The following is a 72,089-nucleotide window of genomic DNA, read 5'->3' on the forward strand; positions in this document are numbered from 1 at the left end:
GGAATGTTTCCCAAGTTTTGACAAAGTTTGGTGTACAAGCAACATAATTTGGAAACTTTTAAACGTTGTTTTAAAATAGCCATTACGAGGTTTAGGCACCTAGACTCATCGGGCTCAGTTGCCTGAACTTTGAAATTCAGTGTAATATCAAGGTCAGAATAGAGTCAGGCGCTTGGACTCACAGGGGTTGGTAGCCTGGGGCTATACTGTCTTCCAAATTTTAATTCAGCAAAAAAGTCAGTTGCCTAACCAGTTAAGGGTCAGTCGTCTGGGAAGTTAAAATCCTGTTTTTAAAACTTGTTTCCAAAAACTCTTTCCAACCTGTTTTAATACCTTTGAAAGTATTTTTTGGGGTTTTCAAAATATGGTCTCTAAGTCCATGATTAACCCTAATAAGCTTCAAAGCATTCATATTGATTTTAATTGAAGTACTTACATAAGACTTCCTTGAGACTTTAAACTTTTCTAAACTTGAAGTCTTCATGTATATCTTGCTTTGAGCCCATCTTGTCTTGAGCTTCAATATTCTTTAAGCTTTCATAGGATTTTTCTATTTTTGACCTTTTGAGCTTCCTTTTGATCACTTTTTGTTAGAATATGAGCTTTTAATAACACTTATGATCTTGAACTCATAATACTTGAACTTTTGAACTTCATATGCTTAATTTCCTGAAATATCATCACTTAAACCATAACATGTTAAATTACCTTGATTTGTTATCATCAAAATAAGATTTAAAAGCCATGTTAGGACAACATGTTCATTTAGCATCATTCTACTTATTTCTTGTAGAGATCTGTTCTTTCTTTCAACTACTTCATTCTGTTGTGGTGTCCTAGGTGAAGAAAAATTATGAGTTTTTCCTTGTGAGTCACAATATTCTTCCATACCTTTGTTTTGAAACTCTCTATCCCTATCACTTTGTATATGTGTGATCGTATGACCCTTTTCATTTTTAATTCTTCTACATAACTTAACAAAATTTTCACAAGCTTCATTTTTATGTGCAAGAAACAATACTCATGTGAATCTAGAATAGTCGTCAACAATAAAGAAAGCATATGACATACCTCCTAGACTTTGAGTTTGGTTAGGACCAAATAGATCTAAGTGCAACAGATGAAGTGGTTTAGTGGTGGAGATGACTTTCTTTTTCTTAAAACATAATCCAGTTTGTTTGCCTAATCGGCATGCATCACATATTTTATCTTTCACAACTTAGTTCTAGGTAAACCCTTAACTAATTCTCCCTTAACTAGTTTAGACAACAAGTCCATGTTTGCATGTCTTAGTCTCCTATGCCAAATCCAACTTGCCTCATTTATAGTAGAAAAACATTTTATATGTTGAGAGGCTAAGTTATCAAAACTAGTGGTATAGACGTTCTCATTTCTTTCTGAAATAAACAAAATTTTATTCTCATATTTGTTTTCTACTATGCATCTATCATGCTCAAATGATATTCTATATCCTTTATCACAAAGTTGGCTTATACTTAACAAATTATGTTTCAATCAACCCATTAAACATTATCTATCATGAGAGAAGGATCCTTACCAACCTTACCTACTCCAATGATTCTACCTTTTGCATTGTCGCCGAAGATGACAAATCCTCCATCCTTAGGTGTGATGGACCCGAACTTTGCTTTATCTCTGGTCCTATGTTGAGAGCATCCACTATCCATTTACCATTTGTCCTTTGAATTAGACGATCTCAAGCATGCTTGCAATGGACATTTAGTTGACTAATTTTGGTACCCATATTTTCTTGGGTCCATGGGGGTTAGTGCTCGACTCTTCTTTGACTTTCCAGACCTTCTTAATTTTAACATCTTTGTTCTTAAAAGGACAATCAAATTTTATGTGACCTAACTTCTTATATTTAAAGCATGTAGTATATCTATAAGATTCTTTAGATGGAACATAAAATTTTGACTCTCTCATAAAGTGACCCATGTAAAGGTGTTTCTGTTTTAGGTTTTTCTTTCCATTAAAACCAAGACCTTCCTTATCTAGAAAATTTCTTTGAGCTCCAAAAAATCTTTCAAAATTATTTTGACCCTCTGTGAATTTATAAATAATTTTAGATTTGTCTTCCAAATTTCTTTCTAACTCTTTAATTTTCAAATCCTTTTCTTTTATTAAAAAGGTATGAGACTCATTTTGTTTTTCCAACAACTTTGAAAATTCCTTTAATTTTAATTTCAAATCAAAATTTTTCTTAGTCATTTTTTCAAGCATTTTAAGAGTATACAGATATTTCTATTGCAATTCATTATACAAAATCATGCTATCATCATTATCAGAATCACTAGAATAATATGATGAAACTGAGCAAAAAGATTGTACCTCGTGATCATCGTGTGCCATTAGACACAGATTTGCAATATGGTCTTTGCTAGACTTAAAGTCAAAGCTGCTAGTACTATGTGTGTCCCATCCGACTTTTAGTGTCTTCTTCTTCTTTTTGGACCCTTTCTTTAGCTGAGGATAGTTCGGCTTGATGTGCCCAACTTCTTTGCAATTGTAACACGTCGAAAGACCATCATTTTTCTTCCTTTTGCTTGACTCTCCCTTTTATTTTTGATTCTCGAAATTTTCTGCCAAACTTCTTGTTCTTTTTTCAGGAATTTTCTGGACTTCTTAGTGAAAAGCCATATCATCTTCCGATTCTGTACTACTCTTTTCATTGGAACTACCGAAAGATGCTTTGAGAGCTATTGTTTTCTTTGCTTTGTTTTGCTCACTCAGTCTTTCATTTATCGTCAGTTTGTATGTGATAAGTGATCCAATCAGTTCATCTAGTGTCATTGCTTTTAGGTTCCTTCCTTTAGCTATGGCAGTAGCCTTTGCCTCCCAAACTGGTGGTAGACCCCTAAGAATTTTCCTGATAATTTCATAAGTAAGGTAAGTCTTACCAAGAGCATACAATGAATTTGTGATGTGGGTGAATTTGGTGTACATAGATTGGATTAATTCATTAGAAGACATTTTAAATGCTTCGTATTCACTTGTAAGCATGTCTACCTCACTGTATTTTACATCTTTAGTGCCTTCATATGGTACTTCTAATTTATCTCATATTTCCTTAGCAGTTGTACATGCCATGACCCTAGTAAATTCATTTATGTCTAAAGCACAATATAAAAGATTCATTGCAATAGCATTTATTTGAACAACATTCATGTCCTCATCTATATATTCATCTTCAGTTTTAGGTACATTTTCTTTTTCTACAATTTTCATAGGAACATGATTTCCTCTAGAGACAACTTTCCATACTTTCCAATCTATAATTTGAAAAAAAAAAATTCGCATTCTTTGTTTCCAGTATATGTAGTTAACACCACAAAAAATAGGTGGTCGTGTGGATGAGTGTCCCTCACCAAATGGGGTTACACCGATGTGTACCATTATGATCTTTTACAAAAAAATGTTTTAAGTCTAGTGCAACCTCTCTCTGATACCAAATGTGAATTTAGGTGTAATCCCAAGAGGGGGGTGAATTGGATATTTTAAAATTTCTTGGTCTCTTGAGTCCACACGCACAAGCTAGGTGACAAGCAATTCAGTATTACATAGCCTAGAAATTTCAAAGTATGACTTTATCATTACCCAATCACTCACAAATGTAATGAATATTCAATATATACACAATAATTAAATAAGTAAATGCAAGTAGAAATTAAAGTGAGATAAGGGAAGAGAGATGCAAACACAATTTTTACGAGGTTCGACCAACCCAGCCTACGTCCTCACCTTGGGTAAACTATCCAAATGTTCCACTATACTGCTCCTTAACTTGGGACGGAGTTTCCCGTTACAATCCGCTGCTTACAAGAGGCACAACTGTCTCCTTACAACCCGCTACTTATAAAAGGCGTAGCTTCCTCCTCACGACTTACAAACCAAATCGTTAATACAAATAATGAATAAAAAATTTTTGAACACTTAGACACTTCTCAATAAGCTAATGAGTACAATCAGCCCTAAGCACTCTCACAAGGTATAATATGAAGCTCAAGAGAGAATATATTTTTCTCAATGATGTATGTAAAAATATAATCTTTATATGAAAAATATATGTGTATGAGACGCTTCAAAGATCTACACTTTATTCAATATCTCTCAAAAATAATTTCTTAAAAATATATGCTTTGGAAATCTGAGGGTTTGTTTTCAAATGACTTTTGCAAGAATAAAATATGAGATCCCCTTAAAAATATTATTGAATATCACACAGATCTAAGTTATTGCTTTCAAATATTTTATGCAGAGATAATATTAAATCATTCAATAAAAATAATACACTTGAATATCACAGAGATATAATCCCTAGAAAGAAAATTTTCCCAAAATATTTTTCAATCAAATATATGGAATACTAGGGTTTTTGCTCCCAATTAATATTTTAAATAAAAGACTACGGGAGTAGATGAACTTATAAATATAAGATTGAATGCTCAACAATAAACTTAATCAAATCTCAAGACCAAACCAGTTTTTTGTAAGATGATTTTAGTGTAAGCACTTGGATCTTGAAGATGATATTGACGAATGCCCAAACTTGATGTAAATGCTTTGGAATGCAAGAAAAGTTAGCAAAAGTTATGCAAAAGTCCCTCTAATGTGTTTCTCCTTACTTCTTGGTCTTTCTTAGTATTTATTTAGGCTTCAGGGTTGATTTAAGTAAGTATTCTCGGCTTTTGATTAATTTTCAGCCTTTGGATCATTTAATTAAAAAATTTCTGTCTGTTTCTACGTTGAAACACTATTTTGCGCCACGAACTCGTTGACGAGTGGATACATTCATCGCCGAATGTCCTTCATTCGTTCATCGACGAGATTAGGGGATTTTTCGATGAGTGGACTGTCTAAGATTTATAGGTCTCGGTATTTTCTCATTGATGAGACTAAGCACTAATCGACGTATGGTCTTCATGCATTCATCGACGAGGCTAGGGGGCTAGTTGACGAGTGCCTTGATTTTAAGCTGGATCCAACGTAGGTCAAATGCATATGAATATGTCATGAAAAATATGCATCATAAGTTAGTTTATATGTCATTTTGAGTTTCACATCATATCTTATGAGTTATGCAAATACAATCAAACCTAATTTGCTGAATACAATTGAAAATTTGGATTGTCTTTATCCTTCTGCTTATCTGCTTCCATGGATTGATCCAAGTGGTATGTACTTCGTGTTCCTTGTGGCTTCCATAGCGTACTTACCCTCTATGCATGCTAAGTCATGATCCTATTCAAAATCTCAATGTACAAGTAAAATACCAAGTGATTTGTCATTATCAAAATAGGATTGGACTTATAGAGTCAACACACCCAAGAAAACACAAAATCTTGTAACTGATTTTCTTCTGTCAAGGACATGTTGCACAATACGAATATGTCAAAGCCTTCAACTGTAAGGATTAATATGAAGATAAGAATATGCCTTGCCCTGGAGTCCTTTTTAAGTATCTCAGCACCTGATATGCAGCATCCAAATGAGGTTGTGTTGGCTTATCCATAAACTAAGCCAGAATATGAACTAAATATGCCAAGTCTGGTATGGTAATAGTAAGACAAAGCAACCTCCCTACTAACCTTCGATAGATAGTAGGATCTTCTAATAAACCATAATCTATATTAGTAAGGTGCAAGTTAGGATTCATATATGGGCAGGTTAGCTAGTTTACAACCAATGAAACTTGAATCAGTTAACACTTCAAGAGCATATGTCTTTGACAAATATAAATGCCTTTAAATGTTCAAGCCACTTCCAATCCAAGGAAGTATTTCAATTCTCCAAGATCTTTAATCTTAAACTTGGTATGAAGAACATTCTTGATATCTTGCACATCTAGAATATCATTGCTTGCTACCATCACATCATCCACATAAACAATCAAAGCAATAAAGGAACTTGTAGTAACTTTAGTAAACAAAGTAGTCACACTTAGATTGTGAAAAACCATGAGTCAAAAAGACAATGTGATAACTTGTGAAACCATTGGCAAGAAGCTTGTTTGAGTCCATATAAGGACTTAGTCAATTTATATAATTGTGTCTCCCCCTCAATTTACGTCTCTTCATCTGAATCTCCATGGAGAAGAGAATTATTGACATCTAATTGACGTTAAAACCAACGTTTCATAGTAGTAATAGCAAGCAAACAACGAACACTAGCGAGTTTAGCAACAGGAAAAAAAGTATCAAGAAAATCCTAACCTTCTTGTTGAGTGTACCCCTTAGCTACAAGTCAATCTTTGTATCTTTCAATGGTACCATCTAACTTATATTTAATTTTGTACACCCATTTGCATCTGATAGGATGTTTATCAGGGGGTAAACTAGTGAGAATCCAAGTTAAATTTTCTTCAAGAGCAGCTAATTCAATTGACATAGCATGATGCCAATGGGGAAGTTGCATAGCATGTGAAAAAGTCTGAGGTTTGATATTGGAAAACAAGGAAACACTAAAGGCTTTGTATGTAGAAGACAATTTGGAGTAAGAAAGATAAGAAGACAAAGGATAAGAAGTACATACCTTGGAAGGAGCAGCTACTGCAAGAGAACCATGGTTTGAAGTAGAACTGCTGAGATGACAACGATATTGCTGCAAATAATTTGGAGGATGTCTCTGTCTAATGGACCTTTGAAGAGAAGAAGCATTATCAGTGGCGAAATCAGTACTTGGAGAAGAATGATGTGGTTGTGTGTTGCTGGAATCTGAGATAGGATCAGAAAAAGGAACTGGTAAAACAAAAGAATCTAAAGAAACAACAGGTTGTGATGAAGAGGGAGCAGGATTACACTTGTATGGAAATATGGTTTCATGAAAAAAAAAAAAAAAAAACATCCTGAGACAAAAAAAAAAAAAAAAATTGTATGAGAATGTAAGTCATAGAGTTTATAACCTTTTACACCAAAAGGATAACCAAAAAATAAACACTTATGAGCTTGGGAATCAAATTTGCTTCTATGGTTAGAAAGAGTACTAGCAAAATAAAGGCACCTAAAAAACCTTGAAATAAGAATAAAAAGGTTTGTTAGAGAAGAGCACTTCATAAGGGGATTTATTTGAAAGAAGTGGAGTGGGTAATCTATTAATAAGATAAGCAACAGTTAAGACACAATCACCCCAAAAACATAAAGGTAGATTAGCTTGAATTCTGAGGGCTCGAGGCACTTCCAACAAATGTCTATGTTTTCTTTCCACAATCCCATTTTGTTGAGGAGTTGCATTACAGATCCTTTGATGAATGATACCCTTAGAAGCATAATAATTTGTCATATTGAACTCTAGACCATTATCACTTCTAATGGTTTTAACTTTATGATTGAATTGTGTTTCAACAAGAACAAAGAAATAAAGTAGCTTAGATCGAGTTTCAGATTTATGTTTCAGTATATAGATCTAAGTACCCCATGAAAAATCATCTACAATTGTAAGAAAATATTGAAAACCTTCCAAAGTTGAAGTAGAAAAAGGACCCCATATGTCAGTATGGATGATTTCAAATGGTGATGTAGTAACAGGATTACTTAGGGGAAAAGATAAACAAGCTTGTTTTGCATAATGGCATATGTCCAAAATATTTGCACAAGGAGAATTGATAATATAATATTTTTTATTCAACAAATAATGTCTAGCATGTGATGGATGACCTAGAAGATAATGCCATATGTCTAAAGATTGAGGTTTGGAAACAATTGTATCAGCTATAGAAACATTAGCTACAAAAAATACATTCGAAATAGAACATCAGCCACAGTAGATGTTGATGGCTTAGATGGCAGCAAGTAATAAAGTCCATCTCTTTGTTCACCCACACCAATCATCCTCCATGCACATAGGTCCTGAATGAAGCATGATTTATTCAAGAAAAGTTTCGAAAGGGCCTTGTATCTTGAATTGTTCTTCTGAAAATTCTCTTGTTGAGTAGTAGAAACCAGAGTAGCAGAATCAAGATTGGCAAATTTGCCATTAGGTTGGATACCACGCTATCTTTCTTCTTGCAAGATCAAAGAAAAAACTTTGTTCATATCAGGAAGTGGTTCTATCTGCAAAACCTGAGATCGAACACTTGCATAAGTGTCATTAAGTCCCATCATGAAACACATCACATGTTCTTATTGTCGATATTCAAGAACAACCTTCAAGACTTCACAATTGCAATTTCTTGAACAACCACAAGGAGGCAAGGGCATGTAATTCATCAATTCATCCCAAAAAGTCTTCAAACGAGTGAAATATGCACTTACAGAGAGATCATCTTACACCAGATTTCCAATTTCCTTCTGAATCTGAAAAATTCGTGGTGCATTAGTTTGCAAGTAACATTGCTGCAAATCACACCAAAGTTCTCTCGCACTATCAATGTAGATACAACTTGTTGCTATCTCTTTTGATACAAAATTAAGTAACCATGAGAAGACCATATCATTGCACCGTAACCCATCATTATGTGCTGGGTCTAAAACATTAGATGGCAAGCTAAGACTTCCATTGATGAAACCAAGCTTATTCTTCGATCGTAGAGCAATTTGCATTGATCGACTCCAAGCATGATAATTTTCTCCAATTAAAGGTTGTGTAACCAACTAAATGCCATGATTATCAGCTTTATTGAGATGATAAGGACTCTAAGAATCATCTGCAAGATTGACAGAGTAAGCAAAGGAGGCAGAGGAAGAGGACGCCATTAATGAGAATCAAGTTAGCTTCCTTCGAGCTTCAAGAAACTCCTGAGATCTTCAATTAGGGAGGCTAGATTCAATTGTCAGAATTTATCACTCCAAAATTGATTATCAGCAAGTGATCTCAGAATGCTGAGCTTGTGTAAAATGGATTGGAAGGGTAGCAATTGAACTTAGAATGACTTGATAACATGTTGGAAAATAAATTGAGATCAATCATGTAGAAGGAAAGAGAAAGAAGCTGCAAGAAATGAGAAGTATACTTTTCATTCTTGATAAAATTCAATACATACAAAACAGCTAAAAACTAAAGTTTTATCTACAAGGAATAAAATGAAATAACTTCTTAACAAACAAGTTAACTTCATAACCAACTAACAAATGTAGCTAACTTTACATATCAATCATAACATAAAACCCAAATCTGATTTAAACGAATGGTCACCGATCATCCATCAGTTTCGACCCATTGTCTTGCCATATTCGAAGCTTTCACATTCAAACCAATCAAGAAACATGTTGACAAGCAAACCGGAGCAGAGGACGCACCCGGCAGATCGATCCGACGGCGAATCAGAGAAGGCAAGTGGCGGCATTGGACGTATAAGCACAAGGAGATTGCTAATTTCTTCCACCCCAGTCGTCGTCCTTGTCGTCTTCAGGTTAATTTCTTCCACTCCAATCACTGATCGTCGTCTGCAGCGCGAACAGATCTACGCTCGGCGAGAGGGCTGGAGTGCCCGTGCGCGCTCAATCGTGCGTGGGAGCGATCGAGAGAGAGAAAGCAAAGGAGCGTTGTTAGGGGTAGTTTGAGAAGCTGGATTGCATGGGGGAGGGGTGGGGTCCAGGGAGCGCATCTTTTCTCTGCACAAACCAACTGAAATCGCGTGAATTGAGTCAGCTAGAACTCCACCAAATTTGGAATTAGTTAGCACATTTTTGTGAGAGAGACGGAGAAAGAGGGCCCACTCCCAAAGCAGTATATCGGAAATACGGAGATCGTGAATGGGACCAGCCTGCGCCGGGAATCTGTCCAGTACTCAGTAACCATTAACAGCCTCCCTCCTCTCCCCTGCTGCAAAAAGCAAAATCAGATTAAAGAACAAGTCTCAGATATTTTACGCTTTCAGCACTTCTTCTGAGCTCGTCTTTGAATTCCTCAATTTGTTCATTACTAGCTCCAATAAGCATAACCTGTCGAGCCCGTAAGATCATGCATCATCCAGCTGTATATTTAAATTTCTTCTTTCCTTCTTCTTTTTTCGGAACTCTTTTGCTTAATTGTTTCTTTCAACTGATGCAGACAGAGACCCATATTTCCAGGAGGCAAGGAGAGAGGGGAAGAAGAAAATGTATCATGAGGATGCGGCTTCTTTCGATCCCAATTCTATGGCTGATGATGGGTTTTTTCAGACTGCCCCGACCATCGACTGCCCAGTCTTTCCAGCACCACAACCGCTCGTGCCCGCGAACACCACGGAAGATGAGAATAACATCCAGCTCCCCAACTTCTCTGTCGAACAATTCTCTAATTCCCAGCACAGGAACCCTCCTCCTCCTGATCATCATCAAGAAGGTGGTGGTGCTGCTGCTGCTGCGGCGGCCATGGAAACTGAAGCACTAATGCAGCAGCAGCTGCTGCAATTTGAAATGGATGACCGCTGCTACAAACACAGCAACAATACCAATACCCACTTGATGCAAGAGGCGGCGATACATGACTCGAATCATCTTCATAGCCACCACCATCATCATCATGAGAATGTGTCTTATGATCATCCTAATCAGCAGTGCATGCGCAACAACTGGGACACTGGTGATCATGTCCACGATCAGATGCAAGATTTTAGCGTCAATGGTCACCAGGTCTTCATGAACAATTCATCTTTACCTGCAGATCAAACTACCCCTCTATTCGCTCCGGCAGCTCCTGAACTTCTGAATCTCTTCCACTTGCCCAGATGCTCTGCCTCGGGCGCCTCAAGTTTGCTTCCCAACATTGGTTCTTCAAGTATCTCATTCCCCACCGCAGCAAACCCCAACCACAACTCGGCGAGCATGCAAGCTGCCTCTTCCTTAGGCCTTCTCGGAGATCACCTCCCTAATTCTGTAGACATTAATATTACTGCTCCTCCCGCATCTGGTACTGTTTTGTTCGATCCCCTGTTTCACTTGAATCTCTCTCCACAGCCTCCTCTTTTCCGAGAACTATTTCAATCTCTGCCCCGCGACTACAGCTTGCCGGCCTCAGGAGTCGGAGCTGGCTCCTTGTTCGGCAGTAGCGATGGCTGCGCTGCTCATGAGCAAGAGATGCTCAGCGGTGGGCATGTCTACCACAGCGGAGACCATCACGGGGTGCACTTCAACAATGGAGTTTTGGAGTTCACAAGGGACATTGATGTTGCCTATAAAGCTAGGAGCAGGGGATTAGCCGCGCGGAAGGGCACCAAACACTTCGCTACGGAGAGACAAAGGAGAGAACACCTGAACGGCAAGTACAAGGCCTTGAGGAGTCTGGTTCCCAACCCCACCAAGGTATATATATTGTTGTAATAATGGTTGGATAAAACACAACAAGCAACACAGGTAGTACATAAAAACTACAAGAACAACAACAACAACAACAACACGAGAATTTACGTGGTTCGGTAATGTCTGCATTCACGGAAGCAATCGGTACAACAATTTCACTAATAAATTATAGAATACACAATCCACTTCTCAAAATGATCTCTCTCTCTTCTCACAATACCTTCAGTTAAGGATATATAGACTTTCCTTTGGAGGTTTCCCCCAAAAACCAACCAACTTAACGTTCAAATTTAATTTATGAATTTCTGTCTCGCAGCCCAGAAACAAAATCGTCGACAGTTTTCTTGAGATTTCTTGAAACCGTCGATGGTGTGAGATATCGAGAGCATTTTTTGAAGATGTCTGCGACTCCAATGAAACTGTCGATGGTTTCAAAAAAGCCACAGAAAATCGTCGACAATTTTCTCCCCAGATTTCTACACTATGTTCTTCTCCTTGTGTAACTTAGTCATCTCAAGAAATGAGCCACCATTCACAACAATCTCCTCCTTAGCGAATTTCTACTCCTTAGGAGAATCATGAAAAACATAGCCCGATGCTCTACCTCAACCTTAGAACGTTAAGTTAGGTTTGTCTCTCTTCTAATACTTAAAGACATGAAGTAAGTCCAAGCAATGCTTGAACTTTTCAAAAGTAACCGATTAAGTCAAAATATTCATTGCATTTTTAGATGTGTGAACATTTTCCAACACGAGTTCACTTGAAGTAATCAATTCCCATACCCTTTGAAAGCTTACATCCTATGTTTAGTTCTAGCATGGTACACTTGATTCTTCGCCAAGTAAATGGCACTCTGATTGTCACAATGTAGCATCACTCCATCTTACTGTAATCCCAGTTCTTTGACCAAATCAATAAGCCATAAAGGCTTCCTTTATAGCTTCGGCACCTGCCACATACTCTGCCTCAGTTGTGGACAATGCTACTAGAGATTGAATCATGGATCTCTAACATATAGGTCCTCCTACAAGGGAAAATACATAACCCGTTGTATACCTTTTGTCATCCATATCCTCTACATAATCACCATCTACAAACCCCATAATTGAAGGACGACCCTGTTACTTGCCGAACATGATGTCATAACTCGAAGTACCTTAAAAGTATCTAAATATCCATTTTACAGCTTCCCAATGCCGTCTTCCTAGATTAGATAGAAACTTACTTACCACACTCATAGCATGTGCCAAATCTGGTCTCGTACACACCATGACATACATTAAACTCCCAATAGTGTTAGCATAGGAGACCTTTGACATGTCACGAATATCCTCACCCGTACTTGGGCAATCTGTGATAGACAACTTAAAATGACTCACCAGAGGTGTACACACCGGTGTTGCATCAGCCATGCTAAACCTCTCTAACACCTCATGCACATAACCACCCTGAGATAGTCATAACCTCCTTGTAATTCTATCCCCACGAATCTCCATCCCAAGTATTTTCTTGGCTGAACCAAAATCCTTCATGTCAAACTCCTTATGCAATAGTTCCTTTAACTGATTCACTTCAGTTAAATCTTTTGAAGTTATCAACATGTCATCAATGTACAATAACAAGAAAATAAGAGAACCATCGTCAAGTTTGTTCACATATACGCAGCAGTCATACTCACACCTTTTGTAGCCAATTTTGATAATGTAGGAATCAAATCTTTTATACCATTGTCTTGGAGACTGTTTTAACCAATAAAGAGATTTCTTCAACTTGCAACTAAAATTTCTTTCCCTGGTTCACTGAATCCCTCTGGTTGTACCATATAAATCCATTCCTCCAAGTCACTATGAAGAAACACCATCTTCACATCCATTTGTTCTAAATGAAGATCATAATGAGCTACCAACCTCAACACAATCCTGATAGAAGTATGTCAGACCACAGGTGAAAAAATCTCATCATAGTCTATCTCTTTCTTCTGTGAGTATCCTTTTTGCCTCCAACCGTGCCTTGAATTATATTTCTCTCATTCCTTTTCTGAAATTGTCTCTTTCTTCCTATATACCCATTTTCAACCTATCGATCTGTTCCCATCTACAAGCTCCACCAAATCCCAAGTTTGATTTTTGTGTAGTGATTCCATCTCTTCAATCATTGCACCCATCCACCTACCTTTCTCCTGGTCGTGTACTGCCTTTTGAAATGTAGTTGGATCATTGCAACTAGCATGAAAAACATAAGACACTACATAAGACACTAACTCTTTAAATCCATACCTTGGTGGAGGTCTAATAGTACGTCTGGATCTCCATATAGGATGATTGTCGACTTGCTAGTTTCTCTAGTTAGAGCTCCTTGTAATCATAGGACCATAATCATTTTTGTTGCCTTGATCTTCCAACTCCACCTGCACAATATATTCATCACTATCCCAGCTTTCTAGCTCCTATTTCTGTTCATCACATTCTTGACTACGCTTCACCATAGCCTTCTCATAAAAAAATACATCCCTACTAATCACCACCTTATTTGCCACTAGGTATCATAGCTTGTACCCCTTCACACCCTCTGGATATCCCAAAAAGTTACAACGACGAGACTTCGGATCAAGCTTAGACCTCTCCTCACTAGACATGTGAACATAGGTTGGACACCCGAATACTTTCAATCCAGAGTAGTCTACTACATTTCCCGTCCATACCTTTTCTACCACTTTACCCTCTAGTGATGCCATTGGTGATCGGTTTATCAGAAAATAAGTCATACTAACTGCCTCGACCCTGAAGTTCTTTAGTAGCCCTGCATTAAGCCTGAGACTTTAATCTCTTTCAGCTAGAGTCTGGTTCATCGAGGTTCCTAGGGAACGGTAAAGTGTCTCTTAATGCCCTACTACGCACAAAACTCCATAAACCGAGAATCAGCATACTTGGTCCCATTGTTTGACCTCAAGTATTTGATTCTCCTCCTCGTCTGATTTTCTACTTCAGCCTTCCAAATCTTGAACTTGGAAAACGTATCATACTTATGCCGCATGAAGTATACCCAGAATTTCCGTGAGTAATCATCAATAAAACTTACATAATACACATGTCCACCCTCTAATGCAAATCTAATTAGGACCCAAACATCGAAATGCACATAATCAGGAATATCTTTCGTCTTGTGAACAACTAACTTGAATTTTCCCTTGTTTTGTTTTCTAAATACACAAATTTTGCAAAAATCAAGCTGACATGATTTCAAACCCTTCATGAGTTTCCTATTGTGTAATCCTTTCATACCATGTTCCCCTATATTCCCAAGACGCATATGCCACAAGATGGTCTCATCAGATTCAGCATCTACGGCTGCAACTCCACCTACAACAGTAGTTCCCTTCAATGCATAAATATTTCCATCTAATTTTTGCCCTTTCATCATCGTCAGATTTCCTTTCCATACTTTCATAACTCCACCTTTGGACTTGTAATTGAAACCATTACAATCCAAAGTGTCAAGTGATATCAAACTTTTCCTCAACTCCGGTATATGTCTTACATTGTTTAAGGTTCTCATAGCATCATCAAACATTTTTATCTTAACACTTCCTATGTCAATGATCTTACAAGAAACATCATTACCCATAAGAACTAAACCTGAATTCACTAACCTGTAAGTGCCGAACCACTCCTTGTTTGGAGTCATATGGTAAGAACAAGTCGAGTCAAGTATCCAAGAGTCCGTAAGGTTATTCGACCCTGATGAAACTAAAAGAACATCACCTTTGCTGCAACCTGAACCTCCTCTTTGAACCACATTCACTGATTTCGAAATCCTCTCATACTTTTCAGCATGTCTCTTTTTCCAATCCGGACACTCCGATTTAACATGCCCCTTTTTACTGCATTTATTACACCGGATTTACTTTTTCTTCTTAGATTGATTGCGAGATTTCTGACTTGACCAACTTTTAAACTTTCCTTTGCCACGCTCATTATGACCTTTCACCGTAAGTCCTTCTCCTTCATCATATATTTTCAGCCTTTGATGAAAATTCAACAATGCACTTGTTACCTCTTCTAGAAAATGAGTCTCTTTTTCCCACGTAAGAGTGGTAACTAAATTTTCATAGGTATGAGTCGACGACAAGGAGTTCAACAACATCAAAGTTTTGTCATCTTCATCAAACTTAACATCAACTCTCATCGAATCACTTGTGATTTGATTAAAGGCATTGATAGTTGATCTAAGTTTGATCCTTCAACCATCTTAAGCCAATAAAGACGCTACTTAATAAAAAGTTTATTGTTGAGTGATTTGGACATGTACCGACTTTCTAACTTTCGCCATATAGGCGCTGCAGAATCATTCTCCATTATACGATAGAGCATTTCGTCGGCCAAACACAAGCATATTATAGAAGAGGCCTTTGCTTTCAAATCTCCCCATGTTGCCTCATCCATTCTTTCTAGTTGAACGTTAAGTAAAGCCTTAGTCATTCCCTATTGCACAAGAATGTCCTTGATTCTCCTCTACCATAAACCAAAATTTCTGTAACCATTGAATTTGACAATGTCAAATCTTACAGAAGATGATCCCGATGTCATAACAACAATCGCTCTGATACCAATTTGCTTTAATAATGGTCGAATAAAGAATGCAGAGTGGAATAAAACACAACAAGCAACACAACCAATATATAAAAACAACAAGAACAACAACAACACGAAAATTTACGTGGTTCGGCAATACCTACATCCACAGAAGTAATCGTCACAACAATTTCATTAAAAAATTATATAGTACGCAATACACTTCTTAAATTGATCTCTCTCTTCTCACAATACCCTCAGATGAGGATATATAGATTTTCCTTTGGAGGTTTCCCCCCAAAATCCAACCAACTTAATGTTCAAATTCAAATTTTAAATTTCTGCTTACAGCACAGAAACAAAACCGTTGACGATTTCCTGAGATTTCCTAAAACCGTCGACAGTTTGAGATACCAAGAGCATTTTCTGAAGATGTACGAGATTTCAGTGAAACCATCGACAGTTTCAGAAAAGTCACAGAAAATCGTCGACAATTTTCTCTCAGAATTCTGCACTATGTTCTTCTCCTTGTATAACTTAGTCATCTTAAGAAACGAGTCGTCATTCACAACATATATTATATCAAATTGATCATATATATCAAATTAATTAATTAATTTCTTCAATCTGTCCTCCAACTAATTGGCTGTTCAATTAATACATGTAATTTTACAAAAACAATCAATCAGGCTGACAGAGCATCTGTGGTGGGAGATGCTATTGAATACATCAAGGAGCTTCGGAGAACAGTGAATGAGCTGAAAATCCTAGTGGAGAAGAAGAGATGTGGAAGAGAAAGGAGCAAGAGGCAAAAGACGACAACGGCGACGGATCAAGCTGATACTATTATCAACGCTACTGCTGCGGCGGTGGCTGGTGAAATGGATATAGAGAGCTGCAGCATCAACAAGCCTCCGGGCTTCGGCGGGGCTGGCGCCGACGCAGACCAATCCTCCTACGCCAATAATGGGTCCCTGAGAAGCTCCTGGCTTCAACGGAAATCCAAAGACACCGAAGTTGATGTTCGGATCGTGGAAGACGAAGTCAACATCAAACTCGTTCAGCGCAAGAAAATCAATTGCTTGCTCTACGTGTCTAAAACCCTGGACGAACTGCACTTGGATCTCCACCACGTCGCCGGCGGCCACATTGGCGATCACTACAGCTTCTTGTTCAATACGAAGGTATGAGCCAATAATCGCTTACATATATTTATTTGATCCATTCCCATGATCAGTAGTAGTACTGTTTAATTAATTCATCACATTGATCACAGTAGTACATGTGAATTTTGAATCATTTTGATTGTAGATATATGAAGGTTCGTCTGTGTATGCGAGTGCGATTGCCAACAAACTCATTGAGAGTGTGGACAGACAGTATTCAGCCACTCCCTCTACCACTAGCTTTTAGCTCAGCCTGGCCTTTTTTATGATTGAGGTCTTATTTAAGAACAATGGAAAGTCTTTAATTTTTTTTTTCTAATTATTATTGTTATTATCATTATATACGTGTGCTTATATTTATGTTTTCATCCCTTGTTATTTGTAATTGTCATTTTATTGATAAAATCAATTTTTAATTACATATTTGATACACAGGAAAGGTGATATATGTTGGACGGAATAGAATCAAACTTATCACTTGATTTTTTTTTTCTCATTTTAAAATTTCATTCCATTTTATAAATCAGCTTTGATGTAAATATAGAACCAATTATTTGAGTAATTTGTAGCAACTGACTAGATAAGAGCTAGGTAAGGGATCGTTCACGTCATTCATTTACAAATGAGTAATTTCTAACTCTGTGTTTTAGGGTTGTCTAAAATTAAGATTTAGTACGATTAATTTAGGCTTGTGTATTCATTTGTCATAAAGATGTCAATTTATGATACCCTTAATTTAACTTTCTATTTTATACTTATATGGATTGATGTGATCACAATAATGTAAGTCATCACCACTTCAAAGGTCTAAATATTTTATTAGAACACATATATAAAGGAATGGTTCTTTACAACTATTTTCTTAGCTTTCTGTAGATGCCAAGATGGCCATTTTTGTTAATCTAGCCTTATCATTTTAGATTGTCCTAAATCACCCAATATAGTCAAAATGACAAAAAAGTGGGGGGAAAAGTCTCAAATAAAAAGTAACAGCCAGAGAGAGGTAATTAGGACTTGCCAACCTCGGCTTTGGTCATCGATCAAAATGACCATAGACAAACAATATGTGATCATGCGGGTAATTCCTGCTTAAGGGTTGGAAATCCCTTGATGCATGATCTCCTTAATTGTATATCAGTTGAAATAGGAGGTTGCTCATCTAGTTCAATTACCTCATCATTGGCTGTAAATAGATCTACATCACCTGGATCACCCTGATCATCATGTGTAACATCTCTAACCTAATATGAACTTGTAAGAAGAGGAACTGAATCTAAGTCAACCAAGTCACCACAAATTTTCTTTGCCTTTTCAACAACCATTTTCGATGTCTTTAATGGTTTGGTCTTAAACAAACACAAATCCCTACGTCTGATCAATATCTTCTCAAATGGATAATATAGCCTATACCCAAAGCTATCAAGCCCATATCTCAAAAAGATACATGACTTCGTTTTTGCATCAAGATTTGATCACTCATCCTTAAGAATGTGCATAAAACTTTGGAACCAAACAATCAACTGATTATAGGAAACATCTTTTTCTTTCTCCGAAATCTTTTTGGCATGTTACACTATAAGTAATGCATGAAGAGAGATTTATCAAATGGACAATTGTACTTAATACTTCACCCTAAAAATATTTTTGACAAATTAGCATGTGATAGCATGCATCTCACTCTATCTACTATAGTCTTGTTCATCTTTTCTGCCAAACCCATTGATAGGAAGATACAAATTATCATTAAGAGTTTTTAAAACACATCCTCCCTTGTTATGGGATTGATGCACTTACACCATAAGGATGAGTTAAAATAATAGTACATTTTTTTCGACCACCATATGATTTATTCTTCGCATTGAACCAAATTACATGGTCACTAGTCCTTGGGTTAGATATCCTCAAATATGGTTCATAATTTTATAAGCTTTAACCCCATTCCCCTCAAATGTATTCCATACCCTTTCTCTTACTAAAGTCATATGGATCTCTGTAAGATTCTTAGAAAATATTATATAATTCACATTAATGATATCATTACTTAAATATGATCTCACATGACTGTATTTCCTTCTTTTGAATCTAGATTTACTAAAATAAAAATAAAAATAAAAATAAAAATAATAATAATAATAATAATAATAATAATAATAATAATTATTATTATTATTATTATTATTATTATTATTATTATTATTCACTCTACCAATCGCAGCAATGTTATCACAATTAATTAGGAAATGTGATATTGACTTTTTCCAAAATGAAATTTCATATAACATATCTCTCAACCAATTTTCTTCCTTACTAACCAATGATAAAGAAATAAGCTCGGCTATTATATTTGAGTTAACAATTATTGTTTGGTTTTTTGTATTTCTAACAAATAGCATCACTACCTAAAGTAAAATATAAATGGTGGTAGAGAGGGAATTACCTAACATAGTATTCAAATTGGCATCAGAAAAGCCTTCAAGCATAGCAGGGTAGTAAAAAATAAGTCATAATCTTGGTACCAGCTAAATATTTCATAATAAGCTCAAAAGCATTCGAAGGTTATCTACTTGGTTCGCTTGAAAATTCTATGACTATTGTATGTTTAATATTAGGTCTAGTTAAATCACTTGCATATCTTAGGTTACCAAAAATGATCCTATATTCCTTTTGATTAATTACTTTCTTTTCACTTCATTAATCACTTCATTTTCACTTATAATAATCATATTTATTCAAAATATATATCATCACATGATCTTGTAATTTTCATCACATGATCTTGTAATTTTCATAGCAAAAATAGCATTACACTCACTTAAGTCTTTCATCTCAAAATTCTCTTTGAGCATATTTTTGTTTTATTTATGACATGAAAAATTGAACCAAAAAACTAGCTAGTCATCCATATAGTGGCTAGTAATATCATGTGAGTCTTCTATTATTTGTCATATTTTTCTTTTAAGGATTTAATTGAGGGTTTTTTTTTTTCGGAAAATGATCGTTGGGTAAGTATTATCCTTGTTGATATTAGATTTTGGTCTGAGGGTGTGCCTACGAATGGGACGATGTTGCATCGCAATCCCCCAAACAAGAAGGTCAAACAAGAGCGGATAAGACTTTAAGAGATCAAATACAATAAATTAAAATGCGGAGTCACTACCTTTAATATTATTTTTTTGCTCAGGGAAAACAAAGGGAAAAAAATCCTAAAAGGTCTATAACATAGAGAATACAATTTCAGCAATACATTTGTGCATCAGGAAGGTGGTAACCTAACCATTCTAAGCGGAATTAGTCAACTAGTGTAGAGACCCGAAGAATTATAGTAATTAAATAATAAGAGAAAGGAGGAAAAAGGGAATTTAAAAGGGGGACTAAGCAGGGCCTCATCGACGAACAGGCTTATTGGGATCGTCGATGTAGACACGTGTCTTTTCAACGATAAAATGCCAAGAAAGCTGATTTCTGGGTCTGAAATTCGTCGACAAGGGGTAAGTTATCATCGATGAACTACCTTCTTGGCTTCGTCGATGAAGTGACGTGTCTTGTCGACGAAGCCAAGTGTATAAATAAGCTTCAACTTGGCTCCAGCAAAATCTTCATGTAGCAATCCTCTTTTTCTCTCTAAAAATCGACCCTCTCTTATTCTCTCTATGATTCTGGCTCCATTTTTCGCCAATTCAACGATCGAAAGCCGCCACACTACTTCAGGGAAGATTCTCTTCAAGTCTGCTGGAGTAGATCGCTGGTTAGGCTAACTTGGACACCATCCCAAAATCAGGGTAAATTGAACATTTGGGTATTTTCAGTATTACAAGGTTTACCTGAGTAATCAGGTCACATTTTTAGGCTATGTGGTGTCTAAGGGTGGTATCTCAGTTGATCCTAGAAAAATTGAAGTTGTGATCGACTGGGTGAGACCGAAGAGTGTGCAGGAGGTTCGGAGTTTCCTAGGACTGGTGGGTTATCATCGTCGGTTGGTGGAGGGATTCTCTAAGTTGTCTAGGCCTCTCACACAATTGACTAGGGAGGGGGTAAAGTTTTATTGGACTAAGGATTGCGAGCGGTGTTTCTAGGAGCTGAAACAGCAATTGGTTACTACTCTGATTTTGACCATTCCTTCCAGGGATGGCGGTTTTGTGATTTATAGTGACACATCTCTGAAGGGTTTGAGATGTGTGCTTATGCAATAGGCTAAGATAATAGCTTATGCTTCTCGGAAACTCAAGGAATACGAGAAGAATTACCCTACGCCTGATCTGGAATTGGTTGATGTAGTTTATGCACTAAAGATTTGACGACACTACCTGTATAGTATTTAGTGTGAGATTTTCACTGACCACGAAAGCCTCATGTACTTTTTCATACAAAATGAGTTGAACATGATGCAATAGAGGTGGCTTGAGCTGATCAAAGACTACGATTGCACCATCAGTTATCACCTGCGGAAAGCTAACGTGGTAGCTGATGCGTTGAGTTGGAAGTCAGAGCATGCGGCAGTATCTACAGTTGTACCTCAGCATCATATTAGACGGGATCTGGAAATCTTTGGTATATAGTTGGTGGTCGGTGATCATCAGGCTTTCATTGTTAGTTTGGTGATCCAGTTGACTTTGTTTAAGCATATTAAAGTCGGGCAGGCTAGTCATGCGGAGTTGGTTGAAACTGTGGAGAAAGTGTAGCAGGGGTTGGCTGCATATTTTGACATCTCTAAGGAAGGTGTGTTGAGGTTTGGAACCAGGTTGTGTATTCCAAATGACGACTAGATCATAAAGATGATTCTGGAGGAAGCGTATCGTTCTTTGTATATGGTACATCCAAGTAGCACGAAGATGTATCGGGATTTGCGCAAGACCTTCTGGTGGAGTGGTATGAAAAGGGAGATTGCTTAGTTTGTGAAGCAGTATTTGACATGTCAGCAGGTGAAAGCTGAACATCAGAGGCCGACAGGGCCATTACAGCCCTTAGCTATTCCTAAGTAGAAATGAGAGCATATTTCCATGGACTTTGTTACTAGATTGCCGCCAGCACTTCATAGGAAAAATGCCATTTTGGTGATTGTAGACAGGTTGATGAAATCTGCTCACTTCGTATCGATGAAGGTTAATTACTCTTTGAGTAGGCTAGCAAATATGTACTTGCATGAGATAGTCAGAATACATGGGGTACCGGTGTCCATTATGTCAGATTGAGATCCGAGGTTTACCTCTTAATTCTGGAAGAGCTTGCAGGAAGCACTAGGGATGAAGCCTACTTTCAATACAGCGTTCCACCCCCAGACTGATGAATAGTCAGAGAGAACAGTATAGATCTTTGAGGATATGTTACGAGCTTGCGTGTTAGACTTCGGTGGTGGTTGGATGCAGTTTCTGCCACTAGTAGAGTTTGCCTATAACAATAACTTCCAGGCTAGTATCAGGATATCACCGTTCGAGGCTCCGTATGGTCGGAGGTGTCGATCTCATCTGTATTGGGATGAGGTTGGTGAGTACCAGGTTTTAGGACTTAAACTCGTGCAGCAGGCATCTAAGAAGGTGGGTTTGATCTGGGATAGGATTAGATCGGCTTAAAGTCAACAGAAGAGTTACATGGATGTTCGCCGCCGTGAGTTGGAACTCCAGGTGGGGGGTAAGATATTCCTGAGAATCGCTCCGATGAAAGGGGTGATGAGATTCAGGAAGAAGGGCAAGCTGAGTCCAAGGTATATTAGACCACTCAAGGTTCTTGAGCGAGTGGGTCCAGTAGCCTATAGGATTGCATTACCCCAAGCGCTTTCGAGGATCCACGATGTGTTCCACGTATCCATGTTGAGGAGGTATGTGTTAGATCCATTACATGTCATTAGTTATGAGAACTTGGAAATTAGGGATGCTTTAGAGTATGAGGAGGTACCCGTTCAAGTTCTGGACCATAAAGTTCAGAAGCTAAGCACCAAGGATATACCGTTAGTGAAGGTATTATGGCAGAATCACGAGATTGAGGAAGCTTCTTGGGAATTGGAAACGAAGATATGCCAGAAGTATCCACAATTGTTATAAGAGGTAGCTTGGGTAATAGAGTTAGTTGGGTACGTGTAAGTAATGCTGCTATTGTATTGTGATCGGTGGTTAGTCTTTGAGAGTATATGTTATTGTGAACTCCTGAGACAGTATATGTATGTAACCACGATATTCCTCCACCATAAGCGAGGGTATATATGTATTGTGACGGGGTTGCATTGTAAGTGACCGTCCTCTCTTCCTAGAGTCGAGTATGTGTATTTGGTTGTGTGGATGAGTTTGTAAATGAGATATTATAAATTTCGAGGACGAAATTTTTGTAAAGAGGGGAGGTTGTAAGAACCCATCCCGTGAGTTATGGAATAAATAAATAAGAAAAAGGCAAAATAGTAAATTGAGCAGGCTTCATCGATGAAGCCAGAGTTTCGTCGACGCAGGCCCTTCTATTGTTTGGTGATGAAACTCAGAGGTTTGTCAATGAGGAGAAGCTGAGAGGTTTTGGGAAAATAAGAAATTTCAAGCTTGTCGACGAGACCACCACTATGTTGACGAACTTCCTTTGCTGGCTCGTCGATGAAGATGCTGCCTCGTCGACGAGGTTGGCTGAGTCAAAGGTTCTATAAATATCCATTTCTTTGCTTAGAAGCTAAGTTATCAAGGTTTTCTCCCTCTCTCTCTCTCTCTAAAACTCGAAGCTACACACTCTCTCTCTCTAGATTTCTTCGTCGTTCGTTGTTAGAATTGACAAACCAACCTTACTGCGAGGATTAGGGAAGAAATCTCTTTGTGTTCTATGGAACGGATCTTCGTTTTGAGGTCTTCGGGTTTTGACCCTCGAGGTAGGGTTCGATTTTCATTTTCATTTTAGTAGAACTGTAGGAAGTAAGATTGTAAGTAATTATTGTACTGTGGTTTATAGGTTTTTCGAACTCGATTCGCAGTTTAGGAGCTAGAGAGTTTGGGTTGGATTTTCGGGGAAAGGTAAGGGGATTCTGTTTATATCGGTTATTTTCAAAATCAGATTCGGTAGAATTGTGGTTCACGGTCCTGTGTGTGTTTTGGCTACTTATTTGGGGAAATCTAACGGGTAAAATTATGGGATTTTCATGTTACAATTTTGGAAAAAAGAGGCACCGGGTTGCATCTCTGGTTTCGTTAGAAAACCGTGGATATATATTGTGTTATGGAGATGGTCATGCCTTGACTTTTTTTAAACTGTATTTTGAAAATCATGATTTTTTGATTACCAAATGAGTGTGGAATGAACTGTTATATGAACATGCATTGAGTTGTGATTTTCTGAAATGAGATATAGGAACATGAGTTTTAGATTGTTCCAGGTTATGAAAGAGTGTTCGGCTCTATGTCCGAGGGCGTAAAATATCGCCTCTTACTGGCTAATCACCGAAGGTTGTGGATGCACCAGATGTACTGGTACGATGCCATGGGAGCCTGAGGCTACGCCATGTGCCAGGGACACCGTGTAATACAGGCCGACTTCGTGTCGAAGGGTGTGACGACACCGGGTTGTTTGATCATGTGTGTGTTGAGAACTATACTGGAACTGTTTTGTGAAAATACTGGAACTGTATTGAACTTTGTATGTTTTATGTCATGATAACACTCATATGTCATACACCTATATAACTTGATTCTTGCTTACTGAGAGGTGTCTCACCCTTATCATACGTACATGTTTTCAGGTCCTTCGAGTGACCGGAACTAGCGTCCTTGTGTTGGGAGCGTGGGGGTCGGTTTACTACATGAAGTACTTATGTAAGTACTAGGACTGTAGTAGGGTTGTCGTTTTGGGTATTGCTAGTACCTTGGATTATGTTTTGTATATGGAGCTTAGACTCTGTTTGTATAGACTCTAGTGTGGTACTATGTATGTATGGAATGAACTTTTTTGCTGCGTATATGTCATGTATGTGGATGTGTATAGGGTGTATGGGAGCCCCATGGAGTCAAACCCTCATTTAGTATAGTATCATTTGTGTTTTGTATGATATAGGGATAGGTTAGGTTATTACATCACACCTTAGGTCCCATTGCTGGGTTCCGGACGTGACAATTTGGGTATCCTTATACATAGTTCATGATTTTACGAGCTTTAATCCTATCCCCCTCGATGTATTCTAGATATTTTCTCTTGCTAAGGCCTTAGTTTATGGATCCGCAATATTTTCAGGAGATTTTATATAATTCACATTAATGATGTCACTACTCAAATATGATCTCACAATATTTTGTTTTCTTCTTATGGGTCTAGGTTTACCGTTATAATATGTTGTGTCGGGCACCCCACTTGTGCCAAACACCAATACTACAACTAATGCTATTGAATATATAAAATGTTAAAGCAATGCAGAAACTAATAATAAAAACAGTAAAACGAACAATTCAAGAAATTAACGAGGTTCAGTATAGAATTACCTACATCCTCGGGTGCTGACGATCAATCCACTACTTCTTGACAAAGTACAATTTTGATATGTGTTTTACAAATGGAGAGTTGAGTTCTTTATATAGCTTCAACCTGAAGTCCAAAAAACACTTCTCACCAATGTGGGACAAACAAAGAAAAAATTCTAAACAAATTTTTATACGGAAGTGGAACTATTCTACCAATGTGGCACAAAAAATAACAAATCTCCAACTTGACGATAAATTCAACAAATTTTTCATTCACCAACATTTTCTAAAGTTTCACATCATCGGCGCCTTCCAAAAATATTCAGATTTGCAGGATATTGATCATGTCTAAACAATGTTTGAACTTGATTGTTGTCACAATCTTGGTTAACACATCTACGGGATTTTTAGCTGTAGCAATCTTCTAAAGAAGTATCTTGCCTCCATCAATAATATCCAGCATAAAATGAAACTAAACGTCAATGTGCTTCATTCGTGCATGATATACTTAGTTCTTTGCCAAATGAATAGCACCCTGGCTATCACATAACACAACAATGTGCTTCTAAACAACTCCCAAATTTTCAAGTAAACCCTACAACCAAATAGCTTCCTTAATAGCCTCTGAAGTTGTCATGTACTCTTCTTCTGTTTTAGACAAGACAATGGTAGACTGTAAGGTAGACCTCCAACTCACTGGACCATTAGAAAATGTAAAAACATATCCAGTAGTTGATCGAAGTTTATCCAGATCACCTGCCATGCCAGAATCCACATATCCAACAACCCGTTGTTCAATAGTATTATTTTTCTCAAATACTATACCAATATAAATCATATTCATAATATATCTCAAAATCCATTTCACAACTTGCAATGTCCTTTACCCAGATCATGCATATACCTGCTCACCATACTAACAGCTTGTGAAATATCAGGTCTAGTACAAACTATTGCATACATTAGACTACCAATAGCACTTGCATAAGGAACCCGTGGCATATACTTACGTTCCTCATCCAATTTAGGAGATAAAGCCGCACTAAGTTTGAAATGAGGAGGGGGTGGAGTGCTTACTGGTTTTGACTGCTCAAACATGCCAAAACTCTGTACTACCTTCTTCAAATACTATTTCTTAGACAAACTAAGTCTTCCTCTCATTCTATCTTTGCGAATCTCCATGCCAAGCATCATCTTTACTTCACCAAGATCTTTCATCTCAAACTCTTGATTTAACTGACTCTTCAACTTGTTGATTTCTTCCCTATTCTTTGAAACTATCAACATATCATCAGCATACAAGAGTAAATATATAAAATCCTTTTTGTAGTATGTGAAAATAAACACAATGATCATGTTTATTTCTGATGTACTTGTGATCCATCATAAACTGATGAAATCGTTTGTACCACTGTCTTGGAGATTGTTTTAAACCATACAACGATTTATCTAGTTTACATATCCAATTTTCTTTTCTAGCAACCTGAAATCCATCTGGCTGAGTCATATAGATTTCCTCTTCTAAATCACCATGAAAAAATGCAGTTTTTACATCAAGCTAAACTAGTTCAAGATCAAATTGTGCTACCAAAGCCAACAAAATTCATATGGAAGAATGTTTAACAATTGGAGAAAATACCTCATTATAATCAATGCCTTCATTCTATGCGTAGCCCTTAGCTACCAATATAACTTTGAAGCAAACATTATTTGCATCTAAAAATCCTTCTTTCTTAACATACACTCATTTGCAACCAATTGCTTTCTTACCCTTGGGTAGTTGGGCTAGCTCCCAAGCCTTATTTTGATGAAGAGACTGCATTTTTTTTTTCCATCGCTCTTTTCCACTTGTCTGATTCAGAGTTCCTCAATGCTTCTATGAAAGAGCAAGGAACATTATCCTCCACAAATAGAAGTGCATAGGCCACAATATCAGTATACCGAGTAGGTTTTTGAATTTCTCATCTTGGCCTTTGAGAAACAATTGATTCTTGTTACTGTGAAGATTCTCGAATTGAAATCTCCTCTTCTTGTACACTATTCTCCATTGTAACTAGAGAGTTACCTTGTGTAGTCTCATTTCTTACTAGGTTTCCCAAAATTGTCTTAACTTCCACCTGTTGTTGAGTACCATTAGTCTTCTCTTCAACTCGTGACTCCTTGCGTATCGTTTTATTTATCGTCGCAAGTTCATCAAAAGTCACATCCTTGCTTAAAATTATTTTTTTCGTCTTTAGACACCAAAGACGGTATCCTTTGACTCCTGCATTTATCCCCAAGAATATTGCTCTCTTGCCTCTTGGATCCAACTTAGATTCTTTAACATGATAATAAGTCATAGTGCCAAATACATGTAAAGAATCATAATCACTAGCAGACTTTCCATACCATACCTCATAGGGTGTTTTCCCCCCTACTGTAGATGATGGTAGATGGTTGATGAGATGACGTGGATATCTAATAGCCTCAGCCCAAAACCTTTTGTCTAACCCAGCATTAGACAACATACATCAAACTTTCTCCAACAAAATTCGATTCATGCGTTCTGCCACCCCATTCTGCTGTGGTGTATCTCTAATTGTGAAGTGTTGAGCAATACCTTCATCTTGACATACCTTCATAAACAGATCACTCTTGTATTACCATTATTTGATCTGAGCCGTTTAATTTTTCTGCTAGTTTGAGTTTCAATTAATTTTTTCCACTTAAGGGAAATATCACACACTTCATTTTTATGCTTCATAGAATACACCCAAACTCTCCTAGAAAAATCATCAACAAAAGTGACAAAATAATGCATACCACCCAATCAAGCCGTTTTTGTGGGGCCCCATACATTTGTATGGATGTAGTCTAAAATATCTTCAGTTTGGTGGATTGCAATGCCAAATTTCACTCTAGTGTGTTTTCCCAGTATGCAATGCTCACAAAATTCAAGTTTGCACACCTTTGCAACCCTTTAACAAACCTCTCACTTAGCTAATTGTTGCAAATATTTTTCTCCTGCATGTGTTAATCACATATGTCATAACCTGGTTGTATCTGTACCAACATCTTTCTCAGAAACAACAGCTGCTGAGCCAATAACTATACTACCTTGTAAATAATACAAGTTATTTTTCCCTATTCCTTTCATCACCACCAGCGCACCTGATTTATTCTTTAAGGTCCCATCTTTCAAAGTGATAGTGAACCCTTTAGATTCTAAGGTACCCAATGAAATCAAATTTTTCTTTAGGCTTGGAACATACCTAACTATGATGCCCCGATTTTCATACAAATTTTTTTTCAATAATAAATAAATAATTTACACGTCATTGACAACATCCATAAATCGGTCACGTCAACAACCCTATTACCATTCATACAACTCGACCCGCATTGGGTACTAGGTAAAAGTCATTTTATTTATACAACTAAACAGCGGAGACATATATTTATATAATCCAGAATACAATATACAGAGTATTAACATACATATTTACACAATACTATCTCATACCCAAAAACAACCCTTGCTATGGGGAAGTAAATGGCGTTTTTGTCATAGGGAGTGTCTGATATGCATATCTGTTAATTTATGTGAATACGTTTAATTAATAAGATAACTTTGTGGGCTTACTGAGAAAGGTGAGTGCCCTAATAGTAGTAATGGTACTAGAGCAGAGGAAAGCTACTTGTATAGGCGAGTAATCTTCCCTATCCTCGGCTAATTGTGTCCGAGTGTAAAATAAGAATGTTTTCATAAATGTATTTATCTGTTTAGTGAACTGGTTATTTTCTGTACACTAAATGCATATTGGCCACACACTGACATTAATTTAGTCTTTCCTTTACTGAGTTGTGCCTCACCCGTACTTTACAAACTATCTTTCAGAAAATCTTAAAGATCGGGTCTAGCGGGTTGGAGGAGCCGGGTTAGAGGTATAAATTTATGTAGGTAGTGTGTAAATAGAGATTTTATTTTTTTTTAGTTTTATGGGATATAATTATGTGAAAATGGATGTATTTGTATATAAAGATAGTCGGGGCTGCTATGTGGGTGACTATCAACTCTTTTGTAAACATGGATTGTGAATTAAGGAGATAATTGGTAATAGTTAACAAATTTCGAGGAAGAAATTTTTGTAAGGATGGGAGAATGTAGTGATCCTAAAAAAAAGGAATACAAAAATAAAAATAAATTAAATTAAATTAAAAAATTATTATTAAAAAAATTAAATTAAATTAAAAATAAAATTTTTTTAAAAATAATTAATTACTTAATAATATATATAATAATATATTATATTATATTATATTATATTATATTTTATATATATATATATATATATATATAAATATTTAAGTTAAGGTTATCCTGAAAGATATCAATCTTTTAGGAAATAGAGATATTTTTTTTTCTTTTCTTCTTCTTCTTTCTGCAGAGGTCTCAACATCTCGCTCATCTCTTCTCTCCCACTCTCCTCCATCTCGTCTTCTATATTTGGCCGATCAAAAATTCGAAAATACCATTGGACTCTACTAGTTGCCATCGACACTTCTACTGAAGCGGATTTGTCGTGGGAGTGGTGTAGGTATATCTCCTAGGATAAGACCAAATCTCAAACTTACCTCAATTTCTCTTAAATTATAAGCCCAATTAACGAACGAAAATTACCAGGAGAGTCGTGGAGAGATTCTCTACAATCTAATCGCAGCGGGTTTTCGAATTGGAATTTCAGGGTACCAATTCTAAATTGGGGGTAAGTTTAATAATTTAGACTTTATTAGGCTATTTAGGGTATTCAGAACTTAGAGAAATTTTAGGGAAAATTACTCTAGGGATTGTGATGAGTAATGTAGTGATATTTGAATTTCAGAGTTTTAGGGATTTTGAATGCCGTTGGGCATAGGCCAAGGTGTTAGTGGGTTTTTCAGGAATCAGGTAAGGGGATTTAGTTAAGTCAGTAATTTTATGAAATTTTTATCCATTTAATTGTTATGTTTATATAAATATTTATTTATTTATTTATTTGGGAATTTAAAGGTTATTTTAAAAACTAGCCGTTTAAAATGGATTTTACAAACTTAGGATATATGGTATGGTATTTTTGAATAAAATGAATGGTGGAAAGCTTGTTTGTTTATATGGATATATTAAAACGTGGAAAATCGTGTGGTAGATGATTTAATTTGTATGAATTATTGTATATCTGGATTTTGGATTTTGAAATACTGAATTGTTTGATAAATACTGGAAATGTTTGTAAAAATATTGGAACTGTTTATGAAATACAGGAGTTTGAACTAATGGCCAGTGGCCCGGTATTGTTTGATTGGCCAAGGGCCAGGATTATTGTTTGATGGCCGAGGGCCAAGTTTTAATTGATGGCAATATGTCGGATTGTATTTTGTGGCCGGGGGTCAGGTTTTAGAAATAATAGGAAACATATGTGAATTAACGTTTTAAATGGTGATTTCTATTATCTAAATTGCATGATATGCTTTAGGAACCAGTGTATTGTGAGCATGGTACCGTTGCTAGAGATTTGTTAAGTGGCGGTGTGCGCCAACACCTGTGCTGGGAGGTGTAGGGTGGTCTTGTCCGATTTGTTTACGTGAGGTGAATGCACCCCCTAGGTGAGGACAATCGGACCAGCAATTGGAGCTGCATAGACCCACGGAGTTTGTTAGCAGAGAGTACAAATGACTATTGTCTGGGTGGATCCCCCAGGACAATAGTCCAGCCTTCCGTTTGCACAACCCGTGCCATAAGGAAGTAAATGACGTGTTTGTCACAGGGAGTATCTTATATGCATATCTGTTAATTTATTTAAATACGGTTAATTAATAAGATAGCTTCGAGGGCTTACTGAGAAATGTGAGTGCCCTGGTAACACTAATGGTACTAGAGTAGAGTGAAACTACTTGTATAGGCGGATAATCTTCCCTATCCTCGGTGAATTGTGTGTGTGAGTGTAAAATAAGAATGTTTTCATAAATGTGTTTATCTGCTTAGTGAACTGGTTATTTTCTGTACACTAAATGAATGCTAGCCACACACTGATATTAACTTAGTATTTACCTTACTGAGTTGTGCCTCACCCCCTGCTTTACAAACTATCTTTTGCCTCACGTCCTGCTTTACAAACTATCTTTTTAGGAAATCCTAGAGATTGGGTCTAACGGGCTAGAAGAGCCGGGTTAGAGGTGTAAATTTATGTAGGTAATGTGTAGATAGGGATTTTATTTTTGTTTAATTTTATAGGATGTAATTATGTGAAAATAGATATATTTGTGTATAAAGATAATTAGAACTCTAGTAATATAATTTGAGGATTTTATATTTTATTTCCGCTGCGTATGTGTGTTTTATATTTGATGAATAAGGTATCAGGTACACTGAAGTCATTAAAGTAGCACTCTGGATCCACATGACGGGTCGGGGTCGTTACACAACGAATTGGTGCAGCAGAACTCTTCAAGGCTGGTCTCCCTCAAGATACAACAACTTGATATGGATCGTATGACTCTCTCTAATTCTGCACAAATAGAGAAGTCCAAAGTTCCATTAAAAAACATCTTTCTTTACTTGTTAAACTCTCTAAGCTCAAAAGAGAGTTGATATGATGATAATGAAGAGAAGATATTAGTGTGTTGTGCTAAGGCCTCAAAGGTTTATTTATACGAACAAAATGACATTTCATTCTCCCTGTATTTATTGAATAAAATGTGTATATATTAAATAGATACAAACCTATATTCAGGGTACATTCATATAATTAATGTTATACATTTATGAAATACATGAATGAACCACATAATTAAATGTAGATATCCTAGATACTTGTTTTTTTCCAAAATAACAAACAAAATAAGAATAATAATAATAATAATATTAAAATATACCAACACATTGCATATATTCATTCTTGTATCTACTTATCTTTTTGTTTTTCAAGTGGTAAGGATCAAAATTCATTCAAATAAAGAGAGCTAGCTACTCCCAAGTAGGGAGCTTAAGAGAAGTTAGAACAGTACGACTGAAATACTAAAACAGCAGCAACTAAAAGTTACGAGCCAAGAAAAGAACAGTTAGACGAGAACAACTCCACAGATATCAATTACTTAAGGCCCTTCAGTATACGCGGGAGTCGGGTTGAACTTGTTGAGGAATACTCTTGCGTTCCTTTTCTTCCAAATCTCCCAACAAACAGCTGCAGGAATCGACAATCTAAACCTTCTATCGTTTCCTTTTTAATCTCGAAGACGACCAGCTGTGAGGAGATCGGATGGCTTCTGTGGCGAGACCCATTGGATATTAATTAAACTAAGCAAAGATCTCCACACCTGTTTTCTAGTAAAACTGAAATTCCAGCGAAGCCATTCAAATTATTAGTCAACATTTTGCAGATTTTACCTTCTTGTTCAGTTGATAAACTGAAGAGAGTTGGGAATGCATCTTTCAGTGCGTTCTTTGTGGCCTAATTATCATGCCAAAAAAAGTTGTTTTTCTGCCATTCCCGATATGAATCATAGACATTCCCAGAACAGTCTTTTTGACTTTGAAATACCTTTGCAGACTCCCCGCCCCGGACTAGATTTCCCTGTAGACAGATCCCAATTCTCTTTACAGCATCCCTATTCGACACAAATAAAGTTGCTCCAGAGACTATCCTCTTCATTGTAAAAACTCCATCACCACTTCCCAAGCAAAGTCATACTCAGCTGCTAAATATTTTTTAAACCCAACTTACACTTAAAAATCTTAACTCCGGCTGCTGCGTCAGCCACATCCCCAATAGGAAAGAATTTGCTTCTAGCCTATATGCTTTATGTTTAATCTTATTAATGGTCCTTTTTCTATTCTTTTCTTATCTCTTAATTTATATATATATATATATATATATATATATATCTATTTGACTTTTGTTTTGTCCATCCTTTATTGTTATTAAGTGTTTTTCTCTCTAATTAAAGTATGTATTCATCATCATAAAATCATATGATGACATGGGTAAATCTAGGATTATATACTTATTTTGTTATCTCTATATCTACATTATTTATAAATCCCTTCATAACCATTATTTTCCTCCCAATGAAACTCTTCAAACCATTAATGTTCCCCGTGAATATTATCTAATTCCTTGATATCACTTGTATAATATTATCTACATTTTTATAAAATTGTCTCTTTTAGTTTTTCGCAAAGCCTATTTAAATAGTATAAGCATGAATAACATTTATTATCTTTGTCTTAAGACTACATTGATATTTTTATGATTCTATAACCTATTTTTTTTTAATTTACAATACTTTTTTTAGATCTTTGCCTACAATGATTTCTATCCATTCTTACGGTTTTTTTTTTTTTTTTCCCTTTATATCAAAGTTCAAATCCTAATTTTTCAAATTAAAAAAAAAAAAAAAAAAAAGGATACTGACAGGGTATAAATTTAAAATTTTATACATTGATTCATTATGAATTTATCTTCTTTTTCACTTTCCTATATTTGTCACGAATTTTATATACATATATATATATATATATATATATATATATATATATAATTGATGGTAGCTGCATACTAAATGTAAAAGCTGTCGCATTTATTGCCCAGTAACACATACAGTTAGAAGTAATGCTAAGATTAAGACAGAAATCTGGACTAACCAGCACCGAATCTCACCCACCTTCACAACCACTCAAGGTCATATCAAACCCTAGGCTGCATCTAAGTCAGAGATCAGATCCAAGTGTATCCGTCCCATTTGTCCCAATTAATGCCATCTCATCTCTCCATTGTAAGCCCTCTCTATAAATGAGATGGGGACGTTTGGCTTCTGCTCCTCATCCATCCTTTCGTTCACAATCACACCATCTTATTTGAAAGAGTCGCTTGCAGTGTGTCCGTCACCTTCACGTTTCTCCGCCAAGGAAAATGGCCCCCTCCAACTCCAAGTCTACTTTCCTTCTTCTTGGCTTGCTCTTTGCTGTTGTTGTTCTTCTCGTCTCCTCTTGGAGGGCCTCGGCTGAGGAGGCAGCTGCTCACACTCGTGAGTTTAATTCTCCCGCTAATTGTTAAATTTTACACAATGATGAGCGAGTTTTAAGATGAGCCGTCAATCCAAACACTTAAATTTCGACTCTAAAATTGAAATTAACGCGAATCATTTTACTTACTGATATCATTAAGCCCACTTGTTTTTTTCTTCTTCTTTTATACAGAGGAAAGCGTTGAAGGAACCACGTACTACGGTTTTGGACATGGGCACGGGCATGGATATGGGTATGGGCACGGGCATGGATTCGGACACGGCCATGGCCATGGCCACCATGGGAAACCCGGTCACGGTGGTCACCCCGGACATGGCAGTGCTGACGAGGTGCCTGAAGCCGAAATTGAGACCTGAAACTAGTAACAAGACCACACCTACAAGGGTCATGTGTAGCTTGTGATTGAATACGTTTCATAAGGCATTTGAGACTTATATGCCAGTAGCCATATGACCTTATGTCTATCTAATAAATCCTCTTAGAGTTTGCTGTTGTTTGCTCTAAGTTATGTTTGGGAAGACGAATGTTTAAGTATTGAATTTGAATGAAATTCGTGTTGTTAAGTACCTTCCTAACCTCAATAGTTAACTTGAGGTTTTGTCACATTTAATAACTGACAATCAGCTCCTTTCACAGTGATGTGGGATAATCTCAACGATCTCTTCCTCGCATATTCAGCTTTAAATTGACAGCTCCATAATTTGACTTGATTTATAAGGGGGGAGTTAAGAAATTGGTTATGTTCTCCCTCAATTTAGTGTGGTCTAAGGAATTCAAAGAGTTAGTCCAAATTGAAATTTCAATTTATAAAAAAGAAAAAGTGATATTTTTTAAGAAAATTGAAATTTCAGTTTATCAAAAAAAAAAAAAAAGTGAAAATTTTAAGAAGTGGGGGAATCGTTGTTGTTGAAATTTTTTTTCCCACAAAAAAACTAGGTACTAAGGTAAATTGAACAACTCCCAAAAAAAAAAGTAAATTGACCACATTGATTATCACAAATAAAAATTGGGTTATTCCATTCATTATGCTACACAATAAGTGATGGATTTTAGAAGAAGAGAGTAAGGCAATGGTATACATGACCTTTTTTTAAAAAAAAAAGCTAGGTATTGCAATAGTGCAATTGAACAACTCCCAAACAAGAAGAAGAAGAAGAAAAATTAACTATAGAAATTATTTCCTAAAAAATGAGTAAAACTTGCCAAGAGTATTCTGTTAAGTACTTGCATTAAAACTTTAGGAGAAATAATAGTAAGACCATCATAGAATAACCAACCTTGGTGAATTTGATAAAGAGGTAGTGTGGGTTGGTTACTTTTGTGTGGAAGCATTGACCAATACTATTATCATTAGACTTTAGGTTTAACCTAAATACCAATCAATTGGTAGTCCTTAATTAGATAATGTGATTATATCTATGAAAATATATAATAGGTTATTAGTGTTGACTCTATCAAACCAACAAAAGGTAGATAAACCCCCTAACACACATTTATCCTTCATGATTCCATACATATAGACAATCAATAAATAAAATAATAAGATTGTTTAATAAAAATAATCTTTTAAATAAATATATATATATATATATATATATATATATATATATATAGTTGAATTGCACATTACTTAAAATTTTCTCCCTAACAATGTGTGTATAATAGGTACCATGTAGTTAAGATGAGAGGATGATAGCTTAAAAGATAACATAGGCGAGTAGGTGAGTGAGTTTGACCTATTCAAACTTTTGTTGTTTCATGAATTCATTTTTGATTTAGAATTTAGCTTTTCTTAACTTTCATATGATCCTATCCTTATATTGTTGTAACGTCCAAGGGCCAATCCCACGCAAATGGCAAGATCAAAAATCCGAAATGTTTGATCGAGTGGCAGACTCGATACTATGTTCTATGAAATCTAGTGTAATAAATAGATTGAGAAATGGATTACTTTTTAAAAAAACAATGAAGTTGCTACTAATTTATATATTTTAAGTGTGGTTAGAACACTTATTTAATACACTACTTGTTCATCGGTCACCTAGGTTGAAGGAAACTAGTAGTCAATGGTCTACGTCACTAGGTTTAGATTCGAGAGTACGATTATACAAAGGGAAGTTATTGGCACCCCTTCAGACCCGTCCAATGGACGGTACCTAATTAACCTAATAATTACATTCAAAATTTATGAATGAAGCAAGACCTTCATTCTTCAGTTTATTCAATTACCAGACCTTTTAAATATTGGATAGCCCTGCAAAGGAAAGAGACTTTCCTCACCTCATAACCCCAAAAGTGTGCTAAGAACACAATTCTTAGCAATCCATTCGAGGATTACTTATTTGAGATTTCTTTTTTCTTTTAAAATGTGTTTATTACCTAACATTTATTTTCAGGAAAACTTGCATAAGATAAAGACTTCCTGCCTTCAATTCTCAAAGGCATGCAAAAACATAGCCTTTGAGAATTAAAGGAAAATTCATTAAGGTTTTTCAATCAAGAGTTCAACCAGATAAGCGAGGGTAATTAAAAAACTAAACATATTTACAACATGCAATTAAAGTCACAGCTTAAGCAAAAAAAATACATGTAAGGCGTGCACCAAAACCCAAATATTCTGAAAGAATCACTAAAGACAAAGTGATTAGGATAGAATCTCTGCCCCTAGGAGATAATTTAGGTTATAAAGATCATCGATTTTTAAAATTTTTCTCATAGAGGAAGTGCACACACGTACACAAACATGTAGGCACATGCATGCATAAAAGAAAAGGAAAAATATGCATTCATGCAGCAAATGGGGCGCAAATAAATTAAAAAAAAAAAAAAAACACACACACACACACACACATAAGAAAACCACTATAAATTCAATAAGAATGGTCTGAAATTTTTTTTCAAGTTTCTCTATTTTTTAGACTTTTTCTACAATTTTTTAATATTTTTAAATAATTTTCTTAATTTTCCTTTATTTTTATCAATTTTTAAAATTTTATTTTTTGGCCCCTTAGTCAAAAATGGCTCAAGGAATTTTTTATTTATTTTTCTCTAATTTTTCATGATCTTTACCAAATCTTACTAACTTTTGAATTAAAAATAAATAATAAAATAAATTTAAAGCACCAGCAATTTAAAGGGTCAAACTGACTCAACTGGTTTGAGCTAGGTCAACGAATCAACTAGAGTTGAGTTGGGTCAGGGGTGGTAGAGGCAGGAAAAAGGTCGAGTAGTCACGTGTCATCCATTTGTGCTTACATGTGACAACGTATGAGGTGATCATTTTCTATATTTTTTTATAAAAAAAAAAATAGTGGAGGACACGTGTAAGGTGACGTTAGCGTGACATTGCCTGTCACGTGGTGGCAGCACACTGGTGCGAGTAATGATGTAGAGACCCAAAAAATTAAATTAATAAAAGTAATAAAAGAAAAGAAATGATAGAGAAGGAAAAAGGGAAAAAAAGGATTAGCAGGGATTCGTCAATGAATCCAGGGTCCTTGTCGACAAATATCCTTTTAGATCTCATCGACGAAGTACACGTGTCTTGTCGACGAGAAGATACTGAGAGTTTGGGAATTTCAGAGAATTTCAAGTTCGTCAACAAACCAGCCTTTTCATTGACGAAGTGTTTTAGTGGGTTCGTCGACGAATCACTTTAACTCGTCGATGAAGTCTGACCTATAAATAGTAAAACCCTCAATTTTCAGTGTGAATCTCTCTCTCCTCTCTCTCTCTCTCTCTCTCTCTCTCTCTCTCTCTCTAACCTATGATTTTTCTTCTCCCTCTCTTCGATTTCGGCTTTGTTATAGCTCGGATTAACAATCAGGAACCGCCATAAGGTTCGTAGGGAGATTCTCTACCGGAGCAGATTTTCAATTTGGAATTTCGGGGCACCATCTTAAAACTAGGGTAAGTGAAGTATTTTAGGGTTTAATGGGCTATTTGGAGTATTCAAAATTGAGGAAGTGCTAAATGAGAAGTATTCTAGAGTTGAGTTGACTAATCTGGGGAAATGTGAATTTTAGAATTTGAGCTGTGAACGCCGTGGGGCGTAGGATTTTAGGTTGTTAATGGACCTCTCAGTAAACCAGGTAAGGGGAATAAATTATAGCAGTATTTTAGAAATTTATGGGTTGAATGAATATGTGAAAATGGTGATATGATATTTTAACTGTATATATTATGATATGAATAGCAGACGAAATTGTGTGGCATATGAGTTATACTAAGAATTTGTTTGAAACAAGGTTGTGTGAACTGCATGATGAATTATGGGAATATGAAGTAAACATATATTGAAATATTTTTGTGTAGAAAAGAATATAAGAGAAACCTAGTGATGTTTTGGGATTTGAAAGTTATAAAATAATGAATTATGTTTTATTGAGAAATGTTGAAATATGCGAAATGTGAAATATACTATTATGAGAATGGAATGTGTAGTGAAAAGATGAGAAAGAAACAGAAAATGTTGAGAACATTGAAATGTGATATATACCATTATGAGATGAGATGTGAATATTGAAATGTGAATATGAAAATGTGAATATTGCAATGTTAATACTGTAATGAGAATGTTGAAATGTGAACAGTGAAATGTGAATATGAAAATATGAATACTGTAATGTGAATACTACAATGTGAAATGTGAATACTGGAATATGAATATTGCAATATGAGTACTACAATGTGAATGTGGAAATGTGAATATTGTAATGAGAATACTGCAATGTGAATAATGAAATGTGATAATGGGAACCCTAATGTACGATTGTTGATTATCAGCACGGTACCAATACTAGCGGATGATAAGTGCAACCACACGGTCTCGTGAAGAGTGTGGCGTGATAATCGAATGAGCCAGTGAAAAGGGTAGTTTTGCCCCCTGGAGTCTAGACCAGGGTTAGGCAGGCCATTCGTACTACAGATAGGTATATGGATTGTTTATTTTGATCTAACCGGGTAGGCTAACCGCGGTTTAGATCCACCCTTCGGGCTGCACAACCTCGACCATGGGGGGAAACATGGCGTGGAGAATATCCTCAGGGTAGCCATGAGTTATAGACGCGTATGTATTAGTTACGGAGGACACTCATGTGCTAGATGATGAAATGGAAATGAAAGAGAAAAGAAAAAGTGTGAGTTTAATAACATAAATAAATAAGGCGAAGTAAAACTCTCCGCTGGAGGGCTTACTGAGTAATGTGAGTGTCTTGATAAGTATCAGTTGTAGTCGTATCTGAGTTAATCGGGGAAGGTTACAAACGATATCAGAGCAGAGGGGAGCGATATGTATGGGTGTGTAATCTTCCCTATCCTCGAGAACTTTCGCTGTTAAATATGGGTTGCATGAGAATAAGTTGGAAAAATGGAATTAAAGCTTATAAAAGCTTGTGTTTTATATCTATATAATTATAAGTATAATTGGTATATTTTTCTAAGATTGTATTATCACTAAAATGAGAATATTATAATATAATGAAACTCTTACTGCCACACATTATAAATAATTTATTTCGTCTTACTGAGATGTGTCTCACTCAAATATGAAAATATTTCAGGGAATTGTGACAGACTATGAGATAGGGCTCCGAGACAAAAGGGAGCTGGTACCCTAATAGACAGGGTAAGTGTTTTGAGTTAGGGATGGATGATTCCCCTAGAGTTTATGGTTGATTTTATGGGATATGTTGGATATATATAAATAAATAAATAAATAATATATATATATGTAAGAACCCGAACCATGATATATGGATTAAATTGGTAAAGAGAAGGGTAAAATGGTAATTGAGCAGGCTTCGTCGATGAAGCCAGAGTTCATCGACGAAGGCCTCAGGTTGCTCGGCGACGAAATGCAGGAGCTCATCAACAAGGAGAAGTCGAGAGGTTTCAAGAATCCAAAAATCTTAGGCTTGTCGACGAGGTCACCGTCTCGTCAACGAATTATCTTCAAAGCCTCGTCGACGAAGACGCCATCTCATTGACGAGGGTGGTCGAGTCAAAAGGCTATAAATATCCATCGTCTTCTTCGATGAGGGCGGCCGAGTCAAAGGGCAATAAATATCCATTTTCATTGCTTAATCACTAAGAAATCAAAAATCCTCTCTCTCTCTCTCTCTCTCTCTCTCTCTCTAGATTTCTTCATTATACGTTGTGGGAATCGTCAATCCGACGTTACCACGAGAATCAGGGAAGGATTCTCTACAAGATTTGTGGATTGGATCTTCGTTTCGGGCGTTTTCGGGTTTTAGCTCAAAATTGAGGTAAGGCTTGGTTTTTAATTCTGTTCTGGTAGTTGTGTAGATAATAGAATTGTGAGTATGTTCTGTACTGTGATTTATAGGTTTTCGAACTCGGTTTGCGGTTTAGGGCCCGTAGAGCTCGGGTTTGGATTTTCGAGGAAAGGTAAGGGGATTCTGTTTATGTCGATTATTTTTTAAATCAGACTCGTAGAACTGTAGTTCACAGTTCTATGTGCGTTTTGGTTACTCATTTGAGAAAATCTAATAGGTAAAATTATGGGTTTTTCATGTTACAATTTTGGGAAAAAGGGGGCATTGGGTGGCATCCCTAGTTTTGTTGGAAAACCGTTAAAATATTGTGATATATATTGTGTTATAGGGATGGTCGTGCCATGACTTATTTAAACTGCATATGTTTGGAAAATCATGATTTTAGATTACCAAATGGGTGTGGTTTGTTTGGTTATATGAGCATGCATTGTTGTGTTTTGATAAAATGCAATAGGATTGGGTTCCGAATTGTTCCAAGTACTGAAAGAGTGTCCGGATCTATATCCGAGGGCGTGAGCCTTACCGGTTGATCACCAAAAGGTGTGGATCCACCAATTGTATTGGTACGATGTCATGGGAGCCTAGGGCTACACCATGTGTCAGGGACACCATGTAATATGGGCCGGCTTCGAGCCGAAAGGTGTGACGACACCATATTGCTTGACCATGTGTGTGCGCGTGTATGCACTGTACTAGAATTGTTTTGTGAAAATAGTGGAATTGCATTTAACTGTGTATGTTTTGTATCATGATAACACTCATATGCCACACACCGATATAACCTAGATCTGCCTTACCGAGAGGTGTCTCACCCCTACTGTATGTACATATTTTCATGTCCTTCTTGTAACTGGAACTAGCGTCCTTGTGTTGGGAGTGTAGTGGTCGGTGTACTGCGAGAGGTACTTGGGTAAGTACTAGGACTGTACTGGGTTGTATTTTGTGGTTTTCCCTGACACCTAGGTTTGTGTTGTATTTTATGGAGCTTAAACTCCTTTTGTATAGACTCTAGTATAGTACAGGATATGTATAGAAAGACCATTTTCTATTGTACATATTATGTTTGTATGTCAATGTGTATAGGGTGCCTGGGAACCCCATGGGGTTGGACCCTCATTCATGGTGATGTCTTGTTAGTTTTATATGATACAGGGACAGGTTAGGTTACTATTTTGCCCCTGGGTCTCATTACCAAGTTTAGGGTGTGACAGCTTAGTATCAGAGCTAATCAGGTTGTTAGGTCTTGTAGACTTGGTTAGGCATAACTGTGTGTACATACCAGGGTATAGGATGTTGGAAATAGGTAGAGTAGGTCGTGGGTTGTTTTGTTGCTAGACTGGAACTCGTTGGCGGTGTTCTGTGTTTTTCTTGGAATGACTATTTCAGTAAAATCATGGTAAACCAATTATGATTTTCGTGTCATTGTGACAGGACAGACCTGGACCTGTTAGGTGGTCGTTAACATGATTAGTCATAGATAATTGTGTTATTCGTGTGTGTTGTAGGAGTATTAATAGATTTCTATTGTGTTTTTAGAATGGATCCTGTCGCAACGTCCCGAAGCACGGGTGCCCCGGGGCGGCGAAATAAAAAATAGGGTTTAATATTTTCAAGAAAAACATATAATATCGGAGTCGCCACTAACCTTTTAATGTGGTTAGAACACATGATTACTACTCCCGTTAGGGGTAGAATGGGTCTACGTTACCAGAGCTGGGGTCGGGAGTTCGGTTATGTGAGGGGAAGGTACGAGCACCCCCTACACACCCGTTCTTACGAACGGTACCTAACTAATTTGAAATTATCCCTAAGTTAATTTAAAAAGTCTTTCACATTACTCCTCTATTAGTAGATTTACAAATATACATGCAATTAAAATAAATAAATAAGTGAATCATACAAAAATATATGTACTATATATATTCCCTCAGAACTAAAGGTACATGAAGTCCGAAAGCTCATACCCTAGCATTAAAATCATAAGGAAGAAAATCGAGAAAATACTTTTTCAAAATTTAAAGATTTTTCATAAATAATTTAAAATGTTTTCGAAATTCTCTGGGAGGTTTCAATGCATGATAATAGGGTATTAAATTAAGATATTAAGCTAACATATAATAAGCAATAAAATACCATATGCTATACACATTAAGATACTAAAGATACTAAAGCAAATAATACCATATATATTAGAATACTAGAAAAAAAATATATACACTAATAGGTAATACTAAATATAATAATAATAATAATAATAATAATAATAATAATAATGTATAATGTATAATGTAGAATAAAATACTAAAAATAACATAATACTAAAATATATCAATATTCTTACTATAAACGTATAATCTAAGAATACTAAATATAACAACATACTTAATATAGCAGTATACTCATATACATCATATAACAATATAACAATATGCATAAATATGTACAATAATGGTAATAATAATTTACTTATAATGATAATAAGGATATGATGCATAACATAATAATTACTTTAATATTAACACACAATACACATATGGAAGGGATTACCAAGATTAAGGAAATAATTCAAAGTTACAATCAAAACATGGAAACCAGTTAACTCTAAATTTAGTGGGTGATTATATAAGGGTAAGCAAACAGAGAAATTATGGAAACAATTTAAAACTAATATTAATACGTAAATATTCAATATGACCACTAAATAGGAAATTATGGAAATAAATCGAATCAAAAATTGACGTACAGCCCTAAAAATTAATATGCTACATATGAAATAAACACTAAAAATGACCCCACATATGAACATTAATTATGACAAAAACCCTAAACACAAAATAAATCAACACATTTAAAAATGTAAAAATAATTAAAACCCTAAACGAACTTAAACCTAAAGTAATCAACATCCTAAAATTAGGAAACTGCCTAATTAAGATTAGTATGAAATCCTCTAGACACTGACAAATATGAACATCTCATGACTATAAGAGCAACACTTTTTATAAATAATAAACAATGATATTATAGTAACAAATAATATACAATAACATATGATAACAAAATGAAACAATAAACCATGATAAAATATAAATATGCATATAACATTAAAAAGAATAAACAATGATAAATCACCATATTACATATATAATAAACCATAATAAATATACATGTATACGCAATAACCATATAAAACAATAAACCATGATAAACATAAATATATTTACATAATAACAAAACAGATACAAATATAACCATACTAATAAAATATTAAAAAAAATAATTAAAAATAAATAAATAAATACCAAAACAAAATCTCACCTTTGGGCAGTGTTGTGTGTGTTCTGTGTATGTGAGTGTGTGTTTTAGTATGTTTAGGAGTGCTGTTGTATGTGCTTTAGTGTGTGTGTGTGTGTGTGTGTGTGTGTTCCCGTGTGTGTGGTCGTGTGGTGTTGTGTTGTGCAGGGAACAGGGTGGCCAGAGAGGTTTCAGCATGGAGGGAGCAGCAGTAGCAATGGAGGTTGTTGTGGGTGTCGCCGGGAAGGCAACGGCATGGAGGTCCTCGTCTGCTGGTGCGGCTGTGGGATAACGACGGAATTCTCTATGACGCCGCGGTGGTCCTGGCTGTGATTTCGTATAGCCGCTACCCTGCGTACAAAGGAAAGAGTAAGAGAATGGAGAGATGAGGGTGAGAAGAGAGTGTGTATGGCAGCGAATGCTCCCCTGCAGCTGGATTTGTGCGAGACGAAGGTGGATCGATGGGTGTTTGCAGTGGCTGGCCGGGGTTGCTGGACTCCGTGGTGCGTTCGCCGGAGTTCTGGCTAATGGTGCCTGGGTTGCAGCGATTGCAGAGGATTGCTGTGGTGGGTGTCTTCGGGCTGTCTGTGACTGGTGCGAACGATAGTTGCCGGTGCTGAGTGTGAGGGCACCATGGGATCTCGCCGGGAGCAGGAGCCGGCTGAGGAGCGGTTGGGAGCTTCGCCGCCGGAGCTGGGTTGCTGCATCAGTGGTTCGCGGCGCCAGCAGCAGGGACGTCTAGGGAAGGGCTCGCAGCAAGCTGCTGCGGTTGGTTTGCCGGAATGGGTTTTCAGAGACGGTGGCCGTCTGATCCGTGGAGTGGCTCGGTTCTTGCTGTGGAGAAGGGCTCGGCTACTGGTATAGAAGAGGTCCGGCTGTGCAGCAGAGGTGATGATCCGTGGAGCAGAGGGGGTCTTCGGCTGCGGCTATGGTGTGGACTGCTGGTATGGATGGAGGCTGGAGCAAATATGGAGACTTGAGCAGAAGAAGAAGAAGAAGAACAAGAACTGGCCGTCTTTGCATGGCGCCCCCCTCTCTATTGCCCTATGAGCCCCTTTATAAAAATTTTGCAAACCCTAGCGCCCCCATCTTTTCCTTTTTTATTTTTTTTTCTTTGTTTTTTATACTTTTATGGTAATAATAGATATGGTAATAATAATAATAATACTAATATTGATAGTAATAATAGTAATAATAATAATAATAATAATAATAATAACAAAGTAGTAATAATCATATCTAAAAGTAATAATAATATGAAAAATAATAATGATAATACTACTAATAATAATAATTGAAAATAAAAAATATATTAATAATAATAGCATTACTAAGTATAATAATAATAATAATAAAATAATAATAGTAATATTTAAAAATAATGATAATATTAAAAATAATTGTAATAATAATAATAAAGTAAGATAATAAAAATAATTATAATAATAGTAAAAATAATAATAAAAATAATAATAATAACAACTTTTGTTATATTGGGCTTGTGAAAAAATGGGGTGTCTATAGATCCCAAGGATAATAACCTGGGAAGTGGCTTCGAGGAGACGGCGAGCGATGAGTCTCCTTCTGTGCCTTGAGGAATTGACGAGCCAGGTCCTACGGGAGATCAGGTGGAGTGTCAGGAGACACAAACGTTCTCCTACGTCTGCGGGGTGCACATTGAAAGGTTCACACGCATGCACCCTACGACGTTCTTAGAGGCACACAACCCGGTGATAGTAGAGGACTGGGTGGAGAAGACTAAGAGGATCTTGGAGGTCCTACACTGCACGTCTCGGTAGAGAGTCCTCTATGCTACCTTCTAGCTGTCTGGGAAGGCAGGGCGATGGTGGACTGCAGTGAGTCTACTGGAGAAGCAAAGGGCCAGTCTTGTGGAGATGACATGGAGTCGTTTCATGGAGGCGTTCTTTGACAGATACTTCCCGGCTTCCACACATGATGCTAAAGCAGATGAGTTTTCTGCTCAAACTCAGGGAAGTACGACGGTGCAGGGGTATGCTGTTCGGTATATAGAGCTATCCCGTTTTGTGTTGTGCTTGATCTCAAATGAGTACGAGAAGACTTGGAGTTTCAAGAAGGGTTTGAGGAAAAACATCCACAAATTAGTGGGTATGCTTCAGATCCGTGAATTTTTGGTTTTGGTAGATACGACCACTATGATCGAGATCGATATCCAGGAGGATGAGGTGGATCAAGAGCCGAAGAAGAGGCCAGTACCTCCTTGTTCTCAGTCTAGATATTGTCAGGGATCATGGAAGAAGAGGAATAAGGGTTCGGATTACCGCCAGAATACTGAGCATCAGGGTTCTTAGATGAACCAATCGGGTGATTGTTGTATCAGGTGCCAGAGATGGCATAACGGTGAGTGCCAGCCATTTGGGGATAACTGCTACAACTGTGGCCAGTTAGGTCACATGGCTCAGGATTGTCACGCACCGAAGAGGGGTATGCCTTCTTCGAGTCAGAATTAAGGAAGTAATCAGGTATCCTGGGGAACATACCAGGCAAACACAGCTACGACAAGAGTGTACTCACTTACTCCAACGAATGCTAAGTAGGCGGGGAATGTGGTGACATGTATTATGATGTTGCTTTTAAATAGAGTTGTGGTTTTATTTGATTCGGGTGTGACCCACTCCTTTATATCTATTAATTTTGTTAAATTGTGTGGGGTGGAGTGTGACGACCTACTTAATTTCCACCCGTTTTTTTTCTTATATATATATATATACATTCAATATCACAAATCCCAGATTAGCAGATCATAATCTACCTGGACTCGTGGGTACCAAGGATACATCAGAACACGACACGGAAGCCTAAGCAGTAGGAAACATATAATTACAATATTATAAATACAAAAACATCCACCTCATTACTACAAATACCAGAGTCACTATATCCACTGTATTTCAATATATATACATCCAAAAAAAAAAAAATCTAAGGACACTTTCCACAAAAATACAACTGTCCCTACTAAAACTTACCCTTCAAAAAGGGCAGACAACAGCTCTAGATCAGCGGGGCTTTTTTCGCTCTCCTATCTGGTCTCCTGAAAAATTTATAAATTTTTGGGGTAAGACACCTCTCAGTAAGGAAAATAAACTAATACTAGTGTGTGACAACATGAGTATTCTGTGTTCTACATATACCATACATAACATATTCAATATCTGTTTTGTCAAATCGGGAAAACATATATATATCACCAAAACATGGCAGAACATACTGCATTTTCATAAACATATTTCATCTCATATAATAATAATAACATAAAAACATTCTTGGTAGGTTAGCTGGCTGTTGTCATGTATTACCCCCACATGATTGGGTTGTGTGGCCCAAAGGCGGGACTTGACAATAGTTAGCCAACCGCTGGCAAGTCAAAAGTACAGTCTGTAAGTCTGATGGGTCTGCCAGACCTGGTTCGTACACCTGGGGCGATCACACACTTCTTAAAAACCACCTCGACCATCCAATCTCACACCACTCCGTACAGCGGTGTTAACACAAATATCATGATCACGAAGACCATGGACACATAGCAACGGTACCGTGCAAGTGCTAGCCTAGACCAAGCCAACCAGTTTCTGATACCATATAACATATGTTGAAACTGTGATACATGGATATTTCATATCATTAATTTTCACATCAATCATATCATTTCACATATATACGTATATCATGAAAATCATCGGCCCGTACGCCAGCAAATCATAGCACAGCTCGTACGATGGCAAATCACATCATAACACGGCTCGTACGCTGGAAAACATATCATAATACAGCGCATACGCTGGCAAATCACATTATAGCACAGTCCATATACTGGCAAATCACATCATAGCACAGCCCGTAAGCTGGTTTTCCCATTATAAAAATCTGTATCATAATCCCATTCCAGAAAACAGTATTTCATAACATTTTATACTCATGCCACACTGAATAGATTTTCTGCATATTTAACATATCATCAATTTTAACTGTATTTTCTCAAATATATATCATATATAAATATATTCATTTCCCTGAAATCAAATTCTATAATAATATACATACATTTTTCATAAAATACTAGCTTAGTTTATCCCCTTACCTAGCTACTGAGAAAGCCCCCAAAATACTCTAGTCTAACACCCGTAGGATTTCCTGACCAATACCTTGAAAATGAAAACTCCCAGTAATAAACTTCAATAATTCCACGTGTATATCATTTCCTATAACTATCGTAAGACCAAATTTGACTTAAAAAACCTTACCTCAGCCCAGGGATGATTTCCAACTTGCTTTCACCAACGATCCACTTCTGCAAATTTAGAGAGAACTTCCCCAGGAGCATTGTGGTGGCTTCGGATTGTCGATCCGGCGTAAATTTAGCCCGAAATCGAAGAAAGAAAGAGAGAGAACCAAAGGGGAGAGAAAGAGAGAGAAGAGAGTTAACTTAATAATGAAAATAAAATCTGAATTTTTGATATTTATAGAGTAGGGAATTCATCGACGAGCCACGTCATTTGTCAAAAAATCCTTCAGTAATTTCGTTGATGAAATTTAGTCGACTCAAACCTCTCTCGGTATTTCCTCATCGACGAATCCCCTGTATTCATCGATGAAGTCCTGATGATTCCCTCAGTTATTCCTTTCAAAGTGCAATGTCGTCGGCTTCCTCCTTCTGTTACTGTTTTCCATTTCCCTTCCTCTTTATTATTTAAATTCCATTTTTATTTCGGTTGTCACATGGAGACCCAAGTTATGGAGGAAGGATTGTCTATAGCTACACCATCTGGGAGTGTATCATTTTGTAGGAGGATGTTAGAGGACTGCCTAGTGGTAATTCAGGGAAAGCTGCTACCGACGAATCTTGTGGTATACGATATATCGAGATTTGATGTCAAACTAGAGATGGATTGGCTATTCTCTAGTTATGCTGTGATCAACTGTCGTAGAAACGTGGTAGTGTTCAAGCCTCTTGGGGAGTAGAAGTACGAATTTGTAGGATCGTGTGTGCGTTCGACGCCACAGGTTCTATCGGCACTACAGGCGAGGAGGTTACTCTTGGATGGATGTCAAGGGTACTTGGCTTATGTGAGGGAAGCACCACGTAAGGTAGTCAGCGAGTTCCCAGATGTGTTTCTAGAAGATTTACCCAGTTTACCTCCAGATCATGAGGTGGAGTTTGCAATAGAGTTACTGCCTGACAAGGCACCGATCTCTAAAGTTCCGTGCTGGATGGCTCCAGCAAAATTTCAGGAGTTGAAGGAGCAGTTGCAGGAATTACTAGACAGGGGCTTCGCTCAACCTAGTATTTCGCCCTAGGGAGCTCCAGTTTTATTTGAGCGTATTAAAGCTGCGTAGGCTAGTGATATGGAGTTGGTAGAGGTTGTGGAGAAGGTACAGTAGGGGTTTGCTATGGAATTCAACATCTTTGAGGAAGGTGGGTTGAGGTTTGGAACCAGGCTGTGCATTCCAAATGACGCTGAGATCAAAAGGACGATTCTAGAGGAAGTGTATCGTTCGTTGTATACGGTACATCCGGGTACTACGAAGATGTATCAGGATTTGCACAAGACCTTTTGGTGGAGTGGTATGAAAAGGTAGATTGCTTAGTTCATAGAGCAGTGTTTGACGTGTCAGCAGGTGAAAGCTGAACATCAGAAGCCAGCAAGGCTGTTGTAGCCCTTAGCTATTCCGGAGTGGCAATGGGAGCATATTTCCATGGACTTTGTAACCGGATTGCCGCCAGCACTTCACAGGTAGAATGCTATTTGGGTGATCGTGGACAGGTTAACGAAATCTGCTCACTTTTTACTGATGAAGGTTAGCTACCCTATGAGTAAGCTAGCAGACTTATACATGCATGAGATTGTTAATATGCATGAAGTACCGGTGTCTATTGTGCCAGATCGACGTCCGAGGTTTACCTTTAAATTCTAGATGAGCTTGCAAGAAGCACTGGGGATGAAGCTTACTTTTAGTACAACGTTCCAACCCAAAACTAATGGATAGTCGGAGAGAACAATACAGGTCTTGGAAGATATGTTGCGGTTTATGTGTTAGATTTTGGTGGTAGTTGGATACAGTTTATGCCACTGGTGAAATTTGCCTAAAACAATAGCTTCCAGGCTAGTATCGAGATGACACCGTTCAAGGCTCTGTATGGTCGGAGGTGTCGATCTCCTCTGTATTGGGATGAGGTTGGTGAACATCAGATGTTAGGACTTGAACTTGCACAGCAAGCGTCTAAGAAGGTGGGTTTGATCTAGGATAGGATTAAATTAGCTCTGAGTCGGTTGAAGAGTTACGCAGATGTTCGCCCCCGTGAGTTAGAATTCAAGGGGGGGGGGGGGGGGGAAGGTATTCTTGAGGATTGCTCTGATGAAAGGGGTGATGAGATTCGAAAAGTCTACTTGAAAATTTTCAACCAAGAATTAGGAAATTCAATAGTAGAACTTAGGTAAAAGGATACTAACCTTTTGGACCTCCAATGCTCCCCTTTGCATTGCTACTTCTACCCAAATTTTATTCAATTTCTCTGCTTTTTTAGATTTTTTTATCCTAGTTTCGCTAGCTTTTATTTTCCTTTTCTTTAGCATTCACACTTCAATTTCAATCTCTTTATTTTCTATTATGGCCTCTCAAATTTCTTCAGTCTCCAATTTCAAATCTTTTTTTTTCCCTCTTTACTCTCTTCTTACCCTATTTATAGGCAAAATAAACCATGGTAAAACAAGTGAAGGTGGTTGGCCATGGGAACTGGCCACCTTAAGAATTGGTGCAAGAGAAAAGGGAGAAGGCATGCACGTCTATCATAGGGAATAGCCATGACATTACTGGAGTTGGACTTCAATGTTGTCCTTGGCCTAAATTAGGCCTTCCAATTGTCCAAAATTAAGCCCAAAGGCTACTACTTTCAAAAATCGGCCTAAGGTGGGCCCACATAGCATTTTAAGTACAAAACTTACCCAAAAAAGGCCGAGTTAGTCCAGTATATGAACTAATATCAAATTTTCTCTCTTGTGTGTGCAAGTGGATGGAAAAGGCCCAGTAGAGTAGCCCAAGACAAGAAACTTATCTTGTTTTAAAAATGATGTGTTTGTACTACTCATATATAAATGAATGTAAAACATTTTGTACAAAACACCCAATTAATGAAAGTTCGATTTCGCCCGATAAGGTTGAGAGAATTAAAAATGAGAGATCCGATTCAAGTAAATACCTTAGATAGCACGAAAAAAACAACAAAAAATATTAGATTAAAGAAAAAAATCCCTTAGTTTGGCTATATAATAGCAAGACAAAACGGGATGTGTACACATATTATCTAGTAGTATGTGATGGATTCTAGAATAAGTGAATGGGAGCAACAGCTTCTGTGCAATTTCCCAAAAAAACAAAACAAAAACAAAAAAAAACAAAACAAAACAACACATAAACTATGTACTACAATGGATTAAACAAATCTCAAAAAAAAAAAAAAAAAGTAACATAGTTATAGCAAAAAATTTAATAATTTCGTTTCTTATGCTAAACAATAAGTGACAAATTCTAGAAGACTAGATGAGGTAGTACTAAATATTTTTTTCCCCAAACATATGCCAAATGATAATTGACAAATTCTAGAAGAACTAGGTGAGGTAGTAGCTTCCACTAAATATTTTTTCCCCCAAACGATAGATATTATAATAAATTGAACTATTCCCAAAAGAAAAAAAAAATTTAACATAATTATAGTTAAAAACTTCATAATTTCGTTCCTTATACTAAATGATAAGTGACAAATTCTAGAAGAACTAGGTGAGGTAGTAGCTTCCACTAAATATTTTTTTTCCCAAACAATAGATATTATAATAAATTGAACTATTCCAAAAAGAAAAAAATGAATACACCACAATGATAGCCCTCCAAAAAATTGGGTAATTCTACTTGTTATGCTGCATGGATTCTAGAAGAAGTGATTTGAGTACAATATCAAATATCACCTACTATTCCCAAATAAATTATATAATTCCATTTACCATGCTAATGCAGAAGAAGTGATCGGAGAAATAGCTCCTGTTGGCCACATCAATGTTCCCTAAAAAATGGATCATTATGTTTGTTATGGTACACAACAACAATAACAAAATCAAACCTTAAGTCCCACTAGGTCAGATCGGTTATATGAACCTTTTTCCGCCAATTTATGAGATCATGAACTATTTCTTTTGACAAATTTAGGGATATTAAATCCTTACCCACTATCTCTTTTCAAGTTATTTTAGGTCTATCCATATCCATTCTACTGCCCCTCACAGTAACTAATTCATTCTTCCTCACTGGCGTACTATGTGGCCTACATTACAAGTATCAATACCAACTTAGTCGTCCTTCCCTTAATTAGAACTAATAAATTGTGCAATTCCCCTCAATAAAATTATATTTATCCACAAGACCAATTTAATTGAAACTTGAAAGTGTTTCTTTGTTTTGGTTTTTTGTTTTTATTTATTATATTTGTTTGGTTACAAGGAGTGAAAAGCTCCTGACTGGACATGATAGTTTATGAGCGATTAGTCAAACTCAGAATCTTAGGGAAACACCAAGGCTCGGGTAGAACCAAGACCCATCCTCTAAAAAGTAGAACCTATGAATCCCTAACATATACAAGCTGATTTAGGCATTTTCAAGTTATATCATAGAACTTGGAACAACAAATTGATTGCAAGCTCTTCCCTAAAACATTCTAGGGTATATATTGTTTAAAACTTGTCAAAAACATCCTCTTAAGAACTTGCATTAAAACTTTCGGTAAAACGGTAACAAGATGATTATAGAACTGACCTTAGTTAGGGAGTCAATTTTGAGTGGATTGGACAACTCTGAGTGGGCTAATTCCTATAACTTATAACTAGACCTATAAGAATTGTTTGTATAAAATTTAAACTGAAACTTACTAGGGTAGACCTTAGAACTAGACGAGAACCTATCCGCAAGACATCTAACAAGTTCTCGATTCTACTCGAGTGCTTAGACATATTACCTCTAAAGTAATTTTACCCTATACAACTTTGAAGACTTTTTTTATAAAATTAAAAGAGCTTGTTTAATTGTAAAAGATGGGTATTATTTTTTGTTTCTATGTTTTAAAGTAGTTGTAAAATATCTCCTTAAAACTAAAAAGTAAGATGATACTCTTTTCTTACTTGACCACACATGCATATTTTTGACCAATTGAAAGACTCAAATTTCACAAACTTTCCCCCTTTTGTCCATAAGTTTTTTGGTCTTGTGTATTAATCTTGATGTTCCCTTGAGGCTGGTATTGTTGTTGGGTGTTGGGTGGTGGTGGTATCTAGATGGTTTGTGTTGTTTAGCCTATTGAATACTTTTTTTCCGCACTTTATTGAATACATCACATCTCCTAATTTGCTTTTTCCATTAGGCCTACCCTTGTCAAAACTAGGTTTGGACTTTGCCTCTTCATGCATGGTTGATATCCCACGCTTCCAAGATTCCTCCTTTGGGCCAAGTGCTTAATCAGACTGCCGTTTGGCTAACGTTTTAGCTTCATCCTCGATTTGGATAGCTTGATTGTTTGGGAATCACACTCAAAATGAATTTTTATCTTGGTATACACTCATTTTGTCCATGATGTTCAAGACATTTTATTTTATTTTATTTTTCTTTCACCTTCTTAATTTTTGTTCTAAAGAATATATATTAATTTCTTGATTCTTTCTTCCCCCAATTGATCTCATCTCTAAATTGCTCAAACTTCACTCTCGCGGTTCAATTGCACATTTTCATTTTTTTTTTCTAAAAGAATTTTTGTGTTCGTGTTTTTACCTTGTAAAAATTGGGTTCTTGACTTTTATTTTTCCGAAAGAACTAAAAAATTATTGAGTTGTATCCAACAGTGGCTTTAGTTTGCTTTAGTTGTAATTATTCTTTTTTTTTTTAAATGTTAACATATCTTAACTTTAAAATTTCCCTCCAAAAAAGACATTTTTTTAAAAAAAATAAAATTTCAATTCAAAATTTAGTTTCTTCATACAACTTTTTCTTTTCATAAAAAGTTCCTTGTAAAATATTTAGAACTTATTTGAAGTGCCATTTTTTATTGCTTTGAAAATGTTCAAAATAAAATTAACTCAAAGCATAAACAATTTTTTATTTGTGAGGGATTTATTTTTCGGTCTTTCCTCTTATATTCACTTAACAGCGTAAAAAATTGGAGATGGTGTACCGCAACAAAGTGAACTCGATGAATTGATGAAAAGAAATTAACTATCCAACATCTTACTCTTGGACTTACAACAGGACACTCAAGCAAGCTACAAACGCTCGTATGCACTCGATAACTCCCACAATTACAAGGGCTTCGATAGCCATTCAAATTGGGTTTCCTAGGAGCATCCCCGGTGATTAAAGGAAAATAAATCAAAGGAATGATGAGGAATAATATATAATTAACCGTAGATTATTTTTTTTGTGCCTTCTTCTATATAGAATGTGTCATATGCTAATAGTTTACAGTTTCTTCACTTCTTTTGTTAGAAGATCAGCCTAAATGGATTGTTAGAATTGATGTATTCCCAAGAGGAGGCTGAATTGAAATTTTAAAACTTATTGACTTTTTGAGTCCGATCTCTGTTTTGATGTTCACAAACCACCAGTGTCTTATGCGTGTATTTAGTGTTTGAACAGGTTACATTTCAGAATACACACATAAGGAGACTAAAAATGGAACTCAGAAGAAACTCGAAAAACATGTACATCATTTGGCGCATTCCAAGGAAGTCACAAGAGTAAAGAAGATTGAAGATATTTAAATTTCAGTTGTATTGCATTTAGTTTTTTTATTTGGTGTGTAATAATGCATCACATGGATGGTATGAATGAAATCTCAGTAATGAGCGTAAAATGACCTTAGGGATCACCTTCGGTCGATCGATGTCAAATTTTTTGGGTTAACTCAAGGCCTTAGATTGACCTTAGTTCACTTCATGAAAAATCCCCTCAAGCCTAATTGCAAGCATATACAAATAGGGATAAAATCATATAAGGTCAAACGAAGAGGAAATATTTTTCAAAGGGCTTCGGACGACCGAACCAACCTAAATCAAACTATTGATTATGGCTCGGGCGACCAAACTGATTTTGTGCATATTGTCCACGATCGATCAAACATGAAAGTTCACTTTTTCCACTGTCCCTGAGCAACCGAACTTGTAGTTTAAAATAGGCCCGGGTGACCGAATTGTGACGTTCGGCAACCCAAACCATGGACCAGGCGCTCGAAACCACAAAGGTTGGGAAATCGCCTTGACATTCAGCCAACCGAACTCTCCTCAGCCACCTGAAACCTCGAACGGTCCTGTGTCTGTTCAAGCGACCAGCCCTATGGACTGGGCGACCAAATCTCTTGGGTTGGTTTATTTTTCCCGCGTTAAACCAAGGTTAATTTTAATTAACCTTCATTAATCTTTTCTAAAATTCCATCTATGTGCCCCAACGGTCACAATTTTATGAATGTCTATAGATACTAGTTCATTTGGAAAGATTAATAAGAGATTAGCAAATATCATTAGCCAAAATGCTCTGAATTTCCAAATACTCTAATAAGCTAAAAATCCCTCTCTTACCCATCCTACTTGCTAAAATTCTTTGGTAAGAGTATTATTGAGATTGTTCATATTAGCATATACTCTCATCGTATTTGTTTGATATTGATTTTATTGAGAGTATGCATGAGAGTTCCTTTGTGATTTAATTCATATGTCTTCATTGGGAATAACTCTTAAAGGCTTGTGAGTCTTGCATTTGTGTTGCAAGATTCTTGAGCTTGTTTTTTGTGCTTTTGTGAAATACTTTTCAAACAAGCTTGGTTTCAAATATCTCCAATATTTTATACATGATATTTTTTCTAGAGATATTTAAGTGTGCTCTTGAGATCTTTGAGGTTATGGCTTGCGATTGACATACATATTTTTAACTCAAAGATGTATTCACACCACTCTCACATATAAATTGTTATTGTTGCATAAAACTAAGAGTTGACATTTAGACTTCACTGAGCTTATACATCCATATCATACTGAAGTGTAATTGATTGTGCGTATTTGTAAAGACCCGAAAAAAGTATAATAAAAAAATTAAGAAAAAGAAGTTTTTGGGCTAGGAGAAGAGAAAACCGACGACGATTTTCTAGAGGTTTGAGAAAACCGATGACGGTTAAGTGGTTTTACTGCGGGTTGGTAACTGGTTAAACGATAAAATTGGGTCGGTTAAAGAGAAAACCGGTGACAGAATTTTGAAGGGCTGAGAAAATCGGCGATGGTTTTCTCTACAGAGGTGGCTATAAGGAAAAGTCTTGTGAGAGGTTTTGAATCAAAATTAATTTCTCTCTTTTCTTCCTTTAAACCCTACGGTGTCTCCTTCATATTTCTTCGATTCTTGCTTCATAAAGGTCTAATTTGACAATTCGAAACCATCACGAGGTTCTTGGGATCATTCTCTGCAAGTTTATTGGAGTAGATCGTTGATTTGGGGTTTTGGGGCATTATCCCAAAATCAAGGTAAGTGAGATTTCTTAGAATTTTGTTGTTAGATTGAAGTATATGGAACCTAAGAAGTATTAAATGAGTGTTGTTTAGGGATTTGGATTGATAAATTAGGGTTTTTGAATCAGGATTTGGGTGAGCACCGCAAGCATCTTTTTGGGGTCTCTGCCGACATAATTCAAGAAATCAGGTAAGGGGAATAGATTAAGCTAGTAGTTTTTTTTTTAATGAATTTACTGGTTTAAATGGAAAATATATGAGTATATAAATGTATATGATTATCAGGGGAGTTTTAAAAGAGATGCCAACCGTTTGAACTATGATTTTGAGCCTAGGGCTGTATAAATATTATTAGTGAAAATGAAATGTGGAAAGTAAGGAATTTTTTGGGTATTTGTGAAGGATATTAAATGTGTATTTTCAATAAATTGACAATGAACATGAGTTGGCTTTTGTTATTTTAAATAATATGAGTATGCATATTATTTAAATGGTGTGGCATGAGTAAAATGTAAATACTATGATAAATTATGATATATTTATGAGATGTTGGGAATACTAAAATGTGATAAGAATATGTATTGCATGTGTATGGCTAAAAAATATGACATGAGATTCATGTGATGTAAACTGCTACAAATGAAGTATATGACATGAGATTCACGTGATGTGAACTGTTACAGATGAAGTATATGACATGAGATTTACATGATGTGAATTGCTACAAATGAAGTATATGACATGAGATTCACGTAATTTGAACTATACATGAGATCCTTGTAATATGGACTTTACATAAGATTCACGTAATGTGAACTATACATGAGATCCACGTAATGTGGACTTTACATGAGATTCACGTAATGTGGACTTTACATGAGATTCACGTAATGTGAACTATACATGAGATTCACGTAATGTGAACTATGAAAGTGAACTATGTAATATGAAATACTGAAAACATGAAAGGATGAATATCACAGAGATAATAGAAACAAAGTAAAGTAAGATGTATTGTATATGGTAGTATCATACTTATATGTATATTGGGGCAAAGTATACACTCCTCCTGAGGGCTTGTTGAGAAAGACAAGTGTCCTGATAGGCATCAAATGTAGCCATATCAGGTTGCATAACGTATTAGGGCAGAGGGAAGCTACTTGTATGGGCAGGTAATCTTCCTTATTCTCGAGAACTTTTTCCAGTAAACATTTTTATGAATGTGTGTGTGAGTACGAGACAAACTATCCACCTGAGGGTTTACTGAGTAAGGTAAGTGTCATAATATGCTTCAGTTGTAGCTATGGGTTGCATAAGGTATCAGAGCAGAGGGGTGCTACTTGTATGGGCGGCTAATCACCCCAATAGAACTCTTGTTTTACTAAAATACACTGCATGTAGGTGAGTAGGGTTAGAGAATATTTTCATAACTGTGTTATGTTTATAAACGATAATTATATGTATTTGTACACAAACCTCATGATAGCCACACACTAGTGCTAGTTTATTCCGACTTACTGAAATGTGTCTCACCTGATATGGAATTTTATCTTTTTAGGACCTTCGCATGATCGAGCTTAGTGAGCTCGAGGCTGGTGTAGAATTTTTGAAAGAGAGCAAGGGTATAAACTTTGGTTATAATTTTTGGGGTTGTAATATATTTATGTTTTGAGAATTCTAAATATTTGTGAATACTGGTTGTTTGAAGAATACCTTTTGAGACTGCATATAGATGTAGACACTCTGGTGTAGTAATCCTAAAAAAAAATTAAAAAAATAATAAAATAATAAAAAAATTTAAAAGTATTATTATAAAAAAAATAAAAAAAATAAATTAAATTAAATTAAAAATTTTAAAACTTTTTAATTAAAAAAATTAATTAATTAATTAATATTATATAATAATAATATAATATTATAAAGATATAATATATATATATATATATACTAAACCTTCCTGAAGGATCAAAAGATCCTTTAGGATTCATGCAGCAGATAGAGCGCCCCCCCCCCCTCATCTCCTCGTTCTCTCTCTCCCACTCCTTCATTTTGTCTTCATTATTCGGCCGATCAAAACTTTGAAAATACCGTTGGGCTCTGCTCGCCGCCACCGACATTCCTACTTGAGCGGATCTATCGTGGGAGCGGCGTAGGCATATCTCCTGGGATAAGACCAAATCTCAAACTTACCTCAATTTCTCTTAAACTATAAGCCCCATTAACGAACAGAAATTGCCAAGAGACTCATGGGGAGATTCTCTACAATCTAACCGGAGCGAGTTTTCGAATTGGAGTTCCAGGGTACCAATCCTAAATCGGGGGTAAGTTTGATAATTTAAACTTTTATTAGGCTGTTTAGGGTATTTAGAATCTAGGGAAATTTTAGGGAAAGTTACTCTAAGAATTTTAACGAATAATATAGTGAAATTTGAATTTGAGGGCTCAAGGGTTTTGAATGCCGTGGGGCGTAGGCTGAGGTTTTATCAGGCTTTTCAGGAATCAGATAAGAAGATTAAGTTAAGTCAGTAATTTTATGAAATTTGAATTAATTAAATTGTTATGTTAATATAAATATAAATATTTGTTTATTTGTTTAATTATTTGTTTATTCATTTGGGAATTTAAAGGCAATTTTGAAAACCAACCGTTCAAAATGGATTTTACAAACCTAAGATATATGGTATGGTATTTTTGAATAAAATGAATGGTGAAAAGTTTGTTTATTTATATGGATATGTTAAAATGTGGAAAATTGTATGGCAGATGACTTAATTTGTATGGATTATTGTATATTTGGATTTGAGATTTGAGAAATAGTAGAATTGTTGAGAAATATTGGAAATGCTTGTGAAAATACTGGAATTGTTTATGAAATGCAGGTGTTCCATGTTTGAATTAACGGCTAATGGTCGGGTGTTATTTGATTGGCCAAGGGCCAGGATTATTATTTGATGGTCAAGGGCCGAGTTTTAATTGATGGCTATATGTCGGGTTATATTTTGTGGTCGGGGACCAGGTGTTTGGAATAACAGGAAATATATATATGAATTAATATTTTCAATGGTGATTTCTATTATCTAATTTGCATGATATGCTTTAGGAACCCTAGGGACCAGTGTATTGTGAGCACGGTACCGTTACTAGTTAGACCATGTGCACCCATACTGTTTGGATAGAAGTGTAGGGGGTCTAGCCGACTGCCTGCGTGAGGTTGAAGTAAGGGCATCGAACCTGCAGTTTTGCTATGGATGCCTGCATATGTGTTTGCAGAGAATGTTGTGTTTGACTTTGTTTGGACTGATCACCCAGGCTTAGTCCAGCTTTCGAGCCGCACAACCCGTGCCATGGGGATATAAATGGCGTGTTTGTCACAGGGAGTGTCTTATATGCATATCTGTTAATTTATGTGAATACAGTTAATTAATAAGATAATTTCGAGGGCTTATTGAGAAAAGTGAGTGCCCTGGTAGTAGTAATGGTACTAGAGCAGAGGGAAACTACTTGTATGGGCGGGTAATCTTCCCTATCCTCGGCTAATTGTGTGTGTGAGTGTAAAGTAAGAATGTTTTCATAAATGTGATTATCTACTTAGTGAACTGGTTATTTTTTGTACACTGAATACATGTTGGCCACACACTAACATTAACTTAGTCTTTCCCTTACTAAATTGTGCCTCACCCTTACTTTACAAACTGTCTTTTTAGGAAATCTTAGAGATCGAGTCTAGTAGGTTAGAGGAGCTGGGCTAGAGGTGTAAATTTATGTAGGTAGTGTATAGATAGGGATTTTACTTTTGTTTAGTTTTATGAAATGTAATCATGTGAAAATGGATATATTTGTTTATAAAGATACTTAGAACTCTGGTAATGTAATTTGAGGATTTTTTATTTTATTTCCACTACGTATATGTGTTTCTTATTTGATGAATAAGGTACCAGGTACACTAACGTCACTAAAGTAGCACTCCGCGCCCACGTGGCGGGTCGAGGTTGTTACATCTGGTATATTTTTGAGGAGTTGATATTATTTCCGTTGCATAATTGATGTTAGAATATTAGATACTAGTAAATGGAACATGTGGCACCCGGGCCCCACTTGGCGGGTTCTGGGTGTCTTAAGGTGGTATCATAGATATATTTCAAATAACACTTCGGACCCTATTTCAAGTTCGGAGTGTAATAGTATTGGTACATATTTGCTTGTTGGAGAAGCATGCATTTTGTACACGAAATTTAAATTGAATATCTATTGTACTCCAGGCGTGGCCTGAAGGGGGTGATAATCAAACCCAAATGGATTGTATGTAAAGATTAAGATCAACCCTGGTAATTTGACCTAATTGTAACCGGTGCTACTCCACCCGTTAAGTGAGCCGTAATGGAATCCTTGGGCTTGCAAGCTAAAGGCGGGGACGTAGGCAATATTGGCCAAACCCCGATAACATATTGTGTGTCTACTTTAATTTCCAACACTTTATATTTCTGCACACGTATGTTATATTTAATATATTGTGAATGTTACGAATGATTTAATTTCCACATATCATTATCTGTGCAATTGGTATATGATTAGAAAGACCCTAGGTTGTGTATTACTGATATCTGGTTAAACCTAGGAAGAAGTTTTTAAAATTCCAGTTCACCCCCCCCCCCTCTGAGGAATACACCAATTCCAACAAAACTTCTTCCTCGGTTAAACCAGATATTAGTAATACACAACTTAGGGTCTTTCTCTATAATCAAAAACCCAATCAAATATTCAAACAATTAAACACAAACATTCAAGTACTGAAATTTAAATTTGAGAAATTAAAAGCAGGCACAAGGAATGTTATTGGGGTTCGACCAACAATGCCTACATCTCCGCTTCAAGCTCACAAGCAAGATGACTCCACTATGGCTCGCTTAATGGGTGGAGCGGCGCCAAATACAATACCTTACATGATGGTGCACTTAGTTCTCCTAATTGGGTCTAAACCAGTCCAGGACTTTTCACAGGGCAAGTCTCCCTCTTCCGACCACACGTCAGGAGTACAACAGATATGAAATTTTTTGTACAAACAAATATGCTTCTTACGCTAAGAAGATATGTACCACTACACACAATCAATTAATGCACTCACATATGATAGGATATTAAGCTCAAGTGAGATTTCGTTAACCAATGTGCTAACTCTCAACAATATGTATGTCAATATGTATATGTGAGAGTGAGACCTTTGATTTCAAGATAATGTATTTGCAATATCAATATTCAAAGCATCTCTAGAACCCTAATCAAATATCTCAAAAATATTTTTCAAATATCAAGCACAATGAATATTAAGGTTTAAGCTTGCTAAAAATGATTTTATCAAAAATACAAAGCAAGCTTATGAAACTTGCAATAAGTATGCAAGTTTTTAAGCCAATGAAGACTTTTTCCCAATCTAATATTTATAAGTAAAATACAATCAGAAAAATTTTAAACTACTCTCCAAAATTAACAATCAACAAATGCAAGTATGGGAGAGTTGTTAGCATACAAAGAGAATGAAAGAATGGCCACAAAAATAATCTCTCTCAAAGATATGAACTAAATGAGTATGAGAAAGATATTTTTGCAATATGCTTGTTAAAAAATGGGAGTTTGAAAGATTTAGCACAATAAATTTTCAGAAAAAAATTTTGTTAATCTAAATGTTAATATCTTGCTAATATGACAAATAAGGGGGTATATATAGAGTTGGGCAAAAATATAATTGTTGGGGACATCAAGGGTGTTTTGAAATTTGTTTAATTGAGCTTAATGAAAATTGACCATGATTTACTGCGGTAAAAATTTTACCAACCTGAGATGTTCGGTCGACCATATTCAATCGGTTAACCATATTTATTGAGTTCGGTCGAATGTGACCATTTTTAACTGGAGATATGGTCGATCGTCTCAAGGCGATTTCGAACCCTTTGTAGGTTTGGTTGACCAAGGCATGTTCGGTTGACCCTTTTCTAAGGTTCGGAAGACTAAATCAGTTTTGAACTAATGGCTCGATTGACCAAGTTGTTGGGGGTCATCTACGTGTGAGTTAGATCGACCATGCATGTGAAGACTCAGAAATTATAATAAATAATATTAGAGAGAAGGAAAAATTAAAAGGGTTAAAACAGGGTTTGTCAACGAATACGAATACCCTGGTTTCATCGATGAACAACCTATTTAGAAACGTCAACGAGGACACGAGTCTTGTCGATGAAAATATACAAAATGGGCGATTTCAGGGCCTGAAACTTGTCGACGAAAGTTATGAATTCATCAACAAACTCCCTTCTTGGCCTCGTCAATGAGGTGACATGGTTTGTCGACAAAGCCACGTGTCAAATCACCTATAAGTACATAGAAATCGGGTTTCAGCATGAAAAATCTTCCTCCCTCTTAATTTCTCTCTCTACCCTCGATTTTCTCTACCTTCTCTCTAGATTTTCGACTCCATTTCTCCCTGATTTGACGATCAGAAGCTACCACGATGATCCTAAGGAGATTCTTTGAAACCTAACCAGAGCAGAATGCTGATTTGAGAAGTTTGGGCACCATCCCAATTTCAGAGTAAGCAGATTATTGGGTATTTCCAATATTACTTCGTTTATCTGAGGCCAAATTTTGTGTTGTATGAGAATATACTGGTGTTTTGTTTAATAAAATTAGGGTGTTATGATTTCAGGGTTAGGGTATTTTTGGGACCCTATAGGCATAAGTTGAGGACCACAGCGGTTATTTTTCCAGGAACTTAGGTAAATTATAGTTTAGGAAATTACGAATATGTGGATTAGGAAATGTGAGTATGATGATTTTTTAGGAAATTCAGTGATTTACTAGGAAATTCGTATATACGTGATTACATGATGAGGTTGATACGTCGAGGGCATGAGGGTTGAATTGGACGCTGGCCTGCCGGTCAGATAAGTAAGGGAAATATGCTATGCTAGGAATTTTAGAATCTTTATCAGTAAATTATATGTTTTCCAAATTATTATTCAGTATGCAAATTATTTGTATATTCCAAGATATAGTTTTCTGGATATGGAATATTTATTTATTTAGTTGTGTGGCATGAGACATTATTAAATCAGTATAGAAATCCTACAATTTTCAAATTATTATGATTACAGTATTTATGTAGAAATATGTTTTACCAGATATTGTACAAACATATATATTTTATAAACAGATATTATATAGTTAGATATATTTTACAGATAGATATTATACAGACATATATTTTATAAACACATTATACAAACAGATATATTTTACAGACAGATATTTTATAGCATTTATAGATTACCATGATTTCCAAAATGTTAAAGCCCTAACACTATGATATACATTTTATACATATCAGGTATTATAGATAAGTTATTACAACTATTACAATTTAGATGATACAGTTTTCTTAGTACAATTTACGATGTTATGGTTATTTTGGAATCATGATGAAACAGTAAGATGTATATATAGAAAATAGTATTACACAGTATCAGACCCTAATGAATCAGCTCAGATATTAGCAGAGCAAGGTACCATTTCTATTACAGATCAGAGTGCAACCACACATCTCAAATAGTTCGTGGACGATTCTGCCAACCGCGCCTAGAGATATTGCAGGCTCCTTAGCAGACTGGGTTGAGGTGGCCGGTTTGACGAGGTAGATACTAGTACCGTTCCTTGGAGTGATTACAGATGGCCAGACTGATGATTGGTGGAGTCACAATTGACTTATCCTGGTAGACCAATCAGAGTTAAGTCCCGCCTACATACCACACAACCCTGTCATGAGGGGTTAAATCTTGACGTACAGTTTTCCAGAGTAAATATTACAGTTATGTATATGTATATAGATTTACAGAATATCAGCAAATATAGTACGGTACTAGAAGTATAAAAGTAGAAAACTCAGATATTACTGTTATACTTTAAACTATGATAGATACAAGTTGTATTGTATATTGTTTTACCAGCTATTACAGCTTCAGATATCATCAGTATAGTATTTATGAAACTCAGTCGTCACATACTAGTAATAACATATTTCTTCTTACTGAACTTTGTCTCATCCCAGTGATTTAATATTTTTTAGGTGATCCAGCTAGACAAGTAGATCAGGCTCGCCAATAAACAGGTTGTTGCACTACCCTGATTGAGGGGTAAGTGTTTTCAAGGAGATGTGTTTTTGGGTAGTTTTCCAGTGTCTTTGTGGATGTTACTGGGAGATGTGTTTCATGTATGTATATCTTGGGGAATTATGGAATTCTGGTATTGTAAATATAGATGTATAGTTTTATATTTTCCGCTACGTAGCTGTGCAAAATGAACAGGGTTTCCTCAGTGCTTGTTTGGGGTCTGAGATGTTATAGTAGTTAGTTCTAAGGTATCAAAGTAAATTAAGGTTCAGTATATAGTAAATTAATTGAAAAAAAATGGTATAAATTTTCGAGTCGTTACAATTTGGTATCAGAGCCAAGGTTGCTAGGTTCTGCAAACTCTAGAGTGTAGCGGAAAACAATACCACAATATAGGAATGGATTTTGAGGAAGGATAGGAATTGGGATAGAACAGAATATCAGTGAGATAATGTTGGGAAATTAGGATAAGAATTTAGGGTTCTGTTGTGCAGTCTGGAAAACGGAATTTCGCGGTGGTTTCTGTGATTTTCTTGGGGTGATGATTTCAAGAAAAACATAGTAAACTATCGTTGATTTCTATTTCCATATGGAAGGACTAAAACCTAAATTAGTGATAGGAGGTATGGGATATTTTAGTCGGATTAGCATTGTAAGGTTCGAATTCTCAGAATAAATTGGTGTTATTGGAGGATGGACCTTGGAGGAAGTAGCGCACACGCTAATTGAGATGATGGAGCAGGGCCTTCTAGTGCAGGAGGCGGGGACTCAGATGTTGTATTACGCAGCGTAGCTTAGCAGGTCATAGCTGAGATTGCACGGAGTTCCAGAAAGTAAGGAGGTCCATCAATTACACAGGGGTGCATGATAGAAAAATTCATGAAGATGAACCCTGAGCATTTTCGAGAATAGCTGATCCTGCAGTTGTGGAGAATTGGATGCAAGAGATAGAAAAGATATTGACGGTACTCCACAGCATTGATGAGCAAAGGGTCCTTTACGCCACGTATAAGTTGGCAGGAGTGGCTGAGAGATGGTGGATGACCATGAAATTGTTAGAAGAGCAGAGACCCATTCTAGTGCTGATGACCTGGGCCCGATTCGGAGACATATTCTTTGACAGATACTATCCTGCCACGGTCAGAGAGGCTAAAAAGCAGGAGTTTTTGAGTTTGACTCTGGGATTGTTGACAGTCCAGCAGCACGCGACAAAATTCATCGAACTATCACGATTCGCTTCATATATAGTACCAGATGAAGTTAAGAAAGCCAGAATGTTCAAGTGGGGTTTGAGATGAGATATATACAAGCAGGTGGTAGTACTGAAGATGCAGAATGTTTCTGAGCTGGTTGATAGAGCTACAGTAGCAGAGGAGAGTGAGCAGTTAGATGTAGGAGTACCGAGCCAGAGGAAGAGGCCCACGCCACCGGGTTTCTTGGAAAGTCCCAACCGGGGCCGATGGAGAGGAGACCAATATGGAGGAGATCGGAGATAGATGATGGGGCACAACAGTGTTAAGGGTGGACCGATTATTCCTATCTATCCTTGATGTGGCCAGAGGCACCCAGGTGAACATTGGTTGGGAGGGAATGTTTGCTATCAGTGTGGGAGATTTGGCCATAAGGCACGATCATGTCGTGGACTGCTGATCCATGCACTAGCTTATAGACCACTTTGGGGTGGTTATAGGGCGCCCCGTGGGGGCCAGTAGAGGAATACAACACCAGCAAGGGTTTATGCATTGATGCCAAGAGATGCTGAGACAGTTGGAGATGTCATGAAAGGTATCTTTATTCTTTTACCATATAAAGTTGTTGTTTTATTTGATACAAGTGCCATCCATTCCTTTGTATTGGCGAGGTATGTTAAAGTAACTAGGGTAAAGCCACAGCTGTTAGATGTTGAGTTGTCTATAGCCACGTCGATGGGACCTATTATGAGGTGTAGGAAGGTACTTAAGCACTTTTCCAGTGGCCATTCAGAGGAAAGTACTACCAGTTGATCTCGTGATATTAGATATGCAGGGGTTTGGTGTAATATTAGGTATGGATTGTCTGGCAGCTAATCACACCAGCATAAATTGCCATCATAAAGAAGTGATTTTCAAACCCCTAGGTGAGCAAGATTACAGATTTGTGGGTTCACGTATACATGCCTCATCACAGCTAGTGTCAGTTATTCAGGAGAGGAGACTAATTCAGGGTGAATGCCAGGGATATGTAGCTTACATAAAAAATTTGTCGAAGGAAGAATTGAAACAAGCTGATATTCTAGTGGTAAAAGAATTTTCAGATATTTTTCTAGAGGAATTACCTGGTCTACCACCAGATTGAGAGATCGAATTTATTGTGGATTTGTTATTAGGGTCAACACCAATATCTAAAGCGCCGTATAGAATAACTCCAGCCGAATTGAAGGAATTGAAAGATCAGTTAGAGGAGTTGCTGGATAAAGGGTTTATCAGACCCAGCGTATCACCTTGGGGAGCCCGAGTTCTGTTTGTGAAAAATAAAGATGGGACCATGAGGATGTGCATAGATTATAGGGAAATAAATAAACTGACAGTCAAGAATAAATATCCGCTTCCTAGTTTTGATGATTTATTTGACCAACTCTAGGGGACCAGATCAACTCTAAAATTGACCTTCGGTCAGGCTATCACCAAGTGAAAGTCAAGGTAGAGGACATATCAAAGACAACATTTTAAACCAGGTACGGGCACTATGAGTTCCTAGTCATTCCCTTTAGATTGACAAATGCACCAGCAATGTCCATGGATTTAATGAATCGGGTGTTCCATCAGTACTTAGACCAGTTTATTGTGGTGTTCATTGATGCTATATACTGGTCTACTCGAAGAGTCTTGAGGAGCACGAGAGTCATTTGAAACTGGTTTTGTAGGTGTCGAGGGAAAAGAAACTATATGCTAAATTCAAGAAATGTGAATTCTGGTTGAGGCAGGTTACTTTTATAACAACCGGAAGAATAATGGTATTTAAATAATAAAGAGGGAGGAAAATGGAAACAGTAACAGAAGGAGGTAGCCGACTTCGTCGATGAATGCGAAGCGTTCCTCGACGACGTTGCACTTTGGATGTAATAATCCTAAGGAATTTTTCTAGGCCTCATCGATGAACACAGGGGTTTCATCGATGAGGGTTCTATAGGATCTCGTTGACGAGGTCCTGTATCGTCAATGAGAAGATACGGAGAGAGGATTTTTGGGAAGTCTGAAATTCATTAACGAGGGTTCAGGTTCATCGATGAACTTTCTACAAGACTCATCGACGAGGTGACGTGGCTCGTCGATGAATCCCACCGTATAAATAGCATAAATCTGGGTTAAATGCATAATTTTTCAGCCAAATTCTCTCATTCTCTCTCTCATACAGTCTCTCGCTCTTCTCTCTTAGATTCTAGCCCTGTTAGTCACCGGATCGACGATCTGAGGCCACCATGACGCTCCTAGGGAAGTTCTCTTCTAGTCTATCAGAGTTGATCGTTGGTGGGACGAAGTTGGATTTCATCCCAGACTAAGGGTAAGGACTTTTTGTTGAAATTTGACTTTCCCGCAGTTGTAGGAAATACTGTAGACGTAGAAATAGTAATATTTTGTTCTAAGATATATGGTTTTCAGGGTGTTGAGTGGAGGACCCTGCGGATGTAGGACCCGTCATAGTATGGGGATTTTAGTAGGAATCAGGTAAGGGAAATATGCTATGCTAGACAATTCTAGTATGTTTTTCAGTATAAATTATGTGTTATTATCAGATTATTATTCACGGCAGAAATTTATACAGTTCATCAAGTGTGTTTAATATGCTTCAAATTAATGTGTGGCTTGAGAATATAGATATAGTACATAAACATGTTTTACAATATTTTCCAAAGTTATGTTTTACAGAATATACAGACAGTGGATATGTTTTATAGTAATTATAGAATACCATGATTATACAATTGATACAGACACAGTTTACAGTACCATGACATATAGTTTTTACAGTTCATTTCAGAAATACAGTTTATATAGATACAATTTATCACAGCGTCATGGTTTATACAGTTATTATAGAATTATGGTAAAGCAAATAGTTGTATATAAAGATGTATTATATAGTATCAGACCCTGATGGACATTATAGATACAGTTTACAGAGCACGGTACCATAGCTATATACAGTATAGAGTGCAACCACCTATTTAGATAATACGTGGTGTGAAAGTTGATCGTATAGAGCTCACGAGTGGACAGGATCCCCATCATATATGGGTTGAGGAGGGCTAATCAGACTGACGGAGTATAGTGGTTTATCCTAGTTGGCCAGTCAGGATAGATCCCGCCTACGAGCCGCACAACCCTGTCATGAGGGGTTAAATCATGACATACAGTTATCCATCTAGGGAAGTTTTCAGTTATTATTATGTATATACAATTTTACAAAAACATGGAATATATGTATATATTTATTAAAAGTATTATGTATAGAAACCTAAAATACAGATATGTTAAGTAACATGGAAAAGGGTGGTGGTTTATATTATTTGTACTGTATTTACAGATTTAGTTATACGTGATTATATAGAAATAGATCTTCTCAGTATTGTAACTCATTTGCCACACACTAGCAATAACATATTTCATCATACTGAGCGTTGGCTCATCCCATTACTTTAACATTTTTCAGGTGATCCAGGTAGGCGAGCAGATCAGGCTTGCAGATAGAGGGGCTTCAATACTGCCCTATTAGTAGAGTGAGTATTTATGTATAGACCTAGCTAGTTGAGGGTATTTTGGGAAACAGTCATATATGTATATTTTGGGGTACATTTTAGCACTCTGGTATTGTATATTTTCTTGATTGTGTTTATATGAATTCCGCTTCTCGCTACTTAGGTTGATGGTTTGATTTACTCTAGTAGATATCAGAGCATTATAAAAAAAAAAAAAACAGAACCAAAAAATAAATAGCAGGTCGTTACAACTTTTCTCAGGCATGTGATCTCCGAGGACGGTATATTAGTTGATCCAAGTAAAATAGAGGCAATAGTGAGTTGGGTGAGACCAGTGAATGTTCATAAGGTCAAAAGCTTCCTAGGTCTAGCAGGGTACTACCGACATTTCATGGATGGCTTCTCCAGATTATTAGGTCCATTGACACGACTCACGAGAAAGAACGTGAAATTTGATTAGACCAATAAGTGTGAGCATAACTTCCAGGAGTTGAAGTAGTGGCTGGTCACTGCACCGATTTTGTCTATCCCATCAGGGGAAGATGGTTTTTTGATATACAGTGATGCGTCCTAGAAGGGACTCGAGTGTGTGTTGATGCAGCATGGGAGAGTCATCGCCTGCACATCTAGGCAAATTAAAGATTATAAAAAGAACTACTTTGTGCATGATCTAGAGTTAACTGCAGTGGTGTATGGTCTGAAAATCTAGAGGCATTATCTTTATGGTGGGAAATGCGAGATCTTCACTGATCATAAAAGTTTTAAAATATTTCTTCACCTAGAAAGATTTAAATATGCAGCAGAGAATATGGTTAGAGCTTATTAAGAATTATGATTGTACTATTAGCTACCATCTAGGGCAAAAAAATCGTGGTGGTTGATGCATTGAGCAGGAAAACAGCAAGAGCAACGATGTCAGCAGTGGAGATTTAGTGCCCTATCTAGATGGATTTGGAGAGGTTAGGCGTGGAACTGATAGAGGGTGATCACCAGAAAATCATTGCCGACTTGGTGGTACAGCCTACCCTACCAAAGAAAATTAAAGGTGCATAGAAGAATGACGCAGAGTTGGCAAAGTTGATAAAGAAAGTGCGGGATGGACCGAAAGAAGGGTTCAATATTTTAAAGGATGGAACCCTGAGGTTCCGTACTGGACTATACATTCTTGCAGATGCTGATATCAAGAGGACTATATTGGAGGAGGCTCACAGATTCGTGTATAGAGTTCATCCTGGTAGTACTACAATGTATCAGGATCTTTGGAAGACTCTCTGGTGGAGCAAAATGAAGAGGAAGATAGCTGAATTCATATAGCAGTGTTTGACGTGCCAGCAGATAAAGGCTGAGCACCAGAGGCCGATAGGACAGTTGCAGCCACTCCACATCCCTGAGTGGAAGTGGGATCACATATCCATGGATTTCATCATTGGGTTAGCGCCGACACTACATGGTTAGATGCTATATGGGTGGTTGTTGACCGATTGACGTAAACAACCCACTTTCTACCTATTAAAGTTAGCTGCCCTATGTACATATTGGCAAAGATCTACATTCAAGAGATAGTTGGACCCCATAGAGTGCTAGTATCCATCATTTGATACCGTGACCCACGTTTTACATCACGGTTTTGGAGGAGCTTGTAGGAGGACTTGGGGTCTTAGTTATCATTCAGCATAGCATATCATCCTCATACTGATGGGCAGACAAAAAGAACGATCCAGATACTTAAGGATATGTTGCGAGCATGAGTGTTAGATTTTGGGGGTAGTTGGACCTAGTATATGCCGCTAGTTGAGTTTGCCTATAATAACAACTATCAGTCCAGCATTGACATGACACCTTATGAGGTGTTGTATGGTAGGAGGTGTCATTCACCTTTGTACTGGGATGAAATGGGTGAGAGGCGAGTTTTGGGACCAAAGTGCAGCAGGCGTATGATAAAGTTTGACTAATTAAAGATAAAATTAGTGCAACTCAGAGTTGGCAAAAAATTTACGCTGATACATGCTGCCGAAAAGTGGAGTTTGATGTTGAAGATTAGATACTTTTGAAAGTAGCACCATTGAAGGGAGTTGTGATATTTGAGAGAAAGGGTAAGCTGAGCCCTAGGTTTATTGGCCCATTTGAGATATTAAAGAGAGTGGGTCCAGTAGCCTATAGACTAACTTTATCACCAGCACTATTCAGAATACACGACATATTTTATGTTTCCATGTTAAGGAAATACGTCTCAAACCCTTCCCATGTGATTAGTTATGCAGAGATAGAGCTTAGAGATTCACTGACATATGAAGAAACACCAGTGCAGATCCTAGATAAGAAAGAATAGGTATTGCGCACCAAGATATCACGCAGTAGAGGAGACTTCGTGGGAGCTAGAGGAGGAGATACGACAGAGATACCCACACTTTAGTGGGATATAGTAATAGTCAGTATTGTTTAGATAACAACAATTTTATTTTATTTAGTAGAGTGATGAATGTATAGTTGTATTTTTAATTTTAGGATAAGATAATGTTTTGGTTTTGGGAGAATTTCCTTTTGTGAGTATATTTGTAATCTCTCAGAACTGCTTATGTAACTGTGGTATTCCTCCACCATAAGTGAGGGTAAATAA

At 36.6% G+C, this 72,089-nt stretch overlaps 2 protein-coding genes across 2 annotated transcripts; both read left to right on the forward strand.

The window, feature by feature from the left end:
• Nucleotides 1–9,710: 9,710 nt before the first annotated feature.
• Nucleotides 9,711–25,693, forward strand: LOC131149781 (transcription factor bHLH91-like; the record flags this gene model as incomplete). Its single annotated transcript, XM_058100530.1, has 5 exons — nt 9,711–9,741; nt 10,009–11,240; nt 16,498–16,992; nt 17,120–17,187; nt 25,678–25,693. Coding segments are annotated over exons 1-5 (1,842 nt in total), but the record flags the coding sequence as incomplete, so codon positions are not given.
• An 8,516-nt stretch (nt 25,694–34,209) lies between these two features.
• LOC131164762 (cold and drought-regulated protein CORA-like) lies at nt 34,210–34,992 on the forward strand. Its single transcript, XM_058122197.1, has 2 exons — nt 34,210–34,427; nt 34,600–34,992. The coding sequence occupies exons 1-2, from the start codon at nt 34,313–34,315 to the stop codon at nt 34,782–34,784; spliced, it is 300 nt and encodes a 99-aa protein (XP_057978180.1). The 5' UTR covers nt 34,210–34,312; the 3' UTR covers nt 34,785–34,992.
• The last annotated feature ends 37,097 nt before the right edge of the window (nt 34,993–72,089 follow it).

This window comes from Malania oleifera, chromosome 1 (assembly GCF_029873635.1).
Source record: "Malania oleifera isolate guangnan ecotype guangnan chromosome 1, ASM2987363v1, whole genome shotgun sequence".
Classification (NCBI taxonomy): domain Eukaryota; kingdom Viridiplantae; phylum Streptophyta; class Magnoliopsida; order Santalales; family Ximeniaceae; genus Malania; species Malania oleifera.

Coding starts and splice junctions, on each gene's coding strand:
- LOC131164762 (XM_058122197.1), top strand. CDS start 34,313: ATGGCCCCCTCCAACTCCAAGTCTACTTTCCTTCTTCTTGGCTTGCTC. Junction 34,428..34,599: donor GGAGGCAGCTGCTCACACTC/GTGAGTTTAATT, acceptor TCTTTTATACAG/AGGAAAGCGTTGAAGGAACC.